General features: G+C 44.8%; 2 protein-coding genes and 1 pseudogene across 2 annotated transcripts; 1 reads left to right on the top strand and 2 right to left on the bottom strand.

The window, feature by feature from the left end:
• The first annotated feature begins 13639 nt into the window (after positions 1-13639).
• LOC124005055 lies at positions 13640-16611 on the top strand. The gene is made up of 3 exons (XM_046313977.1): positions 13640-13761; positions 14352-14613; positions 14765-16611. Exons 1-3 carry the CDS (start codon positions 13688-13690, stop codon positions 15140-15142), a joined length of 714 nt encoding a protein of 237 aa, XP_046169933.1. The 5' UTR covers positions 13640-13687; the 3' UTR covers positions 15143-16611.
• A 20531-nt stretch (positions 16612-37142) lies between these two features.
• LOC124042579 lies at positions 37143-58942 on the bottom strand (annotated as a pseudogene).
• Positions 58943-61093: 2151 nt separating this feature from the next.
• LOC124004995 lies at positions 61094-65476 on the bottom strand. The gene is made up of 4 exons (XM_046313851.1): positions 65339-65476; positions 64128-64474; positions 63755-64001; positions 61094-62831 (listed from the first exon to the last, which is right to left on the bottom strand). The coding sequence occupies exons 2-4, from the start codon at positions 64392-64394 to the stop codon at positions 62470-62472; spliced, it is 876 nt and encodes a 291-aa protein (XP_046169807.1). The 5' UTR covers positions 64395-64474; positions 65339-65476; the 3' UTR covers positions 61094-62469.
• Positions 65477-72089: the final 6613 nt, after the last annotated feature.

Below are 72089 nucleotides of genomic sequence, written 5' to 3'. Positions count from 1 at the left end.
TCAACAACTTCTTCTCAGATAGAGTTCAGTGTGTCAAATCGGAGGGCCTGTTGCCCGAACCTCTGGCAGTCTCTATGGGGGTGCCACAGGGTTCAATGTTTTTGCCGACTCTTTTCTCTGTATATACAGTATAAATGATATCGCTGTAACAGCTTTCTTCTGTGGACAAAGGAGAGGACCAAAGCGCAGCGTGGTTAGTGTTCATCATGTTTAATAAAGACATAAACGTGAACACTACAAAATACAACACAAGAAATGTTTAAAAAAAAATGAAACAGACACACGAAGACAGAAGACAACCACCCACAAAACCCAACACAAAACAGACTACCTAAATATGGTTCCCAATCAGAGACAATGACTAACACCTGCCTCTGATTGAGAACCATATCAGGCCAAACATAGAAACGGGAAAACTAGAAACACAACATAGAATGCCCACTCAGCTCACGTCCTGACCAACACTAAAACAAAGAAAACACAAAAGAACTATGGTCAGAACGTGACAGTCGCTCTTGCTGCTGGTGATGCTCTGATCCACCTCTACGCAGACGACACCATTCTGTATACTTCTGGCCCTTCTTTGGACACTGTGTTAACAAACCTCCAGACGAGCTTCAATGCCATACAACTCTCCTTCCATGGCCTCCAATTGCTCTTAAATGCTATTAAAGCTAAATGCATGCTCTTCAACCGATTGCTGCCCACACCCGCCCGCATGACTAGCATCGTAACTCTGGATGGTTCTGACAACTACAAATACTTAGGTGTCTAGTTAGACTGTGAACTCTCCTTCCAGACCACATTAAGCATCTCCAATTCAAAATTAAATCTAGAATCGGCGTCCTATTTCGCAACAAAGCCTCCTTCAGTCATGCTGCTAAACATACCCTCGTAAAACTGACTATCTTACTGATCCTTAACTTCGGCAATGTCATTTACAAAATAGCCTCCAACACTACTAGCAAATTGGATGCAGTCTATCACAGTGCCACCCGTTTTGTCACCAAAGCCCCATATATTACCTACTACTGTGACCTGTATGCTCTCGTTGGCTGGCCCTCACTCCATATTTGTCGCCAAACTCACTGGCTCCAGGTCATCTATAAGTCTTTGCTAGGTAAAGCCCCGCCTTATCTCAGCTCACTGGTCACCATAGCTACACCAACCCCCATATTGTTATTTATTTTTGCTCTTTTGCACCCCAGTATCTCCACTTGCATATCATCATCTGCACATCTATCACTCCAGTGTTAATGCTAAATTGTAATTATTTTGCCAATTTGGCATATTTATTGCCTTACCTCCCTAATCTTACTACATTTACACACACTCTATAGAGATTTTCCTATTGAGTTATTAACTGTATGTTTGTTTATCACATGTGTAACTCTGTGTTGTTGTTTTTGTCGCATGGCTTTGCTTTATCTTGGCCAGGACGCAGTTGTAAATGAGGACTTGTTCTCCACTGGCCTACCTGGTTAAATAAAGGTGAAATAAAATTAAATAAAAAATAAAACGATTCAGAAAATAATTGTAAAAAGAAAGAAAAACCCTTCAATGAGTAGGTGTGTCCAAACTTTGACTGGTACTGTATATAAAATGGGTTTTTAGTAGTAATCCTGTAAAAGATGGGTCACAGTACCCGCCATCACATTTTGTTCATTTATTTATTCATTCATTCGTTCATTCGTTCATTTTTATCATTCCTTCATTAATTTATTAATTCATATTCACACGTGTATTTTCAAGGTCTTACATGTGTTTGTATGTTTCAGGTGCTGAGAGGACTGCCGTGACCGTGGGATATTGACCTCTTTGTCCTCTTCAGATCTTTTTGCGGTCTGGGCTTGCTGTTAACACACCTCAACCCAGGAAGCCCTTACCCCAAAAAGCATCTGCAGTCGACCTTAGCATCACAAGCTATTCTCTACAATGTTATGGAACACAAAGGCGCAGGTGTGTGTGACCCAGTAAGCAAAGTTATGTTAAAAAAAACATTGAAGTCGTTAATCTTCAGTTCTAAGTAATTTTGGAGAATACCTCATTTACAGATGTTGAAAATACTTATTTTTTTGATTGTTGTACCATACATAATTTCAATACCATCTACATGTCAATGAAGAAAGCGTTATGTCAAGTTCAAAAGTTGTATTAACAAATAAAATAGCAAAATAGAGAAAAATGTAGATTTGGGTATGGAATTATAATTATTATTATTTTAATTGAATTTAAATCAAATGTAAAAACATACAGTCAACCTGCAGTGAAGCCACTCAAAATGTACATTGAATTCCAGTCATCTAGCAGACTCCCATCCAGAGGGACCCACAGGAGCAACCAGGGTCAACCGTCCCGCCCAAGGGCACATCGACAGATCCCCCACCCAGTCGACTTGGGGACCTAAACCAGTGACCTCTCCGCCACTGGGCCAATGCTCCCAACCGCCAGGACACCCACTGCCCCCAATCATCCAAGATAACCCCACAGTCCCCCCCTGAAAAACCTCCCCCTACAAGCCACCACCCCCTTCCAACCCAACCAAAGCAACAACCCACCTGATGCGCCAGGTCCACCCACTGGGGAGCCAAGCATAGTCAATCAGAAGGATTTCTTCACCCACAAAAGGACTTTATTACAAACAGAAATATTCTTCAGCATCCCCCCTCCCCCTCCTCAGATGATCCCACAGATGAAGAAGTCAGATGTGGAAGTCCTGGGCTGGATTGCTTACACGTGGTCTGCGTTGTGAGGCCGGTTGGATTTATTGCCAAATTCTCTAAAGAGAAATGAACATTCAATTCTCTGGCAACAGCGCTGTTGGACTTTCATCCAGTTAGCATGCTAATTGCACACTCCCTCAAAACGTAAGACATGTTAGGCATTGTGTTGTGTGACAAAACTGTACATGTTAGAGTGGACTTTTATCAACACAAGGTGCACCTGTGTAACGATCATGCTGTTTCATCAGCTTATTGATATGTCACAAGTGTCAGGTGGATGGATTACCTTGGCAAATGAGAAATGCTCACTAACAGGGATGTAAACAATTTTGTGCACATAATTTGAGAGAAATACGTTTTTTTTTGCATATGTAAATGTCTGGGATCTGTTATTTCAGCTCATGCAAAAGGGGACCAACACTTTGCTTGTTACGTTTATATTTTTGTTCAGTAGAAAAACAAAAGACATCAAGGACAATAAACATGTAACATGTGTGTTTTTGTGTTTTTGTTTGTTTGTGTTTTTGTTTGTGTGTGTGTGTGTGTGTGTGTGTGTGTGTGTGTGTGTGTGTGTGTGTGTGTGTGTGTGTGTGTGTGTGTGTGTGTGTGTGTGTGTGTGTGTGTGTGTGTGTGTGTGTGTGTGTGTGTGTGTGTGTGTGTGTGTGTGTGTGTGTGTGTGTGTGTCTATGCATGTGCATTTGAATGCGGGTGTGTGCATGTGTTCGCATGCACTTGAGTGGCATCAGCCTCAAGCAAACAGGCATTGGATGTAGCAAAAGTTCCTTTTTAGTGTCTAAACTTTATTTAACTTTTTTTACTTAATTTTTAACTTTATGTTTGACCATCATTCTATCTCCCGGCCAGCAACTTCACTCCCACTTTTCTCCAGTTTCACATCCCAACCTTCGGTTTCCCTCAGCCCATCCCATCTATCTCTGCTGGCCACCCTCTTCAGATTTTAACGCGCCATATACAGTATCTTTCAACTATACTTTTTTTAACGTACAATTTGAATCTATCTAGACAAATAGAATCCACAGATTGTGAGTTGAAGATGAATACTTTTACTAAGAGTATTAGTATGTTAGCGATTCACTGACCAGGTCCCGCCAAATCTCCTAACAGTGCTATTTCTAGGCTCAAGTTTAGAATAATGTTGTGCTTTTTCAGCCATTCCTCAACCTGAGACCAGATACAGGCTACCTGAGGATAATACCAGATTAAATGGCCTATTGATTCTTTACCCTCGCAAAAAAAATCAAATGAAAATTGTATACTTTCCTATTTATGGTAATTTTGTTCCTCCCTTCTGCATGTGGGGACAGACCAGTACCCTACCTCCTCCCACTGCTAACTGTCTGCTGTAGTACTATAATCAATTGGTTGTCATCCTGGAATGAGCAGACCTTCCCATACACTTACGACAGCTCCATGAAAAACATAATTCCAGCATTCCAATTTACAATATAATTTTAAAACAAAATACCCTTCTCAAACATTGTTTCCATAAATCAACCAGTACATTTGAGTTCAACCATAGTATTTGTTGTAGTATTTGTCCTATCTTTTCTGAGGGATGAAATTGAAATTGTAACCAGATATGCATTGCTTGTTTGAAAATGAGAGATACTTTGAACAAGGTTTCATTTTCATTTAATTGAAAATGAGAAAAGGCAATTTGCATAAAGACAAGAGGGCAATTTTGAAACAAGGGATGAGATTTTCTTAGTAATCTACTTGAATACTATTTTGAGTTCAAGTAAAACTTTTCTATAAGTGAAGCTTTTATGGAGAGGTTTAGTGCTTTTATATTTAACTTTTTACTGCAGTGGGCTAAATCAGAGTGTGTGTGTGTGAGTAGAACGGGATGCTACAGGATGACAATGATGACAGATGGTTGTTTTGGTTGTCCAGTACAGTAGAACAGTGGTTCTTAAACCTCTCCACGGGGACCCCAGGTGTTTCACAATTTTGTTGTAGCTCTGAATTAGTGTAACAGTATAACTTTAGACTGTCCCCTCACCCATACCCGGGCGCAAACCAGGGACCCTCTGCACACATCAACAACAGTCACCCACGAAGCATCCTTACCCATCACTCCACAAAAGCCGCGGCCCTTGCAGAGCAAGGGGAACTACTACTTCAAGGTCTCAGAACAAGTGACGTCACCGATTGAAACACTATTTAGCGCACACCACCGCAAACTAAGCTAGCGTTTCACTTCTGTGACACTAGCTCACCTGATTCACCTATTCAAGGGTTTGTTGATAAGTTGACGAGTTGAATCAGGTGTGCTAGCTGTGGAATAGTTCAAATACATGGAAGACCTGGGAAAACAGTTTGTGCCATTAATGGATCAATGAAGAAAGAGCCAGTGTAACGACTATATAGCCTTTGCCCTTTTCTAGCACACTAGAGCCCCAGGTTCAAACCCTGTTGGTCACACCTGGGAGAGTAAAGCAAACCACCAGCCACTGTGGCTCCAGACGACCAGTTGCCCACTCCTGGACCTGATCTGACCAATATCTGTCTAATACCTGTGCTGAGGCCTTCAACAACTCTGGTCTAGTCCAGTAGATGGCAGCAAAACATCTGTTTTAGAACATGCACTAATTCCACATTGGATAATCTTCCAGAAGGACAACCATCTCTGCAGCACTCCACCAATCAGGCCAGATTGAAGCCACTCCTCAGCAAAAGGCAAATGACAGCCCGCTTGGAGTTTGCAAAAAGGCACCTAATGACTCTCAGACCATGAGAAACAAGATTCTCTAATCTGATGAAAACTTGATTGAACTCTTTGGCCTGAATGCTAAGCGTCACGTCTGGAGGAAACCTGGCATCATCCCTATGGTGGCAGCATCATGCTGTGAGGATGTATTTTAGTGGCAGGGACTGAGAGACTGGTCAGGATCAAGGGAAAGTGGAATGGAGCAAAGTACAGAGAGATCCTTGATGAAAACCTGCTCCGGAACTCAGACTGAGGCAAAGTTTCACCTTCCAATGGGACAACAATCCTAAGCACACAGCCAAGACAACGAAGGAGTGGCTTGGAGACAAGTCTTTGAATGTCCTTGAGTGGCCCAACCAGAGCCTGGACTTGAACCCGATCAAACATCTCTAGAGAGAAATTAAAATACAGTTGAGGTCAGAAGTTTACATACACCATAGCCAAATACATTTAAACTTTTCTCAAATCCTGACATTTAATCCTAGTAAAAATTCCCTGTTTTAGGTCAGTTAGGATCACCCCTTTATTTTAAGAATGTGAAATGTCAGAATAATTAGAATTATTTATTTCATATTTTATTGCATTGCCTTTAAATAGTTTTACTTGGGTCAAAACTTTGCAGGTAGCCTTCCACAAACTTCCCACAATAAGTTGGGTGAATTTTGGCCCATTCCTCCTGACAGAGCTGGTGTAACTGAGTCAGGTTTGTAGGCCTCCTTGCTCGCACGCGCTTTTTCAGTTCTGCCCACAAATTCTCTATCGGATTAAGGTCAGGGCTTTATGATGGCCACTCCAATACGTTGACTTTGCTGTCCTTAAGCCATTTTGTCACAACTTTGGATGTATGCTTGGGGTCATTGTCCATTTGGAAGACCCATTTGCAACCAAGCTTTAACTTCCTGACTGATGTCTTGAGATGTTGCTTCAATATATCCACGTAATTTTCCATCCTCATGATGCCATATGTTTTGTGAAGTGCACCAGTCCCTCCTAGAGCAAAGCACCACACAACATGATTCTGCCACCCCCGTGCTTCATGGTTGGGACAGTGTTCTTCAGCTTACAAGCCGCCCCTTTTTCCTCCAAACATAATGATGGTCATTATGACCAAACAGTTATATTTTTGTTTCATCAGAGCAGAGAGCATTTCTCCAAAAAGTACGATCTTTGTCTCCATGTGTAGTTGCAAACTTCTTCCTTGCTGAGCAGCCTTTCAGGTTATGTCGATAGAGGACTCGTTTCACTGTGGATATAGATACTTTTGTACTTGATTCCTCCAGCATCTTCACAAGGTCATTTGCTGTTGTTCTGGGATTGATTTGCACTTTTCGCACCAAAGTACGTTCATCTCTAGGAGACAGAACACGTCTAATTCTTGAGAGGTATGACGGCTGCGTGGTCCCACGGTGTTTATACTTGCATACTATTGTTTGTACAGATGAACGTGGTACCTTCAGGCGTTTGGAAATTGCTCCCAAGGATGAACCAGACTTGTGGAGGTCAACAATTGTTTTTCTGAGGTCTTGTCTGATTTCTTTCAATTTTGCCATGATGTCAAGCAAAGAGGCACTGAGTTTGAAGGTAGGCCTTGAAATACATCCACAGGTACACCTCCAATTGACTCAAATGATGTCAATTAGCCTATCAGAAACTTCTGAAGCCATGATATAATTTTCTGGAATTTTCCAAGCTGTTTAAAGGCGCAGTCAACTCAGTGTATGTAAACTTCTGACCAACTGGAATTGTAATACAGTGAATTATAAGTGAAATTATCTGTCTGTAAACAGTTGTTGGAAAAATTACTTTTACCATGCACAAAGTAGATGTCCTAACCGACTTGCCAAAACTATTGTTTGATAACAAGAAATTTGTGGAGTGGTTGAAAAACGAGTTTTAATGACTACAAACTAAGTGTATGTAAACTTCCGACTTCAACTGTAGCAGTGCAGCGAGCTCCCCATCCAACCTGACAGAACATGAGAGGATCTGCAGAGAAGAATGGGAGAAACTCCCCAAACACAGGTGTGCCAAGCTTGCAGCGTCATACCCAAGACTCAAGGTTGTAATCGCTGCCAAAGGTACTTCAAAAAAGTACTGAGTAAATACTTATGTATATGTGATATTTCCAATTTTAACCATTTTAGAATAAGGCTGTAACGTAAAACAAAATGTGGAAAAAGTCAGAATCTAAATACTTTCCGACTGAGCTGTAGATTTATTTCACCCGTAACTGAGATGGTTTTTCCAGTTTATAATATTTAGGGGAAGAGATGGGCAACAGGTGGCCCGCGGGACCCGTGAAAAAATTTACCAACATAAATAGTGGTAATACAGATGGTGCGACTTCGAAATTTGGTTGTGCATCAGAATGATTTATCTTTTTATGTCAGTCACTGACAGTGAGTTAGCAATCTGGCCAGCTATGTAAACCTGTAGTTATCATGGTCAAATTACTGACCAGTGGGCCCCCATTCATTTTGTTATTCACTCTCATTCAGATACAGTATCATATTAAAAACAGCAAACATTTCTATCCACCTGTAATGCGTCTGTGTAGCTGGTGGAGATGAGTCAGGCACAGGACAGCAGATAAGAGTAATGTATGCAAATTACTCAACAAATATACAATACACGTCAATAAATCCAAGGCCTCACATAATGGACCGCAAAACAAGAAACAATCACTCACAAACAAACATGGGGGAACAGAGGGTTAAATAATGAACAAGTCATTGGGGGGTTGTAACCAGGTGTGTAAGACAAAGACAAAACAAATGGAAAATGAAAAGTGGATCGGCGATGGCTAGAAGTCCGGTGACGTCGACTGCCGAACGCCGCCCGAACAAGGAGAGGGACCGACTTCGGCGGAAGTCGTGACACCACCCTATGGCAAAATGTGTAGAAATGCAGGAAATTTGCTTTACAACTGCACATTTTTCTCTCCACCCAAAAATAGCACTTAGGGCCTTCATAAGGCTAGGGCCGGCTCTGACGGCTTGTGTGAGTATGGATGTGGGTATGCAGACCTGTGAGCCACTGCGGTCCCTCAAGATGAGTTCAGAAGTGTTTTGTGGCCCCCACCCCCCATCAAAGTTTCCCATCCCTGATTTAGGTAGTCTCTGTAATCCATCTTCCCTACCCTGACAGTCATTCTGAATGTAGGTTGCGGGTGATTCAAAATTCCAAGTTATGGATATCCTTACTTTGGCTAGATTCCAATAGGAATTACACATCACTTTGCAAGCCAGTATAATATGACTTGCAGGCCTGATTTGGCCTGTAAACCAGGAGTTTCAGACCACTATGTTAGGGTATGAATAGGCCCTCAAAGAAAAGCCTTATGATTTACAGTACTTAACATATTGTGGTAAAGTGTTTAATTTTAAAAATATCATAAGATAAAAGGGTTCTTGGTGGAACCGTTCATAGAGTGTTCAAGGTAGAACCCTTCAAAGATAAAATGGCTCTCAGTAGAACCATTCATAGTGGGTTCTAGGAAGAACCGTTAGATAATAAAAGGGTTCTTGGTAGAACCATGTAAAGAGGGTTCTCAGTAGAACCCTATGAAAGGGTTCTACCTAGCACCAAAAAGGTTTCCCCTATGGGGACAACCTGAAGAACCCTATAACTTTTTTTATGAGTGTACTTTCCAGTTTCAATAAAGGAAAAAATAGCCTTAGATCAGTTCTGTATTTGTAATTGTTTTCTTCATGTGCAGTAAACTTGAGTTTCAAAATCCAATGCCAGAATCATCTATTTTTTTCTGCTCTGACACAATAGTTCTGGCTGTTTTTGTGTTTTGGCACAAAGGGTTCCAAAAGGTTTCTTCGGCTGACCGCATAGGATAACCCATGTTGGTTCCAGATAGAAAGCAGCCTTTTGGATTCCATGTAGAACCCTCTGTGGAAAGGGTTCTACGTGGAACCCAAAAGTGTTCTACCTTGAACAAAAAAGGGTTCTTCAAATAGTTCTCCTATGGAACCCTTTTTTCTGAAAGTGTACCACAATGTTGTCTCAATAGCAGACTCAGTGTGTTGTTGATTTTATAGGACAACTCAGGACTGTGAGCGTCACTCACCAGGGGTCTCTTACATGGAACTTCTATCCCTCCATAAGAAGACCTACCTCTGACTCATCCTGCCAAGTCTTGCTTTTGGGAATGCCTGGTTTTCCATGTTACTTCAGGCTGGCCACAGCCATTCCAGTAATACACTATCTGTAGGTATTTCCAAGCACGGGGGTGGCAGCATGTTGTGTGTGTGTGTGTGTGTGTGTGTGTGTGTGTGTGTGTGTGTGTGTGTGTGTGTGTGTGTGTGTGTGTGTGTGTGTGTGTGTGTGTGTGTGTGTGTGTGTGTGTGTGTGTGTGTGTGTGTGTGTGTGTGTGTGTGTGTGTGTGTGTGTGTGTGTGTGTGTGTGTGCCATTATGCTTTATGCATGAGGACCAGCAGTCCTCCGCTCAGGATAAGAGAGTGTCCCAACCCAAGACTAATCTTCTTCCAGCAGATCACTTATACTCTTGTTCAACTCAATCTGGAAGATCATGGTTAGTTTGTTAAGTTGAATCAGTTGTGTTAGAGCTGGGCTGAAGCAAAAGCCTGCACCATCACACCATCTTGCGCTCATGTCCAGCTCCATGCAATCAAGCTTGTGATGTTTTTGATGGTTTCCCTGCAGTGACAGACTGGTTCTCTGCTAAGTCCTTCTCTGAGGAGTTGTAAAACAACAGGAGATGAAATCTGAGCAACACTGGGCAAACACAGCCAGTCAATTCATCATCCCGTATCCCCATCATGGTGGTAGGAAAACTGCCTTGGATATATTCATCACATCAATAGCTATGTCTACGCCAGGGGGTGTTACCCAACCTTGTTTTTATTTTATTGTCCAGCACTGCCTGACACTATCCAACACACTTACTGAGAATGGAACGGCACACTGAAGTTAAACTGTGTGGGCCCGCAGCCCTGGTCAGATGCCCAGAGCTGGAACTCATTCCAGAGAGTTGGTCCCTTCATTTATCCTAGCTCCTTTACAGATCTGACAGACCGAATAGGTGGAAACAATAATGCAAGGGGTATTTGAAGGGGTGCATGAGGCACCATCATAGAGCCAGCCTCTGTTGAAGACCATTGTCCACCTAAGAACTACATCTACATTCATTTCTTCTTTTGAATTGTCTTTGAGATTATCTGTATAATGAAAGTGCAATATAAAATAAATCTATTATTATTATCATGAGACTACATGACAAGTGAGATAAACATGAATAGATATGTATATATGATTGTTCCAGATATCGTGTCATATATGTTTGTTCCAGTCATTATGTGATGTCATTTTCAATGTCAAGTTGACATCATCATTGATGTCATTTGACATATAGTTTAGTTGACATGACCTGTCATGTTAGGATACCTTTAGGGTCAGAGCTTCATGATTACCTACATTGATTGACACACTGATACGTACTTGCATTATGTGAAAATTGGATTATAGTCTGCAAGATTTACATCAAGTGACAGGTTGGTATTTAAATGGGGTGAAGTTAGAAGCTATTGCCTACACAATCCAGTTCTGATATCCTGTTATTTGTTCTGATCCTGTTATTTTTCAACAGTGGAATTTTGAAAAACATTTTGGAGCGAGATGCAGCCCAGAGTTTCAAGTTGAAGAGAGAAGTTGCTCAAGACTGGATTTTCCATGAATTGTTAAAAAAAAAAATTAAACACTTATTTTATTCTTTATGATGGTATCATGTTCCTGATTAAAATACAGTCACTGGGTCTCAGTTTATTACCTTTCCTAGAACTATGTGACGTATAAGGTACATGTTTTGAAGATATCCACCACATTTTTCTCATTCTGTCATTATCCCAGCTGGCATGGATTAAACCTGTTAAACTCTGAGAGGTTGTTTTGGATCTGGTATTTCATTTGAAAGCTACAGCCCTTGTCTTTTTGAAAAACACACTCAAATCTTACTGCTGGGAAGGTCATAAGAATCTTGAACAGTGACTCACCATCCAAACCAGATGCTGCTGGTTTCAAGTGTCCAATAGATGTAATGTGATATCTTACCGCAATCTAGTGGAAGATCTGGAAATCAGTTTGGGGATATATTTACATCAATGGATAGGTAGACTTCAGCTTTCTCCTCATATACAGTACCAGGGAAATGTTTGGACACATACTCATTCAAGGGTTTTTCTTTATTTAAAATATTTTCTACATTGTTGAATAACAGTGAAGACATCAAAACTATAATATCACACATATGGAAAAATGTATTAAACAAAAAAGCGTAGATTTTAGATTCTTCAAAAGTAGCCACCCTTTGCCTTGATGACAGCTTTGCACACTCTTGGTATTATCTCAACCAGCTTCATGAGGTAGTCACCTGGAATGCATTTCAACGAACAGGCATGATTAAAAGTTCATTTGTGGAATTTATTTCCTTCTTAATGTGTTTGAGCCAATCAGTTGTGTTGTGACAAAGTAGGGATGGAATACAGAAGATAGCCCTATTTGGTAAAATACCAAGTCCATATTATGGCAAGAACAGCTCAAATAAGCAAAGACAAAAAACAACAGTCCATCATTACTTTAAGACATGAAGGTCAGTCAATACAGAAAGTTTCTTTAAGATCAGTCACAAAAACCATCAAGCGCTATGATGAAACTTCTCTCATGTACACCACCACAGGAAAGGAAAATCCAGAGTTCATTAGAGTTAACTTCATCTCAGATTGCAGCCCAAATAAATGCTTCACAGTGTTCAAGTAACAGACACATCTCAACATCAACTGTTCAGAGGCTAATTGCTGCAAAGAAACCACTACTAGAGAACATCAATAAGAAGAAGAGAATTGCTTTGGCCAAAAAACGAAAGCAATGGACATTAGACCGGAGGAAATCTGTTCTAATCTGATGCGTACAAATTTGAGCTTTTTGGTTACAACCGCCGTGTCTTTGTGAGGCGCAGAGTGGGTGAGCGGTGGTAAATAGATAACTACGAATAATAAAGATGAGAACTCTCTTGGTAGATAGTGTGGTCTACAGCTTATCATGAGGTATTCTACCTCAGGTGAGCAGTACCTCGAGACTTCTTTAATATTAGACATCGTACACCAGCTATTATTGACAAATAGACACACACCCCCGCCCCTTTTCTTACCAGATGTAGCTGCTCTGTCCTGCCGATGCACAGAGAAGCCAGCCAGCTTTATATCATCCGTGTCATCGTTCAGTCACATCTAAGTGAAACATAAGATTTTAGTTTTTAATGTCCCGTCATTAAATAAAAAAATCTTCATCGAGTTTGAGGTGAGTAATCGCTGTTCTGATGTCCAGAAGCTCTTTTTGGTCATAGGAGCCAGTAGCAGCAACATTATGTGCAAAATCAGTTACAGACAATGCGAAAAAACAAGCAAAACAGCACATCCTCTCCGGCGCCATTTGAACTTGGCCTGTAAATTACAACATTGCAATTTCTGTTTTATACCTGTTTTATACGTATATACCTGAGTGCATATGTTTGTGCGTGCATATGTTTGTGTGTACATTTTGGCATCTCTGGTGAAATGATATCAGAGTAATCACTCCACTTTCTCAGATTGGGATTCTAGACTGTTTCCTCAGACTGGACTGGTTGGACTTGTAGGGCTGTGACCAGAAAGGCTGTGCCCAGTAGGGCTGTGGTCATTAGGGCTGTGACTAGGGCTGCTGTAATAGTGTCCCTGGGACCACCAGAGCTGGATGACCAGAGTTCTGGTACCATAACAGTGTCCCCCCAGCGGTGCTATAATCAGACCCTCCAGTCATCAGACACTGATCTGCACTGACATGCATCGATGAAATAGGGAGCAGCCTAATGGTGACTGACACTCACGTATTGTAGTCACACACACACACACACACACACACACACACACACACACACACACATACACACACAAGTACGGATATGAGCAAGTGGGCCAGGGAACACCCTACTTTTCAAACACGTAAATGTTTCATCCACAGAGAGAGGAGACAGAGAACAGGGAAGCAGTGACAACCTGTGACAGATTACCACACAATCAGCAAATACACAACGTATCTGTGTGTATGTGTGTTGTGTTTTGAACCTGTAGTCTCCTGCCCTGCTACCCTAACAGGGGACTCTTGGGTAGAGGTGTGTGGGGGGGAGAGGTTTGAGTAAGGGGGATGCAGGCGAGGTGAGGGTGAGTAAGAGATGAGTCAACTGCCCTCAGCTATAAGAGAAGCCCTGATGGAGCCTGGGAGTGACACATACACAACCCCTAAGAGGTAAGATACACTCTCCACTCTCCTCTACACTTCCTTTTTTCACCCTCTCCATCTTACCTCTATCATTCACTATAACACTTTCATTCTTTCTCTGTCGATTATCCTTTCTCATTTCTCTCTCTGTTGTGTTAGTATGTGCTACTGATATCATATGTATAGATTTGAGCAGGTGATGTGGTTAAACTTTATCTTGTCTGTACTGCATGGTTTGGTTTGATTGTCTTTCATGAAGTGATTTAGAGAACCTATGAAAGGAAGCATGTGGAATATTCAGCAAGCCAAGTAGATCAGATAAACCTGATCGACTGATTTTTGTCTGTTTTCAGTAGGATTTTGGGTAGTACAGTGAGTCTTATCTGTAGTCTATTTAGCAGAGGGCAGGCTGTTCTCTCTAAGTGGGGATTTCACCGCTGACCCTCTGCCAAATATTGATTTGTCTAAAACAAACATTAATCTCCAACCAAAACATTACATTGAAGTTTAGACTTTAAATATGATCAGATTTATATTATTAAAGTGGATAATTGTATGTGTGCTCCACAACAGACCACAGTAGAACAACCTGCTTATGTATATATTCTCTCTTACAGGCGTGCCCGTGCTGTTCTTTATATAAACACAGAGAAACCACCAGGTTCTAGACGCAAACCTGCACACATATTGACACAGGTACACACGTTCAGGCACATACACCCATTCCTCCAGACTACAGATATGGACTGCTCCATGGCCCTCCTGTTGTCCTGTCTGTTGGCTCTGTTCAGCGTGGGGGCGGGAGCTTCACTCTCGTTACATGTAGTGAGGACCAAGGTCAAAGACCTTGCTCAAACCATGGTGATTAGGATCAAAAAGGTAATCAACCAATCTATCAATCAGTCATTCAGTCAGTCAATCATTGGTGTACTGATTTATGCAGTCTTTAGCTTGTTGATTAAATAAACAAAAAAACAGCATGTATAAGCTACATTAATCGTATATTAATCACATTTCTCTCTTCCTCCAGCTGAATATATCTCCTAACTTGATCGAGGGTATGGACCCATTTCTCCCTGCGGCTGCAGTAGATCAGCATATAGAAAGCCTGCCTTCCATAGTGGAGACCATGGGGTTCTACCAGGACCTACTGCTCGTCCTAGACTGGGCAGACCTCAAACAGCTGGTGGAAGACACCTCCACTATGAGGGGTCTGCTGGAGAACTGGATGATATCACGCTGCCCAGGCCGCCAACAGAAACAGACAGGAGAGGGAGGGCTGTCAGAGGCTCTGAAAGACACTACCAGGAAGTATGGTCTGAGTGTGGGTCCAGTTGCGCTAAACAGACTCAAGGGCTACCTTGGTCGGTTACTACTGAACCTGGATCAGCTGAATTACTGTTACTAATGTTGACAATAACTGAGCAACTGAACTCAGATCAGTTTGTGCCATGCTGAACAACTGTTACTGACAGTGACTGTCACTGAGTAACTGAACTATGATCAACTCGTGATCTGCTGAAATCCTAGAATGAGTTGAAGCAAGACTGGACAGTGGGGTCATGGTGTCTGAAGATTCTCCTAAATGTAGGTCATCCCACTGTCACCATCTCCTGCTAAGTTAAGACATTTTATATTGTATTATTTAGACAAGGACTGTATCTTTATTTATATTTATTTCTATCAAGAAGAGAAAAAATAAGCAGCTTTGTTTTGTAGCATTATACACCCTTCAGTCAGTGGCACGGGGGAGGTGTTAACTAAGCATTGAATCAGCTGTATTGCAGAATGTACACACACACACACACACACACGTTGAGTAATTTATTTTTATTTTTTTTACCTTTATTTTCAATGACGGCCTAGGAACAGTGGGTTAACTGCCTGTTCAGGGGCAGAACGACAGATTTGTACCTTGTCGGCTCGGGGGTTTGAACTTGCAACCTTCCGGTTAAATGCTGCCTGCTCCAGGGAGGACTAGACTGCATGTGTGTAGTGATGTCATCATACTCACAGAGAGGTTTTCCTGAAAGCTAAGACAGCCTCTGCCAGGAAACCAGATGTTTTGATGTTAGAGCAGTGACAGAGAGGGAAGGTGGGGGAGAGAGGGGGGGCGAGATCAGTTCTCAATGACATTCCAAGATGGATTCTCAATGACAATGCTACATTGCATTCAGATTGAAATGCGTTGTATAGAACACATGATTGTCTATCCTGAAGAGCAGTGAGTCATGTCAGCTCTATTTCATTACAATTCTATATACAAGGTTCTGAATATGATTCCTCAATGAACACATCCCAACTCATTATCTTCTTGACAGTATAAGCACTTATGCCAGCAACATACCATCATACATCCCACTGTTGGCTTGCCAATGAAGCTAAGCAGGGTTGGTCCAGGTGGGTTGCTGGATGAGAGACCAGATGCTGCTGGAAGTGGTGTTGGAGGGCCAGTAGGAGGCACTCTTTCCTCTGATCTGAAAAAAAGATCCCAGGCCAGTGATAGGGGACATTGTCATGTGTAGGGTGCCATCTATTGGATGGGATGTTAAACAGGTGTCCTGACTATCTTTGGTCAGTAATAGATCCCATAGCACTTACTGTAAGAGTAGGGGTCTTAACCCTGGGGTCCTGGCTAAATTCCCAATCTGGCTGTCTAATATGCCATATAATCATCCCCAGCTTCTAATTGTCTCATTCCTCTCCCCTATAATTATTCCCCAGGTTGTTGCTGTAAATGAGAATGTGTGCTGAGTCAACTCACCTTGTCAAACAAAATGATTTATACTGTACTATATTTTTGGTAAATTTTATGTAACTATTTAATCTTGGATAATATGCAAAGTCTATTTAATAAAATGGTTTCATTTTCTATTATTCTGTTTTTATCAGTCTTCCTTCATCAAATGAATGGGGCCCGACATAGGGCCTGATCCTACACACTTCATAGCAGTCGGTATTCAGACTTACCTTATGCAGCTGAGTAAATTGCTTTGCATGCATGGTTCCCTTGAGCGTGCTGAATACATTTGATCAAACAGCTGAAAACCCTCTCACTTGCTGGCCAACATATGTTCTCTTGGAGTTTTCATTCAATAGGGTGTTCTTTACATTTATCTAAAGCCATCCCTTTAAATTTAGTGTACATTCAATTAGAATTTTCTCGACAAACTCACTGGAACATATGGAGAGTATTATCCAGAATATTAAAGATCAATGAAAGAAATCCATGTAAATACACATTTTTACCTCCTTTTCAGCATCAATTGGTAGATTTAAAAATACTGTGATCTTGTAGATTATTTAGGGTTAAGAAAGTATTTATGAATATTTTTTTTTTTAATAGGTTTGGAGAGACCATACGCGAAAAATATATTAATGAATGAAAAAACGTATCCTGAAATTTGCCATATTCTATGAAATATTGGAAGGTGAGAAAACTGTACAATATGGTCCTATAAATCTACCCTAATATTCCTCACTAATCAAGAAACTGTGATGACAATGGTCCAGTCTAAAGTGAACTGTGCTCCAGGCTCCAGGTTTAAACTGTAACACAACTGTGGGAAGCAGTGCAGTCAACATGGGCCTCTCTCTACCCTACTGAAGTTACATTTGCAAAACCCTTGGTTAACATAGAGATTCTGGGAACATCAGTAGGTGGGGGGAAATGAACAATATTCTGGTAATCCGAACAATTGAACATATGTGGTGGTACTTACTGAATATGATGTCAGTTCAGTTGTCATCTGAGACATTCTCATCAATGATAAGATCACATAAACTCTACAGTGGAAAGTCTACACATCAGAGTTATCGGATTCACATGGAATTGTTGTTCAATTTAAATGTTTGAATATTAAATTATTTGTGATTTTAGCTTCTAAAATGTGAGATTTGGGTTTTCTTAAAATAGGACTCTGATCAATCAGTGGCCCGCCCCTGTGAAGGGACATGCGCTATAAAACTTTTCAAACACACCCTCCTCTCCCTTCTTATATAAGCCCTTGACGACGATATATCCTCCTGTTCCGAGGATGTAGGATGACAATCCTATGTCAGAATGGTTCAGATAATAACTACAGAACAAAGCCAACATCAGCGTGAGCTTTGGGTGCGAATGGTAGGAACTTTGAACTCTTATTCACTACAGAAGTGATACCTCCTAGCCGTATCCCATCTATCACCCAACGACGTTACTACAACGTAACCAATTGACAACCAGAGACATTCTTCAAATGACTCGGTTTGGCAACACGGCCTTCCATCTACCACTAATCTTCCCGAAGGGCAGCTAAGAGTAAATATTTATTGCATTTTCCTTTTCCAAATGGGCGGTAATTTAGAATGCATAAGATACTGTATTTACGATAGCACAGCTTTCTCCCTTTGTTCCTCAGTCTTCCCGCTCTTTCACTCAAACCCAGTCCCTTTTATTTTGTGTAACAAGCTGTCATATCTGTTCCGCCCGCTAGGGACGTTTTCCTTTATGACGTCATTTGTAATCAAGTTATGATTTAATTATGTGTATGTGTAATTCTGTGTGATTAGTTAGGTATTTAGTAAATAAATAATTAAACGCAATTTTGTATTTCTGATTCAAATTGTTAGATAGGGTTCGTGCAGATAACCAAGAATTTACAACTTTCAGATGAGACTGAATTAAGACGACGATTGATATTGACTGTGATTGATTTGTAAGTCGCTCTGGATAAGAGCGTCTGCTAAATGACTTAAATGTAAATGTAAATGTAAATGATGTAAAATATTACTAGGTCTTTAAGAGTTTATTCGGAAGATAACAGCTCTATAAATATTATTTTGTGGTGCCCGACTCTAGTTAATTACATTTACATGATTAGCTCAATCAGGTGATATTAATTACGGAGAAATTATTTCATAGAATAGCATGTCATATCACTTAATCCGGCATAGCCAAAGACACGACAAGTATTACCATTGCCACATTTGATGTACAGTCAAATTCACCATTCATTTGCAACTTGGTCAATTTGTCATGTTTTGTCATTTATTATCTTGTCTTGTCCCTGTGCTTCCCATTCTATTCGTTTCCCTCTGCTGGGCTTATTAGGTTCTTTCCCTCTTTCTATCCCTCTCTCTCCCCCTCCCTCTCTCGCTCTCTCTTCTCTCTATCGTTCCGTTCCTGCTCCCAGCTGTTCCTATTCCCCTAATCATCATTTAGTCTTCCCTCACCTGTTCCCGATCCTTTTCCCTGATTAGAGTCCCTATTTCTCTCCTTGTTATTCGTTTCTGCCCTGTCGGTTCCTTGTCTAGATTTCACCGTGCTGTGTTTGTGTATCGCCCTGTCGTGTCGTGTTTTCCTCAGATGCTGCGTGGTGAGCAGGTGTCTGAGTCTGTCTGGTTCAAGTGCCTTCCCGAGGCAACCTGCTGTTCACCTGCTGTTCAAGATCGAGTCTCCAGTTTGTCCTCGTCATTTCGAGTGAAAGTTGTGTTTTTTTGATTGTATTCACTTTACTGGATTAAAGACTCTGTTTTCGCCAAGTCGCTTTTGGGTCCTCTTTCACCTGCATGACAGAAGGAACCGACCAAGGAATGGACCCAGCGACTTCAGACGCTCGTTACACTGCCGTCGAGATCCAAGGAGCCATGCTCGGCAGACACGAGCAGGAATTGTCTGCTGCTCGCCATGCCGTGGAGAACCTGGCCGCTCAGGTTTCCGACCTCTCTGGACAGTTCCAGAGTCTTCGTCTCGTGCCACCTGTTACTTCCTGGCCTGCCGAGCCTCCAGAACCTAGGGTTAATAACCCACCTTGCTACTCCGGGCAGCCCACTGAGTGCCGCTCCTTTCTCACGCAGTGTGAGATTGTGTTCTCTCTCCAACCCAACACATACTCTAGAGAGAGAGCTCGGGTTGCTTACGTCATTTCACTCCTTACTGGCCGGGCTCGAGAATGGGGCACAGCTATCTGGGAGGCAAGGGCTGATTGCTCTAACAAGTACCAGAACTTTAAAGAGGAGATGATTCGGGTTTTTGACCGTTCAGTTTTTGGTAGGGAGGCTTCTAGGGCCCTGGCTTCCCTATGCCAAGGTGAACGGTCCATAACGGATTATTCTATTGAGTTTCGCACTCTTGCTGCCTCTAGTGAGTGGAACGAGCCGGCGCTGCTCGCTCGTTTTCTGGAGGGACTCCACGCAGTGGTTAAGGATGAGATTCTCTCCCGGGAGGTTCCTTCAGATGTGGACTCTTTGATTGCTCTCGCCATCCGCATAGAACGACGGGTAGATCTTCGTCACCGGGCTCGTGGAAGAGAGCTCGCATCAACGGTGTTTCCCTGCTCCGCATCGCAACCATCTCCCTCCTCTGGCTCAGAGACTGAGCCCATGCAGCTGGGAGGGATTCGCATCTCGACTAAGGAGAGGGAACGGAGGATCACCAACCGCCTGTGCCTCTATTGCGGAGTTGCTGGACATTTTGTTAATTCATGTCCAGTAAAAGCCAGAGCTCATCTGTAAGCGGAGGGCTACAGGTGAGCGCAACTACTCAAGTCTCTCCATCAAAATCCTGTACTACTTTGTCGGTCCATCTACGCTGGACCGGTTCGGGTGCTACATGTAGTGCCTTGATAGACTCTGGGGCTGAGGGTTGTTTCATGGACGAAGCATGGGTTCGGAAACATGACATTCCTTTCAGAGAGTTAGAGAAGCCTACGCCCATGTTCGCCTTAGATGGTAGTCATCTTCCCAGTATCAGATTTGAGACACTACCTTTAACCCTCACAGTATCTGGTAACCACAGTGAGACTATTTCTTTTTTGATTTTTCGTTCACCGTTTACACCTGTTGTTTTGGGTCATCCCTGGCTAGTATGTCATAATCCTTCTATTAATTGGTCTAGTAATTCTATCCTATCCTGGAACGTTTCTTGTCATGTGAAGTGTTTAATGTCTGCCATCCCTCCCGTTTCTTCTGTCCCTACTTCTCAGGAGGAACCTGGCGATTTGACAGGAGTGCCGGAGGAATATCATGATCTGCGCACGGTCTTCAGTCGGTCCCGAGCCAACTCCCTTCCTCCTCACCGGTCGTATGATTGTAGTATTGATCTCCTTCCGGGGACCACTCCCCCTCGGGGTAGACTATACTCTCTGTCGGCTCCCGAACGTAAGGCTCTCGAGGATTATTTGTCTGTGTCTCTTGACGCCGGTACCATAGTGCCTTCTTCCTCTCCGGCCGGGCGGGGTTCTTTTTGTTAAGAAGAAGGACGGTACTCTGCGCCCCTGCGTGGATTATCGAGGGCTGAATGACATAACGGTTAAGAATCGTTATCCGCTTCCCCTTATGTCATCAGCCTTCGAGATTCTGCAGGGAGCCAGGTGCTTTACTAAGTTGGACCTTCGTAACGCTTACCATCTCGTGCGCATCAGAGAGGGGGACGAGTGGAAAACGGCGTTTAACACTCCGTTAGGGCATTTTGAGTACCGGGTTCTGCCGTTTGGTCTCGCCAATGCGCCAGCTGTTTTTCAGGCATTAGTTAATGATGTTCTGAGAGACATGCTGAACATCTTTGTTTTTGTCTATCTTGACGATATCCTGATTTTTTTCTCCGTCACTCGAGATTCATGTTCAGCACGTTCGACGTGTTCTACAGCGCCTGTTAGAAAATTGTCTCTACGTAAAGGCTGAGAAGTGCTCTTTTCATGTCTCCTCCGTTACTTTTCTCGGTTCCGTTATTTCCGCTGAAGGCATTCAGATGGATTCCGCTAAGGTCCAAGCTGTCAGTGATTGGCCCGTTCCAAGGTCACGTGTCGAGTTGCAGCGCTTTTTAGGTTTCGCTAATTTCTATCGGCGTTTCATTCGTAATTTCGGTCAAGTTGCTGCCCCTCTCACAGCTCTTACTTCTGTCAAGACGTGTTTTAAGTGGTCCGGTTCCGCCCAGGGAGCTTTTGATCTTCTAAAGGAACGTTTTACGTCCGCTCCTATCCTCGTTACTCCTGACGTCACTAGACAATTCATTGTCGAGGTTGACGCTTCAGAGGTAGGCGTGGGAGCCATTCTATCCCAGCGCTTCCAGTCTGACGATAAGGTTCATCCTTGCGCTTATTTTTCTCATCGCCTGTCGCCATCTGAGCGCAACTATGATGTGGGTAACCGTGAACTGCTCGCCATCCGCTTAGCCCTAGGCGAATGGCGACAGTGGTTGGAGGGGGCGACCGTTCCTTTTGTCGTTTGGACAGACCATAAGAACCTTGAGTACATCCGTTCTGCCAAACGACTTAATGCCCGTCAAGCTCGTTGGGCGTTGTTTTTCGCTCGTTTCGAGTTTGTGATTTCTTACCGTCCGGGTAGCAAGAACACCAAGCCTGATGCCTTATCCCGTCTGTTTAGTTCTTCTGTGGCTTCTACTGATCCCGAGGGATTCTTCCTTATGGGCGTGTTGTCGGGTTAACAGTCTGGGGAATTGAAAGACAGGTTAAGCAAGCACTCACGCACACTGCGTCGCCGCGCGCTTGTCCTAGTAACCTCCTTTTCGTTCCTGTTTCCACTCGTCTGGCTGTTCTTCAGTGGGCTCACTCTGCCAAGTTAGCTGGTCATCCCGGTGTTCGAGGCACTCTTGCGTCTATTCGCCAGCGCTTTTGGTGGCCGACTCAGGAGCGTGACACGCGCCGTTTCGTGGCTGCTTGTTCGGACTGCGCGCAGACTAAGTCGGGTAACTCTCCTCCTGCCGGTCGTCTCAGACCGCTCCCCATTCCTTCTCGACCATGGTCTCACATCGCCCTAGACTTCATTACCGGTCTGCCTTTGTCTGCGGGGAAGACTGTGATTCTTACGGTTGTCGATAGGTTCTCTAAGGCGGCACATTTCATTCCCCTCGCTAAACTTCCTTCCGCTAAGGAGACGGCACAAATCATTATCGAGAATGTATTCAGAATTCATGGCCTCCCGTTAGACGCCGTTTCAGACAGAGGCCCGCAATTCACGTCACAGTTTTGGAGGGAGTTCTGTCGTTTGATTGGTGCGTCCGTCAGTCTCTCTTCCGGGTTTCATCCCCAGTCTAACGGTCAAGCAGAGAGGGCCAATCAGACGATTGGTCGCATACTACGCAGCCTTTCTTTCAGAAACCCTGCGTCTTGGGCAGAACAGCTCCCCTGGGCAGAATACGCTCACAATTCGCTTCCTTCGTCTGCTACCGGGTTATCTCCGTTTCAGAGTAGTCTGGGTTACCAGCCTCCTCTGTTCTCATCCCAGCTTGCCGAGTCCAGCGTTCCCTCCGCTCAAGCGTTTGTCCAACGTTGTGAGCGCACCTGGAGGAGGGTGAGGTCTGCACTTTGCCGTTACAGGGCACAGACTGTGAGAGCCGCCAATAAACGCAGGATTAAGAGTCCAAGGTATTGTTGCGGCCAGAGAGTGTGGCTTTCCACTCGCAACCTTCCTCTTACGACAGCTTCTCGTAAGTTGACTCCGCGGTTCATTGGTCCGTTCCGTGTCTCCCAGGTCGTCAATCCTGTCGCTGTGCGACTGCTTCTTCCGCGACATCTTCGTCGCGTCCATCCTGTCTTCCATGTCTCCTGTGTTAAGCCCTTTCTTCGCACCCCCGTTCGTCTTCCTTCCCCCCTCCCGTCCTTGTCGAGCGCACCTATTTACAAGGTACATAAGATCATGGACATGCGTTCTCGGGGACGGGGTCACCAATACTTAGTGGATTGGGAGGGTTACGGTCCTGAGGAGAGGAGTTGGGTTCCGTCTCGGGACGTGCTGGACCGTTCACTCATTGATGATTTCCTCCGTTGCCGCCAGGATTCCTCCTCGAGTGCGCCAGGAGGCGCTCGGTGAGTGGGGGGGTACTGTCATGTTTTGTCATTTATTATCTTGTCTTGTCCCTGTGCTTCCCATTCTATTCGTTTCCCTCTGCTGGGCTTATTAGGTTCTTTCCCTCTTTCTATCCCTCTCTCTCCCCCTCCCTCTCTCGCTCTCTCTTCTCTCTATCGTTCCGTTCCTGCTCCCAGCTGTTCCTATTCCCCTAATCATCATTTAGTCTTCCCTCACCTGTTCCCGATCCTTTTCCCTGATTAGAGTCCCTATTTCTCTCCTTGTTATTCGTTTCTGCCCTGTCGGTTCCTTGTCTAGATTTCACCGTGCTGTGTTTGTGTATCGCCCTGTCGTGTCGTGTTTTCCTCAGATGCTGCGTGGTGAGCAGGTGTCTGAGTCTGTCTGGTTCAAGTGCCTTCCCGAGGCAACCTGCTGTTCACCTGCTGTTCAAGATCGAGTCTCCAGTTTGTCCTCGTCATTTCGAGTGAAAGTTGTGTTTTTTTGATTGTATTCACTTTACTGGATTAAAGACTCTGTTTTCGCCAAGTCGCTTTTGGGTCCTCTTTCACCTGCATGACACAATTAGCGTCATCACTAGATTTCCTTTGCAATACCTCAGACTTTCATGATTACCAGCTGAGATACTTTTATAAGTTGATTTTACTCCTGGCTCAGAGTTTGTCTGGGCAATGTCTAACATCATCCTAAAACCTAATCTGAGCTGGGAGTTTTTTTATTCAGATAGGCTACATGTCCTAAATGATTGCACAACTTGTAATACATTCGCTTAATATGATCCACTATTGCTAGCTATCCTTAGGAACAACCACACACACGTGGCAGAGGAAAGAAATGTAAACACGCAATGTAATGGAATGATGCAAAATGTAAGGAAACTAACACTGAAGTCAGTAACAGTTATACATGTATGTGGGTATTGTTCAATCCTATACTTACAACTTGTGCTAAGTTAGGATATTATACTGAATTACATCAACCAGACTCAGAGTTAACTTTAACATGTCTTTACTCCATCACTGTCTGTGTAACACGCCCTCCCACTACTTTACTGATGTGGTGACATCATATATCCCATCAATACACGACATCCCCCCTTTACTTGGTTATGAACTTCGATGTCATCATGACATACACAACAACACTCATTCTTTCCCTGTATAACAACCTTTGTGTTACCAATAAATAAATGACATATGTTCAATATCTTATTATTTCTGTTCTCCTAATGGACTTTCCTTTTTAAGCTTACTTCTAAGCAAAACAAAAGTGTTATCATCTATTTATTTTGATTTTTTTAAACAAAACATTCTGCACATTTTTCACAACATAACTCAAACATTCAGAGTCTTCGCATTAGTCTTTTGTACTTGTCATTGTTCAGTTTATACTGGTTTTCTTTACCTCTTGCCGTGCAGGATGATTATTTAATGACAGCAGTGGCGACCCGTCATTTAAGGCAGGTGGGGCAGACCTTTCTTTTGGGGGTTTGCCTGTTTTGCATGTTATTTTGGGATTAATAAGTGTCACATATCAGTTTGCAAACAATGTAATAATATATATACATATATATATATCTATATCACTGAGTTAATAAAGCAACATAAAAAATACAAAAAGAGACCGTGTTTGTGAGTAAGGCAGCTCCAAAATGCTTTCTGTGGTGGTGGGGCAAGCCAGCAGAATACACGGAGCGTTGCGCCGTGATTGGCTCAGTGTTCTGTCATTCATGGGAACACTATGTCATACGTCACCGCCAGGGTAGAGCTCGAAAATTCAAACCCCTTGGGTCCTGCCATAGAGTTACATTACAAGTGCCCATCCGAGAAGGCTCAATGTTATTGGCCATATATAAAATGCAGTCAAATCACGTTATATCTACAGTAGCTCTCTTAAATAGCAGTCATCATGAATCAAGTCGACAATCTACTGGCAAATCCTTTTTAATCCTTGTCATATAAAGAGAAATAATGAAGAGAAATTATAGATAAAACGTATCTGTGCTCATTGGCCATAAACATTACACAACAAGTTGGAAATCGTAAAATCAACAATGAGTGATTTGGAAGGAATCAGTGGCTAACTGCAAGCATTGCAAAGCAATCATTAGCCTGCTATTCAGTGGATGGATGTGTGGTCCCAAGTGTAAATCGGGAACTCCGGCCTCTTTCTACAGTTATGACCTGAAGATCATTGACGTCATCATGATTAAAAAAAAATATTTGAGTTCCCATTTGTCTTGAAAGCTCCATAAATCCAGAGAATGACAAACTTTGATGACAAAGTTTGATGACAGAATTTGCCAACGAATGACCGTCGTGCCACCTTTTTGTTCAAGTGAGCACAGCACAATAAGGTGTCAAAAAATGTATTGTATGCTGCCACATAAATGATGTAATATGCCAGGGAGATATGTATACCAGGGAGATATGTCTACCAAGGGAGATATGTCTACCAAGGGAGATATGTCTACCAAGGGAGATATGTCTACCAAGGGAGATATGTATACCAGGGAGATATATCTACCAGGGAGATATGTATACCAGGGAGTTATGTCTACCAGGGAGATATGTCTACCAGGGAGATATGTCTACCAGGGAGATATGTATACCAGGGAGTTATGTCTACCAGGGAGATATGTCTACCAGGGAGATATGTATACCAGGGAGATATGTCTACCAGGGAGATATATCTACCAGGGAGATATGTATACCAGGGAGTTATGTCTACCAGGGAGATATGTATACTGGAAGTTATTCTAACTGTATGTTGTGTAGAAAGCTGTTAGTAGCCCATGTGCCTCAGCGTAATCATTTGGTGTATTTTCACCTCTTCATTTCGCCTACTGTTCTGACTAGGTGGTGCACATGTTTTTGTTTTTGAGAAATGTAACCATCGAATATTGTAAGAGCTTTCATTGTCTGCTTATATGCTCCTTTTATTTATCCTACGGTTCTGACTTGGTGTACTATATTAGTGTTTTAGTACTATATCTCATGACACAATGATGAAAATAATCATGGCCTCTAAACCTTCAAGCTGCATACTGAACCCTATTCCAACTAAACTACTGAAAGAGCTGCTTCCTGTGCTTGGCCCTCCTATGTTGAACATAATAAACGGCTCTCTATCCACCGGATGTGTACCAAACTCACTAAAAGTGGCAGTAATAAAGCCTCTCTTGAAAAAGCCAAACCTTGAACCAGAAAATATTAAAAACTATCGGCCTATATCGAATCTTCCATTCCTCTCAAAAAATGTTGAAAAGGCTGTTGCGCAGCAACTCACTGCCTTCATGAAGACAAACAGTGTATACGAAATGCTTCAGTCTGGTTTTAGACCCCATCATAGTACTGAGACAGCACTTGTGAAGGTGGTAAATGACCTTTTAATGGCCTCAGACCGAGGCTTTGCATCTGTCCTCGTGCTCCTAGACCTTAGTGCTGCTTTTGATACCATCGATCACTACATTCTTTTGGAGAGATTGGAAACCCAAATTGGTCAACACGGACAAGTTCTGGCCTGGTTAGATCTTATCTGTCGGAAAGATATCAGTTTGTCTCTGTAAATGGTTTGTCCTCTAACAAATCAACTGTAAATTTCGGTGTTCCTCAAGGTTCCGTTTTAGGACCACTATTGTTTTCACTATATATTTTACCTTGTCATTCGAAAATATAATGTTAACTTTCACTGCTATGCAGATGACACACAGCTGTACATTTCAATGAAACATGGTGAAGCCCCAAAATTGCCCTCCCTTGAAGCCTGTGTTTCAGACAAAAGGAAGTGGATGGCTACAAACTTTCTACTTTTAAACGCAGACAAAACAGAGGTGCTTGTTCTAGGTCCCAAGAAACAAAGAGATCTTCTGTTGAATCTGACAATAAATCATTGGAAAGTCATCTCAAATAAAACTGTGAAGGACCTAGGCCTTACTCTGGACCCTGATCTCTCTTTTGACGAACATATCAAGACTGTTTCAAGGACAGCTTTTTTCCATCTACGTAACATTGCAAAAATCAGAAAATTTCTGTCCAAAAATGATGCAGAAAAATTCATCCATGCTTTTGTTACATCTAGGTTAGACTACTGCAATGCTCTACTTTCGGGCTACCCGGATAAAGCACTAAATAAACTTCAGTTAGTGCTAAATACGGCTGCTAGATTCCTGACTAGAACTAAAAGATTTGATCATATTACTAGTGCTAGCCTCCCTACACTGACTTCCTGTCAAGGCACGGGTTGATTTCAAGGTTTTACTGCTAACCTACAAAGCATTACATGGGCTTGCTCCTACCTATCTCTCTGATTTGGTCCTTCCGTACATACCTACACGTACGCAACGGTCACAAGACACAGCCCTCCTAATTGTCCCTAGAATTTCTAAGCAAACAGCTGGAGGCATGGCTTTCTCCTATAGAGCACCATCTCCTATAGAGCACCATCTCTTCAGTGGGTCATATGATTGAGTGTAGTCTGGCCCATGAGTGTGACGGTGAACGGAAAGGCAGGGGCTGAGTCACTGGCTTTCTGGTGCTCTTTCTTTTCCCTAGGAGGGGTGCGTCACTTGAGTGGGTTGAGTCACTGATGTGATCGCCTGTCTGGGTTGGCGCCCCCCTTGGGTTGTGCCATGGCGGAGATCTTTGTAGGCTATACTCGGCCTTGTCTCAGGATGGTAAGTTGGTGGTTGAAGATATGCTTCTAGTGGTGTGGGGGCTGTGCTTTGGCAAAGTGGATGGGGTTATATCCTTCCTGTTTGGTCCTGTCCGGGGGTATCATCGGATGGGGCCACAGTGTCTCCTGACCCCTCCTGTCTCAGCCTCCAGTATTTATGCTGCAGTAGTTTGTGTCGGGGGGCTAGGGTCAGTTTGTTATATCTGGAGTACTTCTCCTGTCCTATTCGGTGTCCGGTGTGAATTTAATGATGCTCTCTCTAATTCTCTCTTTCTCTCGGTGGACCTGAGCCCTAGGACCATGCCTCAGGACTACCTGGCATGATGACTCCTTGCTGTCCCCACTCCACCTGGCCGTGCTGCTGCTCCAGTTTCAACTGTTCTGCCTGTGATTATTATTATTTTACCATGCTGGTCATTTATGAACATTTGAACATCTTGGCCATGTTCTGTTATCTCCACCCGGCACAGCCAGAAGAGGACTGGCCACCCCTCATAGCCTGGTTCCTCTCTAGGTGTCTTCCTAGGTTTTGGCCTTTCTAGGGAGTTTATCCTGGCCACCGTGCTTCTACACCTGCATTGCTTGCTGTTTGGGGTTTTAGGCTGGGTTTCTGTACAGCACTTTGAAATATCAGCTGATGTATGAAGGGCTATATAAATACATTTGATTTGATTTGTACAGGGAGAACACTGTAAGTATGGCCCATGTTCTGAATTCTATCACTGTACATTTCAAAAGTACTGAACAAATAGTTATATTGACTACGTCTGTCCTAGCTCACTCATTAATCAAATTACAGATTGCCTCTTATCTGCTTGTCATCCCATTATGACATAGATAATACATCTCAAATGTCAGTAGAAACCACATTTGTTTAAGCAAGTCAGCCATATTTTCTTAAAAGGCAGTAAATGATGCAGAATGAAGAGTTTCACTGCCAGACAAGGCTCTGCTAATAGTCAGGTGTAGCAGTGATAAGCTGTTGGGACTGCTGTTGGGACTCTGCAGTTGGGACAACTTTATGTAGGCCCTAACAGTTTGTGGGCACCTTTTGTCACTGTTATAGTGCAAATAATGTATTGTTTAGTGTTGTGTTGTGTATTGGCTTTGCTGGCACGCATCCCACTTTTTGTTTTTTTGTCCCACCACAATTTGCATGCTAAAATCACCACTGAGTGACAACGTCTGTTTACTTCTGTGGCAGTTTCATTTGTCTGTGATGCCTGACTGGCTTGGGTGTCTGTGGTCTTTGTGGTGATCCCTCACAGATAGAGTTCAAACCAGAGACTATGTAAGGTCACAGAGTAGGACTATGTTCCACAGTCTCTTTCAGTCCTTTGGTTGTGGATCTGGCTCATCAATTGTATTTCTCATCACAAATGTCATATTCCTGTAATACTTGGCTGGAGATTGAACAAACACATTGTTTCCTTCCTTACTGATCACAGTGTGCGGTGTCTCATTGAAGGTTGTTGTGAACTTTTCTGTTTGTCTCGAGTGTTTGGCTCTGCGATAGTTGTCTGCATAGATCTTGGATTTCCCTTTCTGCTCTGAATCACAGTCCCATGTTTCCAGGTCACTCTGTCGTGTAGCTATATCCGGAAGTTTCCACCTCATTTTCCTTTTTAAAAGGAGCTCAGCTTTGCTCCTTCCCGTGGTAGAGGGATCAATGGACCTGTAAGACAGTCACGTACTTGTGTAGCTCCCGCTTCCAGTCCAGCCCCTTAGCTTGTGCAATGCAAATCCGTTTCATAAGTGAGGCATTTTGCCACTCCACTTCACAATTTGCACGTGCCAATTTTGGCATAGTTTTACATGCTCTATCCCATTTTCCTGGCAGAAGTTCTGGAACTGGGATGACGTACTGTGGGCCACAATCAGATCGATTGTTAACCTCTAGCGTCGAGCAATCCCGTATCCGGGAGCGTAATCATAGCTTGGCTTCTCATCCGAAGCAAACGGAAAAATACTGCAGCTGGGGATTACGCAATAATTGCGACGGAGGACACCAAGCGCCCAAGGGGTAGATGTAGTCTCTTATGGTCAATCTTCCATTGATATGCCTACAAATACGTCACAATGCTGCAGACACCTTGGGGAAAACGTGGAAAACGTAAGCTGACTCCTAGCTCCTTCACAGCCATATAAGGAGTCATTGGCATGAGGTGGTTTAAAAAAATGCGGCACTTCCTGATTGGATTTTTATCGGGGGTTTTCTGTAACATCAGTTCTGTGGCACTCACAGACAATATATTTGCAGTTTTGGAAACGTCAGTGTTTTCTTTCCAAAGCTGTCAATTATATGCATAGTCGAGCATCTTTCGTGACAAAATATCTTGTTTAAAATGGGAACGATTTTCATCCAAAAATTAAAATAGCGCCCCCTATATCCAAGAAGTTAATGGTAGACCATGATGACTGAAAATAGTCTCCAGACTATTAATCACCTTTTCTGCAGTAGTAGATTGCATGATATAATATTCATAATATCTGCTGTATTAGTATACAACTACTAGTTTTGAGTGTAGTGGACCCAATCGATCAGTGGCGATGTCCTGCCACGGCCCATCAGGCAGCGCTGTGGGTCTCAGCGGTTCTGGCATATCTGGTCGTGCTACAATCTGACAACCATGGCACGACTTGATGTGTCTCTCTGCAGCCTTGTCCATGCCCGGCCACCATACTTTACTCCTGAGATGTTGTTTTGCGCCTACAATGCCTCGATGTCCCTGGTGAGCGAAGGCTAGAGACCCCGACTGTGGAAAAACAATGCGTGTTCCCCTTAGGATTCATTGTCCGATTACACACAGTTAATTGGCTATAACACCCACTCTGAATAGAATTTCTCGCCTCTCTTAACTCTTCATCTGTAGCTGACGCTTCCTCTACTTCTCAAATCAAATGTTATTTGTCAAATGCGCCGAACACACCAGATTTAGACCTTACAGTGGAATACTTACTAACAAGCCCTTAACCAACAATGCAGCTTTAAGAAAAACAAGTGTTAAGTAAAAAATAGATACCTATAAAAAAAATAACGAATATTTAAAGAGCATGTAACGGCTTTCCTACTGGGAAGGAGAGGCGGACCAAAATTCAGCGTGGTTATAGTTCATGTTTTTAATATAGGAAAACTCAACATGAACATAATACAAAACAATAAATGTGGCAAAACCGAAACAGGCCTATCTGGTGCAACAAACCCAAAGAGAGGAAACAACTACCCACCAAACCCAACACAAAACAGGCTACCTAAATATGGTTCCCAATCAGAGACAATGACTAACACCTGTCTCTGATTGAGAACCATATCAGGCCAAACATAGAAATAGACAAACTAGACACACAACATAGAATGCCCACTCAGATCACACCCTGACCAAACAAAAACATAGAAACATACAAAGCAAACTATGGTCAGGGTGTGACAGAGCAGCAGTAAAATAACAATAGCAAGGCTATACACAGGGGATACCAGTACAGAATCAATGTGCGGGGGCACCGGTTAGTCGAGGTAATATGTACATGTAGGTAGAGTTAAAGTGACTATGCACAGAAAATAAACAGAGAGTAACAGCATCATAAAAGGGGGGGGTGTAAACAGTATGGGTAGACATTTGATTAGTTGTTCAGAAGTCTTATGGCTTGGGGGTAGAAGCTGTTAAGAAGCCTTTTGGACCTCGACTTGGCGCTCCGGTACAGCGTGCCGTGCGTTAGCGGAGAGAAAAGTCTATGACTATGGTGGTTATAGGGCTTTCCTCTGACACCGCCTGGTGTAGAGGTCCTGGATGGCAGGAAGCTTGGCTCCAGTTATGTACTGGGTCATACACACTGCCCTCTGTTGTGCCTTACAGTCCGAGCAGTTGGCATGCCAGGCAGTGACACAACCATTCAGGATGCTCTCGATGGTGCAGCTGTAGAACTTTTTGAGAATCTGAGGACCCGTGACAAATCTTTTCAGTCTCCTGAGGGAGAATAGGCTTTGTTGTGGCCTCTTCACGACTGTCTTGGTGTGTTTGCACCATGATAGTTTGTTGTTGATGTGGACACCAAGGAACTTGAAGCTCTCAACCTGCTCCACTACAGCCCTGTCGATGAGAATGGGGACGTGCTCGGGCCTCCTTTTCATGTAGTCCACAATCATATTCTTTGTCTTGATCACGTTGAGGGAGAAGTTGTTGTCCTTGCACCACATGGTCAGGTCTCTGACCTCCTCCCTATAGGTTGTCTCATTGTTGTTGGTGATCAGGCCTACCACTTTTGTATCATTGGCAAACTTAATGATGGTGTTGTAGTCGTGCAGTCATGAGTGAACAGGGAGTGCAGGAGGGGGCTGAGCACGCACCCCTTGAGGGGCCCCCGTGTTGAAGATCAGTGTGGCGGATGTGGTGTTACCTACCCTTACCACCCGGGGGCTGCCTTTCAGGAAGTCCAGGATCCAGTTGCAGAGGGAAGTGTTTAGTCCCAGGGTCCTTAGCTTAGTGATGAGCTTTAAGGGCACTATGGTGTTGAATGCAAAGCTGTAGTCAATGAATAGCATTCTCACATAGGTGTTCCTTTTGTCCAGGTGTGAAAGGGCTATACTTTGGCAAAGTGGATGGGGTTATATCCTGCCTGTTTGGCCCTGTCCGGGGGTATCGTTGGACGTGGCCAAGGTGTCTCCCGACCCCTCCTGTCTCAGCCACCAGTATTTATGCTGCAGTAGTTTGTGTCGAGTGGTTAGGGTCAGTCTGTTATATCTGGGGTATTTCTCCCATCTTATTCTGTGTCTTGTGTGAATTTAAGTATGCTCTCTCTAATACTTTCTTTCGGAGGACCTGAGCCCTTGCACCATGCCTCAGGACAACCTGGCTTGATGGCTCCTTGCCGTCCCCAGTCCACCTGGCCGTACTGCTGATCCAGTTTCAACTGTGCTGCCTGCGGGTATGGAACCCTGACCTGTTCACTGGATGTGCTACCTGTCCCAGACCTGCTGTTTTCAACTCTCTAGAGACAGCAGGAGCAGTAGAAATACTCTGAATGATTGGCTATGAAAAGCCAACTGACATTTACTCCGGAGATGCTGACCTGTTGCACCCTCGACAGTCACTGTAATTATTATTATTTGACCCTGCTGGTCATTATTGAACATTTGAACATCTTGGCCATGTTGTTATAATCTCCAGCCGGCCCAGCCAGAAGAGGACTGGCCACCCCTCATAGCATGGTTCCTCTCTAGGTTTCTTCCTAGGTTCTGGCCTTTCTAGGGAGTTTTTCCTAGCCACCGTGCTTCTACACCAGCATTGCTTGCAGTTTGGGGTTTTGTACAGCACTTTTTGACATCAGCTGATGTAAGAAGGGCTTTACAAATTAATTTGAAATATATTTAAACTCAGTTTCACAGTTCCTGATATTTAATCCAAGTAAAAATTCTCTAGGATCACCACTTTATTTTAAGAATGTGAAATGTAATAATAAGAGAGAATAATTTATTCAGCTTTTATTTCTTTCATCAACATTCCCAGTGGGTCAGAAGTTCACATACACTCAATTAGCATTTGGTAGCATTGTCTTTAAAATGTTTCTCGGGTCAAACATTTTAGGTAGCGTTCCACAAGCTTCCCACAATAAGTTGGGTGAATTTTGGCCCATTCCGCCTGACAGAGCTGGTGTAACTGAGTCAGGTTTGTATGCCTCCCTGCTCGCACACCCTTTTTCAGTTCGGGCCACAAATTTTCTATAGAATTGAGGTCAGGGCTTTATGATGGCCACTCCAACACCTTGACTTTGTTATCCTTAAGCCATTTTGCCACAACTTTGGAAGTATGCTTGGGATCATTGTCCATTTGGAAAACCCATTTGCGACCAAGCATTAACTTCCTGACTGATGTCTTGAGATGTTGCTTCAATATATCCACATACTTTTCCTTGCTCATGATGCCATCTATTTTGTGAACTGCACCAGTCCCTCCTGCAACAAAGCACCCCCACAACATGATACTGCCACCCCCGTGCTTCACAGTTGGGATGTGGTTCTTCGGCTTGCAAGCCTTCCCCTTTTTCTTCCCAACATAATGATGGTCATTATTACTATTTTTGTTTCATCAGACCAGAGGACATTCCACCAAAAAGAACGATGTTTGTCCCCATGACATAATTTTCTGGAATTTTCCAAGATGTTTAAAGGCATAGTCAACTTAGTGTATGTAAACTTCTGACCAACTGGAATTGTGATACAGTGAATTATAAGTGAAAATCTGTCTGTAAACAATTGTTGGAAAAATTACTTGTCATGCACAACGTAGATGTCCTAACCGACTTGCCAAAACTAGAGTTTGTTAACAAGAAATTTGTGGAGTGGATGAAAAACAAGTTTCAATGACTCCAACCTAGGTGCATGTAAACTTCCGACTTCAACTGTACTAGATAAAGAATGCACAAGTATTATTTCTCACACAAGGTTTTTGTTTCCTACACAAACTTCCCTTTTTTACATGTTTGGTTGTAGGCCCATCACTTTTAACAACAATTCTGAGTATTCTGTAGGTTTTCACAATTCCTGTGAAACATCAAGTGTGCCAGCAGGTTTCCAGCCTCAGGCTGGAGAAGGGAAAGCAAATTGTGAACATGAGCAATTGACTCTGGAATGTCTCGAGCTCAGATGTAGACATAGATCGGGGATGGCAAGTCCTGTTCACTGGTGCCTGATTGGTATCACACTTTCCCCCAACCCTATAACTAATCACACCTGATTAAACTAATTGCATTCTAAACTGAAGACCATGATAAGTTGATTATTGGAGTCAGGTGTGTTAGCTGGGACTGGGGAAAAAGTGACACCAATCAGGTGGCCCAATCATTTGTTTAATCGTTGGACAAGGAGGTTATTAGGCAGTGTGAATGTGTCCAATCATTCAATATAATGTCACGTTACAGTCTCATACTCGCAAGACGTGTATATTTTGAGTTAGGTCTAATTTGTTATTTGATAGCAAAATGTTTTATTCTTGGCCAGCTAGGGTAAACAATAATGGAACAGACATGGTCAAAAGTACTTGTAGATAAAGTCTGAGTAACGATCTGATTTTGCGCCTATACTCGATAATGGTTGGGCGAGAAACACAGGCTTGCCAGGCATTGATGTCGATTAATTACGGTCATGACAGAAAAAGGGTCATATCTGTTCAAATATATTTTCTAGAGTTTAGAGGTCAAGTAATGATGCCCAGTTCAGAAATAACAGTTGACATTAAAAGTTAACTATTCAGTTGTATAATGTTTGTTGTACAACAGCTGACTAAAAACGGGCATTCAGATCTAGAACACACGGTAACTGTGCCTCTTTACAATTCTATGATGAAACAAAGTTGCCAGTTGTAACCAACGAGTGTCGTGAAATACATGCACCTGAAACAACACTTTTTGACTTAGCCTGGCTTGCTGATATTTAGGCCATGTAAAGCAAAATAACTAGCTACCTCTGCTTGGCTAGCTGGCTACTTATCTGAACACAGAATTTTAGCGCACTGTTGTTCGAATGGCCAAATGGATCCGTTATGTCGCAAGACTGGCTAAAGATATGACATGTTGAATCTAGACTCCAGCAAACGACATGAGACTTCTAAATCAAGTATTCAAGATACGTAACATTCAAAATACAGAAATCATCCCTGTATGATGCTTTTTGCTTCACATGGGATGATTTTTGTATTTTGAAAGTTACTTTTGGTCATGTAGTGTATGTCTGTGGACACCTGCTCGTCTAACATCTCATTCCACAATCATGGGAATTAATTTGGAGTTGCTCCCTCCCTTTGCTGCTACAAACAGCATCCACTCTTCTGGGAAGGCTTTCCACTAGATGTTGGAACATTGCTGCGAGGACTTGCTTCCATTCAAGTTGGGCACTGATGTTGGGCGAAGTATGCTTGGCTCGCAGTCATCCCCGAAATGTGCAATGGGTTGAGGTCAGGGCTCTGTGCAGGCTAGTCAAATCCTTCCACACCGATCTCTACAAACAATTTCTGTATGGACCTTGCTTTGTGCACAGGGGCATTGTCAAGCTGAAACAGGAAAGGGCCTTCCCCAAACTGTTGCCACAAAGTTGGAAGCACAGAATTGGTCTCGAACATCAATGTATGCCGTAACGTTAATAAGATTGCCATTCAATGGAACAAATGGACCTAGACCAAACCATGACATTTTACGAACTCACTTGTTATAAAGGTGGCATCCTATGACTGTGCCACATTGAAAGTCTAAGCTTTTCAGTAAGGCCATTCTAATGCCAGCGTTTGTCTATGGAGATTGCATGGCTGTCAGCAAAGGTGTGGCTGAAATAGTCAAATTAAGAGATGTCCACATACTTTTGTATATATAGTGCATCTTATACTTGATTGCTGATAAGCAAAACATTTTGGGTCTATGTCAACAATGGCCTAATGAAACAAATAGCCAAATATATTTTTTAGGTGTTGTTTTCCTTTAAGTTAAAGAATACAGAGAAAAGTACATAAAAAAGGAATTACCTTCCATTTACAGGCGCTTAACGTGGGTCGGAATTTCCCCTTGACTAGGCCAGTGCGTGGGAAAGAAGAACAGGGTCAGCAAACATTACCAAATATGCTATCAACATTGTGGGTGTGACAGTGTTTCTACAATCCAACATTTCCCAAACTCTAGAAACTGGTCTGAGGTAGAACATTACCTTGATCAAAGATGAACATGTATTGAACACACCAATACCTTTACACAGAGTACATCAACATGTCCAGAAATGGGTGGCTGGGAGAGGTTCATGTATATCAAACTTTAGACATTAACATTGTTTGGGTGTTTCCAAAATGTATCGATACATTAACATTTTCTTATATCACAGATGACCATTTAACATTTGAAATATAGCGAAACTAAAACTGTCTCAGTCTTTGCAAGTTCTTTAATAAAAATTACATTTCTCAAATCTCTGATATTCTTTGCATTATTATTCACCAATAGTTTACATGAACATAAAGCAAAGTAGAGTGAAACATCAGCATCTGTTCTGAACATATTTGTTGTACTAAACAAACCCACACATTATTTTTTTAACACTGCTTCAAACCTCTGTCAGAGTTAATTCAGGAAGTGACTACTCGGACACCCCACCTTTTACCACTGTTGTGTATAACATGAGGACACAGACATACACTGACAGTAATATGCAGGACTCTATTCTACACAGTTCATGGGTCAATGTTACACCAACATTTCAACCATCAAATCTTTGTTTCAAAATGTAAAGGATGTCAAAACCAACATAAGGAAAGGTTTCTTTGATTAGGCCAAAACCAACATAAGGAAAGGTTTCTTTGATTAGGCCAAAACCAACATAAGGAAAGGTTTCTTTGATTAGGCCAAAACCAACATAAGGAAAGGTTTCTTTGATTAGGCCAAAACCAACATAAGGAAAGGTTTCTTTGATTAGGCCAAAACCAACATAAGGAAAGGTTTCTTTGATTATGTCAAAACCAACATAAGGAAAGGTTTCTTTGATTATGCCAAAACAATGACATCTCACACACTTAACTGTTGAACCACTTGTTCTTCTTGATGGTTGCAGTCTTGTTGCCGCCCATCAGTTTCCTCTTGTATTGTTCAACCAGATTGTCAAAGCGGTCAGCCTCTCGGCTCCTAACCCGCCTCTTGGCCCCTAAGGTGCTCTGGAAAACCAATGAAGACAGTTGAATGTACTACATGATCATGGGGCCACGACATGCAGACATGGGTAAGACATGTGTAGGGTTCTCCAGTGACGTTCCTCCCTGTCGCCCTCTCCTGCTGGAACCGATCCTGGGCTTCTTAGGCTGAGCAGGCTTTCCCTTATCACGCACGCTGCAGGACCAAAATGATACCATGTAGTATGGGTTACAATGTCATAGGTACAGTGTGTATGTGTGTGTTACCTTATCTTTGGGCCACGGTGGGAGGGCAGGGATAGAACCTTCCTTTGTTTCTTTCCATCCTCCAGTTCTACGTGTTCTAGAACTGAGGTGGTCTGGAAGCCTGAGCTTCTGGGCCTGTTGCTGGGTCTGCTTCTGGGCCTGTTGCTGGGTCTGAGCCTTGGCCTGTGGCTGGCGGGGAGGTACTAAACGAGCGACAACCAAAAAGCAAAAAGAGCACAGGAAACAAGGGAAATATTAAAAATGACAAACATTTGCAGTTCCACCAGAATTGATGAGCTGTGTGTGTGTCATATTCGTGTTACTCTTAATCTCAACCATCGTCACACACCAACATAAACAGCAGAGAAGACACACCTTGACTTGTTGTTGTCACATTTCTTTCATCTTCAGCTTCCTTCCATCTTCAAGAGAGAACTCAACAATGGGTCTCTGTAGACAGACAACGTAAATCACTCAAGGAAAAAACAACAACCTGTGAATAGTCTTCTCAATAACACATTCTCATCATTTAGGAAGACCGTCAATATTGATCAGATGCTGTAGGTTGCCAAACCAAATGTGTGTACGTGCAATTCAACATTCTCTTTACATTCCTCAGGAACAATAAACATTGATGACTAGGATGTTTGAGTCCAGACGCAATATTGTTCAGAGATAAAATGATTGCAATTACTGACATCAGCTACTGAGAGCCAAAGACAACATCCTGAAACATAACCTGCCATTCACCCTCTCAAACACAGCTGCACTCTGTCGAGTACAAGGTTGAGGACATGCATACACACACACAGATAGATCAACAAAGACACAGCGCCACACAAACACACCTTGGTGTTTCCATAGATGTCAGGGTTATTGTTGAGGTGTCGTAGTGTCTTCAGAGCGTGTTCATGATCTTGGAGCTGAACAAAGCCGTAACCTAGCGCCCGGCCTAACACCTGACCCCACTCTGGCTTCTTATCAAACATCACCCTGCACTGGAGAGAGAAAGATAGTGAGAGAGAGAGGGAGCATAGAGAGAGATGGTGAGGAAAAGAAAGGGGGAGAGAAGCAAATGGTAAACAAAGAGACAATTGCGGAAAGAAGTTGTAAAGAGACAAATTAAAGGCCATTCAACATGGACAGGGCAGCTTTATAGGACCATACAGTGCCTTCAGAAAATATTCACACCCCTTTACCTTTTCCACATTTTCTTGTTACAAAGTGGGATTAAAATGGATTTCATGTCATTTTTTCCATCAACAATCTACACAAAATACTGAAATGTCAAAGAGGAAGAAAAAGTCTAACATTTGTATATAAAAAAAACAGAAAACCCCAGTAATTAGATAAGTATTCAACCCCCTGAGTTGGTACATGTTAGAATCACCTTTGGCAGCGATTACAGTTGTGAGTCTTTCTGGGTAAGTCTTGGAGAGCTTTCCACACCTGGATTGTGCCAATTCTTCCCATTGTTATTTTTTTTAATTCTGTCAAATTAGTTGTTGTGCATTGCATCCATAGATTTTTAAGCAGGTTTAAGTCAAAACTGTAACTCGGCCAATCAGAAACATTAAATGTCTTTTTAGGAAAACAAGGCCAGTGTAGATGTATTAGGTTTTTGTCCTGTTGAAAGGTGAATTAATCTGCCAGTGTCTAGTGGAAAGCAGACTGAATCAGGTTTTCCTCTAGGATTTTGCCTGTGCTTAGCTCCATTCCGTTTATTTTTTATCCTGAAAAACTCCCCAGTCCTTAACGATTACAAATCATACCCATAACATGATTCAGCCACCACTATGCTTGAAAACATGGAAAATGGTACTCAGTAATGTATTGGATTGGATTTTCCCCCAAACATAACACTTTCTATTCAGGACAAAAAAGTTTATTGCTATGCACTATTACTTTAGTACCTTGTTGTAAACAAGCTGCATGTTTTGGAATATTTTTGTTCTGTACAGTGTTCCTTCTTTTCACTCTGTCGATTAGGTTAGCATTGTGGAGTAACTACAATGTTGTTGATACATCCTCAGTTCTCCTATCACAGGCATTAAACTCTGTTTTATGTCATCATTGGCCTAATTGTTTTATCCATCTACCAATAGGTGCCCTTCTCTGTGAGGCATTGGAAAATCTCCCTGATCTTTCTGGTTCAATCTGTTTGAAATTCACTGCTCTACTGAGGGACTTTACAGATCATTTTATATATGTGGGATACAGAGATGAGGTAGTCATTCAAAAATCATCACAGTGAGGCCATGCAACTTATTATGTGACTTGTTAAGCACATGTTTACTCCTGCACTTATTTAGGCTGGCCATAACAAAGGGTTTGAATACTTATTGGCAAGACTTTTCAGCTTTTAATTAATTTGTAAACATTTCTAAAAACATAATTACACTGACATGATGGGTGGGTCAATTTAATACATTTTGAACTCAGGCTGTAAAACAAAAAAATGTGGCACCTGAAAGTGACCGAAGAAGAGGAGGAAGAAGAAACCATTAGAACAAAAAGTTAAGGGGGTGTGAATACTTTCTGAAGGCACTGTAGTGCCCCCTGGTGGTCACTAATAGTTCACCCCAGAGCAGATATTCCAAAACTGTTGCAATGCCATTGGGGTATGCCAAATGAAAATGTGATCAATTTATTTTATTTTTTTATATATATTTTTTTTACATGTTTTTTTCCTTCAAATTTTCAAACAGTCAATATATATTTTCCAACGGGCCTATACATTTGGGTGAGGTTTTTTTCTCGCCCGAGTAGCCTCGTTTCACTGCCAAAAATGAATTAATTAAACCATCTAGTGTTCAGCGAAATAACAACACAATGTCAGATACAGGTAGCCTGGTCAAATAATTAACATCCAATCACATTAACCGTTACCCTCTCGTGGGAATTCCACTAACAGTCCGTATGTAGCCAAATGTTGCTTCTGCTCATGTTGGTATCTGTACTGATGGCACAAAAGCCATGACAGGGAGACATAGTGGAGTGGTAACATGCGTGCAAGCAGTTGCTCCCGACGCCACTTGGGTACACTGCAGCATTCACCGAGAGGCTCTTGCTGCTAATGGAATGCCTGACAGCTTGAATGACATTTTGAACACTACAGTGAAAATAGTTAACTTTGTTAAAGCAAGGCCCCTGAACTCTCGTGTATTTTCTGCACTATGCTTTTACAACATACAGAAGTACGCTGGTTATCAAGGGGCAAAGTATTGACACTTTTTTTAATTGAGAGATGAGCTTAATAAAGTTCTCTTTTACTAACCATAATTTTCATTTGTCTGACCACTTGCACTATGACAAGTTTTTCACACAACTGGCGTATCTGGGTGATGTTTTTTCTCGCCTGAATGATCAGAATCTAGGATTACAGGGACTCTCCGCAACTATATTTAATGTGCGGGACAAAATTGAGGCTATAATTAAGAAGTTGGAGCACTTCCCTGTCTGCATTAACAAGGACAGTCCCAGTCTTTCCATCATTGTATGATTTTTGTGTGCAAATGAACTCAAGCTTGCGGACAATTTCAAATGTGATATAGCGAAGCACCTGAGTGAGTTGGGTGCGATATTACGCAGGTACTTTCCTGAAACAGATGACACAAACAACTGGATTCGTTATCCCTTTCATGCCCTGCCTCCAGTCCACTTACCGATATCTGAACAAGAGACAGGGGTGCAAACTGGTGAGGGCCAAAAAAGGGGACAATTTTTTGTTGCACTGAAACATGCTAAAAATCCATGCTAGGGGGAAATGCAAGTTTTAACTAATTAAACAACAAAGAATATGATCTACATGATCCGTCTGTAAAATAAAAAGTGGTTAATGTTGCCTAGACTTTACTGCAAATGACACTCAAGTCTTGAGAAAAAAACAATACACTAATATTGCAGTTAGCCATGACAGCCTTTATAATAGAACGCTTATGACCACACACATCTAAATATTACACTTGGGGAAAAAACTTCTAAAGTAGAAATAGAATGAAACAAACAAGCATTCTATTTTTGCTCTATTATAGAGGCCACTATAGTAGACATTGATCTGTGCACAAGGCTATATGTGTGCAAAAATAACGTTCACCAAGTAAAAAAATGTAATCCCCCCTCACTCACACACGTGGTACTGTCAAGTTCAACAAAAGCAATATCTTTGGGCTACACTGAAGGTTACTACACTGTAGAACAGATGTCCACAGGCAGAACATGTACAATGTGCCAGCAGCAGAGTATGAGACACTTTCGTTGGCACAATTGATCTCTTTCAGGCACAGTACACCTGGAATACCCATTTTTATCCACTGTACTGAAAAAATGAGAAAGAGGGAAAGTGTGTGGTGTTCCTTTCACCTCTATAGGTTTCTCTGGTTAACTTAGCTAACGGAGAATTCGATCCTGCTAGCAAGATAACATTACTTAAAATGCTAACAATACTTGTTCCACCACACTTTCTCCCTCACCTTAAAACTTCCAAATGCAAGTTGTTTTCGGTTACAGCTCATGAAGTATGCTTCATCACCTTCTGACCCCTGTCTCCGTGGTCAGGCTTCTCACCTACCTCTTCGTTATCGTTCAGGAGTCAAGCTGATGTAAATGGAAAACTGCCTTTCTACTCTCTGCTGTCTTTCCAGAGCACCCACTGGTGCTGTAATTGGCAATTTGGTTGTCTCTTCTCTCTTTAGTCACATGCTGCATTCTGCTGTTACGATTGGTTGAGCCTTGGATACAGCCAGTATTGCTCCAAACGCGCATCACTCGTTCACTTACAGCCAGCAGTCTGATCCAAAGCCCCCCCTACCAAACTTCTTGGATACAATCCAGTATAGTTCCAAACGAGCATCACTCATTCGCTTACAGCCAGTAGTCTGATCTAAAGCCCCCCCTCCCTCCAAAACTTTTCTCATCAGATCTACACAAATCACATAGGTCACCTATTTTGGATTCAAAACAGAGAATTTTGAAAGGTGACGAGTTTGAATCCCTGAAGAGAGCCTCGTCGACATTGCAACAAGCGGTTCTGCGAAAATGTAATTTAAATCAGAAGCCACTGCCAGATTTCTGGATTGGGCTGAGCTCAGAGTATCCTGCCTTGGCATAGCTCACTGTTTAGACACTGATGCCCTTTTGCAACCACGTACCTATGTGAAATTGGATTCTCGGCCCTCACTAGCATGAAAACTAAATACATGCACAGACTGTGTGGAAAATTATTTAAGACACTCTCCAATACAACCCAATATTGCAGAGTTATGTGCTTGAAAGGATGCACACCCGTGTAACATGTGGTGAGTTATTCATAATGTGTTATTAACAAATAAGGTTTTATATGCAAGATGGTTAAGAGCAAAAGTATTGATTGTTATTATATTATTATTTGTGACCTGGTCTTATAAGAGCTCTTTGTCACTTCCCAAGAGCTGGGTTGTGACAAAAACTCACTCATTCTTATGTTTAATAAATGTATCGTATTGTGTGTGTGTGTGTGTGTGTGTGTGTGTGTGTGTGTGTGTGTGTGTGTGTGTGTGTGTGTGTGTGTGTGTGTGTGTGTGTGTGTGTGTGTGTGTGTGTGTGTGTGTGTGTGTGTGTGTGTGTGTGTGTGTGTGTGTGTGTGTGTGTGTGTGTGTGTGTGTGTGTGTGTGGCAGGCTTACAATGATGGCAAAAAACAACATTTGAGAGTGCGCTGACCCTGGTGCTAGAGGGGGTACCCAGCTGGAGGTTGAAGGTTTGAAAAGGTACGGGACTATAGAAAGTTTGGGAACCACTGACCCAGAGAGATGAGGACCTATTGACAGATTTGACTGGGATGGAAACAGCTATGGAAATGTGCTAGTAGTGTCTTACCTCGGTAATGAGGACCCCCTTGCCAGCTCCTGCAGCTTTCAGACAGAGTCCTAGTTGAGAGTCCTAGTTGTCCTAGTTGTTTGCTGTCTACAGGCTTGGGCAGGTTGTGGACACACAAGCAGGTCTTGGATACAAACACATTCAGGTCCCGTAGCTTGGTCCTCAAAAAAACGCACACTGAGGACACAAGACCCAAGTTACCAACACACTATGTTGTGATTGTAAAACAACGCTATGATGCTCTGATTGGTTAAAAAACAGGAAGTACTTACTCTGGTCCTCTTGGTCATGTCTGCTGCTGGAACACCCTCAGCTGCCTTAGTTCCTGCCCGTATCACTGAAAGAAAGAGGTATGCGATGGAGGGTAGGGGAGAAGAAAAGTGAGGAGAAGGTGGTGTAACTTACATCCCTCTCTAGCCAGGTAGAGGTTCCTGGTCCCTGTATGCATTTTGAACTTCTTGTCCTTCAGTTTGACGGCATCCTCTGCTTATCGCCGCTACAATGTTCAGCATCCTACCATCCACACGGATACCCCCGCTCTAAGACAGACAAACATGTTACCCCCAAACATACATTACAGCAACTCAGAGCTCATCAGATGAGATGTACCTGAAGAAAACATGAGTAATTTATCCTATTCTGTCTCACCTCTGACCCGTCCTCTGTGGCAGAAATGCATTTCTCGGCTGCTTCTTTAGACATGAACTTGAACAAAGGTAATATCTGACCAGACAACAGAGCACAGTCAACAACCATTACCAACCAACACAGTCATGATTCAATGTTAACATGTAGACATCTATTATCTGACTGGCATCACTTCAGGCCATTGTTTAAGTTTGGGCAGGGGACAGAGCTAGAAAGAAAATGAGGTTGTGTTGGAGCCAGGACTATACCTTTAGAGTGTTCAGTGTCTAGGTGTAGGCAGATCTTGATGTACTTCAGTTCTCCATACTGCAGTAACACCTTCTCCAAGCCCTCCTCCATATCAAACGACAGGTTCCTGACAAAGACGGTTTTGCCCTCATTGACGTCTGATGGGAGGGGCTTTCTCTTGGCTGCATGATCGACAGAGAGAGCGAGAGCCAGCGCCAGAGAGAGCCAGAGAGAGCGAGAGCCAGAGAGAGCCAGAGCCAGAGAGAGCCAGAGCCAGAGAGAGCCAGAGCGAGCCAGAGCCAGAGAGAGCCAGAGCCAGAGAGAGCCAGAGAGAGCCAGCGCCAGAGCCAGAGAGAGCGAGAGAACCAGAGCAAACCAGAGCCAGAGAGCAGAGCAAGCCAGAGACAGACAGAGACAGAGAGCCACAGCCAGAGTGAGCCAGAGAGAGCCAGAGTGAGCCAAAGAGAGCCAGAGTGAGCGCCAGAGCGAGACGGAGAGCGCCAGAGCGAGACGGAGAGCGCCAGAGCGAGACGGAGAGAGCCAGAGCGAGACGGAGAGAGCCAGAGCGAGACGGAGAGAGCCAGAGCGAGACGGAGAGAGCCAGAGTGAGACGGAGAGAGCCAGAGCCACAGCCAGAGAGAGCCAGAGCCACAGCCAGAGAGAGCCAGAGAGAGCCACAGCCATAGTGAGCCAGAGAGAGCCACAGCCACAGCCAGAGTGAGCCAGAGAGAGCCAAAGCCACAGCCAGAGTGTTGTAGAATCAAACAGAGGGCAACCTGGAACATACACACTGATATTTCATCAAGAGAAAAGACAACCGTTTCATACCAGAATCCTCACTGTCATCATCTTCATAGTCGTCTTCATCAGACCCAAGATCCCTTTTGTCGTCATCTGCCTCCTGAGACTCTGCATCGTCATTCTCACCCTCCTCCTCTGATGGGGTGTCTGGATGCTGAGCTGACTCTGTAGAAATAAGAACTATTAAACACAACACTTCAACAATATCCTGGCTGCAATACTCCAGTCCTCAGAACCAAAGACTGGCCAAAGACGACCAATTTAGACATAAAATGGGTTGTTTGGATTCTGATTGGTTAACTGCCTGTTAACAGTTCAATTTGAATTATCAATGCAGATTCACTGTCCTACAGCCCAGCCAGGAAATCTATAAACTTAATCTCCCCTGGAAAAAGGTTGACACATTATGAACTCATTCTACTAGGCTAGCATTTGGTTTGCAACAGTTGGGGTTTGTCTAAATCTTGCTGCTTGCTTTTCCGACATGTGCAAAAACAGTTATTTTTGGCAATCTCCACCCTTCCATAGGAGAGAATAAACATGACTGACAATCTCTGAGCCAGACGAATACATTTATCAGGATCATTTTAATGGATATATCAAAAGAACTGGCAATAGAAACAAACATAAAACAAATGTCTGTTGTCATTTCAGCTGCTTGATTTGATTGCGTTTTAGCTTTAGTTGGCTAGCTAGCAAAGAAGTAGCAAGCCTGCATGGCAACCTTTTTTGCTTAGAATGTTTGGAATAGACAAAGCTTGTTTGGCTAGCTACTTCGGAATCTCAGAACTAACAACTGGCTTTTGCCCGGACTATATCATCTGGTGGAAGGACGAAATTAAACAAATTTGCTCATTTTCATTTATGAAAACATATCATTCATCTTTCAAAATATATGTTGGTAACCATTTTCTAAAAAAAATGAACGATAGTGAATAACACCCTCCTATGGGCTATTTCCCCTGACCCCCTGAACTGTGTTGGGTCTTCAAACAGCCCATAGTCGGCAGTTAATTACACGATAATCCCTAGGTTCTCATGCCTTATTTCTTAATTACATCAGGTTAAGGTCTACATCTTTACAGCCCATCTCAAACTGAGGACATGCAGAAATAGAGATTTTATAAAACAGAAAAAGCTCATACTTGTTCTTTTCTACTTCTTCCTCCTCCTCTTCAGTCATTTTCAGGTGCCGGTTTCTCTGCTGTGACCTTTTCCACTTTCTTAGCTCCTGGCTGAGTAGCGACAAACTTGTCTTTAGCCACAGCTCAATCAATAGCTACCTGCCTTCCTGTAAAGGACAGAGAGAATGACTTGATTGCAGCAGATGAAGCCACAGTAGACTATTGAGATGTGCCTCATCTTTCTCAGAGATATTCACAGGGCAGAAAAAGGTCTCACACACTATTAAGAATGCTATTTTCTTATGATTATTCTCTATTGGAATTTGGCCTCTAGGTACCCTCTCTCAGGCCAGAGGTCACCATAAAGCAGGCATCAGTAAATGGTATCTGGGCCCCTGAGCCATAACCATAGATGTCCTTAAATGATTCAGAATGTTTTGGCACCTGGCAAAGAAGGGTGAAAAAAAAAACCGATATGGTAAGAGTATTTAGATCAGCCCTTCTAGATTTTGCGCAAACCTCTTACAGGAACATATGTCTTCACATATACATATGTCTGTCTCTGTCAATTCAACTTTTAATTAAGAAGTTGTTCCCCTTTTAATTTCCTAAACACACACACCAGGTTAAGGTGTCTCACCTGTGATATCCTTTAGGTTTATTGCGTTCAAGGGCTTTCCTGCCTCCAAGACATTCTTAAACTGGACAAACGCAAAGCCTCTTTCCATCTGATGAAACCCACACGGAAAGGTAAACAGAGTGAGGAATAGTCAGACACCAGATAGAAAACATGTTACTGACTCTGTAGTTGTCTTTGCGCAACTAAATCCACAAAGGCTCAGTGCTTAGTGTGGTTGGGTGGTGATTCTCTCAAGTTGAAGTCTGTACCTGGTTTAAGGGGGTTATTAGCCTCCAGAACTGTCCTAAACATGGCAAAAGACTGCTTCAGATCATCCTCAGAGCACTGTGGGAACACAAGACAAACATTAACAACTAACTGCAGACAAAGCATCCTCGATCAAAGGGGAGGCCAAAGGAAAAGATTGTTTGTCCGTTAGTTATGCAAGGGTTGACTCGTAACCCACAATCCCCACGGTTATATCAGCGGAGTGGGCAGGTTTAGGGCAATTAAATATTGTGTGGATGAAAGGCAGGTGGGTGGCGGGGAGGTTGAATAAAGAGAAAACAATGCATTAAAAATCCACAAATGTACACAGTGAACAAGACAATAGGAACAACTTCCTAATATTGAGTTTCACCCCTTTTTGCCCTCAGAACAGCCTCGATTAATTGGGACATGGACTCTACAAGGTTTCGAAAGCATTCCACAGTGATGCTGGCCCATGTTGACTCCAATGCTTCCCACAGTTGTGTCAAGTTGGCTGGATGTCCTTTGGGTGGTGAACCAATCCTGATACACACGGGGAAACTGTTGAGTGTGAAAAACCCAGCAGCGTTGCAGTTCTTGACACACTCAAACCAGTGCGGTTGGCACCTCCTACCCTACCCCGTTCAAAGGCACTTAAATATTTTGTCTCACCCTCTGAATGGCACACATACATGTCTCAATTGTCTCAAGGCTTAAACATCCTTCTTGAACCTTTCTCCTCCCTTTCATCTACAGTGATTGAAATGGATTTGACAAGTGACATCAATAAGGGACCACAGCTTTCACCTGGTCAAATCTGTGTCATGGAAAGAGCAGGTGTTCCTAATGGTTTGTACACTTAGTATAATTATTATGCAATCATATCTATGAGCTACATTTAGGTTTTTCTTTCATTGTTTTTTATCTGCTGTTGGTACGTAGCCTAAGCCTAAACTTCATGGCCTAACTGTAACGTGCACCAAATACACACCAATTGCGAAACACTTTGGGGAACTTGGGCAAAAAAAGTTCATGATGATCCGCTGAGGCAACAAGGTCAGCGTTTTTATTCAATAAGAGAAAAGCTGCGAAACAGAGAGTTGAAAATAAATAGAAGGGAGGGCCAGAACAGTATACTAATAATTGGGAAAGATTCAATTAAGTGGTAAAAAGAAGATTGCCAAGAAATATACAAATTCAACCTCTCACAATTCTAACATTAACTAATATTAACTCCCTCAGAATTAAGCATTTCTTGCAGTAAAATTATACACCAAATGTAATCTTTTTACTCTGGATCAGGAGTGAGGAAATGTGATCTCTTCCTTTCAGCATCTGGAGAGAATAAATGAGCAAATTTGTGAAAGGCGTCATCTTTGTAACGGTTTTCTTCTGGTGAAAGAGAGGCAGACCAAAATGCAGCGTGGTGGTTATTCATGTTTTTAATAAAGACGACTATACATGAACAGACTAAACAAAAGAAGAAAAGTGAAAACCTAAACAGTCCTATCTTTTTTTTATTTTTATAAAAAATAATTTATTATCTTCAATACCATTCATTCTTTACAACTCATAATTTACATACATACACAAATAATGGTATTTTAAATAAACTAAAACATAAACCCCAAACAAAACCTCAGGGGAGCATCTTCCCTCCCAGTCACCCTACAAAATACCTCTCCCCATCTCCCCATCCCTAATCTATCCTCTTATAAATCTAAATGACACCCAGCCCTAAACCCCCCTTCCACCTCTCCCGAGCAGCATGCTTCCCCCACTTCCTCTCCTCCCTCTTCATCCTCCCCCTCAAATCTCCTTCCACCCTCCTCACTATCCCTTCCACCCCCCAATCTCTCCCTGTCTTCACCATGTTCTGCCTTGCTTCCCACAGCCCCTGTTTAAAGAGACTCATAAGAAGCCAGAGCAGAAACCTGTCCCTATCCGTCCCTCTCGCTCTCCCTACACCCCTCTCTAAACTGGCCCACGTCAATACAAAATCCCCCTTTACCAAACCTAACAATACCCGTGCCCTAGCCCATACTACTCCGGCAAAGGCACAGTCCCAAAAGACATGGCGCACATTCTCCTCCCTGCCACAAGAGGATCTTAGACAGGTGGGGGATTGCACCAAATTATACCGGTACAAGATTGAACGTACCGGCAAACACTTATGAAGGCTCAACCAATTCAGGTCCTTGAGCCTGTTATCCAGACCCCGCGCCTGTACTCCCTCCCAGACCACTTCCGAGATGCCCACTACAGGCGCCGGACTCCCTGCCTTTCTGACCTCCTCGTACAGGTGCCTGTGATCTAAACCTACTCGGGCAACTTCAACCTCAGGGTGCACACGCAGCCACTTGGCCGCATGACCAAAGTGCCACGGCAGCTGTTCCGCCCGAGGACCCGTGTTAGACCACACCATTATGCTTCTCGCCTGATACGAGAAAAACACCAGCAGGAGGTAACCGGACGGGTGTATCACTGGCTGAGCAAGCTCCGTTAACAAGAAAGAAACAAAAATTGTGTCCAGCTTGAGGGGGAAATGTGGTACCCCCCTACCTCCCTCCCCGATGGGACAGATCATGCGTGCCCTGGCGACCCACTCGCACCTGCCACTCCACAAACTGAAACACAAGCCTCACTAGAGGCCTCCTCAGACAAGCCGGCAATGGGTAGATGTATGCCAAATACAAAAGAGACTGCAACACATCCACCTTTAGGACCAGGACTTTGCCCATAAAAGACAAATACCTAGCTTTCCACATTGCTAGCTTCCTCTGTACCACTGCGATACGCATGTTCCAGTTTAGCGTCGCTGAGCCGGAGGTCTCAAAATGGACCTCGAGAATCCTCAGGGCCCCCTCACAGAGGGATAACCCCCCAGGCACATCCGTTCTACCGCGCCATCTTCCGAAAAACTTGACGGAAGACTTTGCATGGTTCAGAACTGCTCCCGACGCTCGGGTGAAATCCCCAAAGATGGCAAGGGACCTTGTCAGGCAAGAGTCCTTGCACAACAGCAAGGAAGTGTCGTCGGCGTACTGCGTCATCTTAACACGCAGCCCACCACTTCCAGGGATCAGCAAACCTTCCACCCCTGTGTCTGCCCTAATGGCAGCCCCCAGAGGCTCCATGTACAGAACGAAGAGGAGAGCCGAGAGTGGGCACCCCTGCCTGACCCCAGACGAGAGGTCAAAAAAGTGACTATTTACACTAACTCGGCACCCCGCTCCGACATATAATGTACGAATCCATTCTATAAACTTCTCCCCAAATCCTAATCGACCTAACACTCTGAATAAAAAGAATCTATTCACGCGATCGAAGGCTTTCGCCTGATCTAGCGCTGCTACCATTAAAGGCAGACCTCTATCTTCAACCCAAGCAATGGAGTCCCTGATTAACTGTAGGTTCCATCTAATAGAGGGGCCCTCTACCCCGCACGTCTGATCCTCATGAACGACGTAGGGAAGGGCTGTGTGCAACCGGTCTGCTAAAACCTTTGCAAGTAGCTTGTAATCTACACACAGCATGGTCAACGGCCGCCAGTTGCCAAGGTCTGTTACTTCCCCTTTCTTATATAAAAGTGACAGCACACCAACAGCCATTGACCCCCCCGGGACCCCCGTCTCAAGGATGGCCTTCAAGACTTTGAGGACCACTGCTCCAAGTAAACCCCAAAACTTGAGATAAAACTCAGCCGGCAGCCCATCTATCCCAGGCACCCTTTTCCCATCCTCCTAAGAGCGCTCTCAACCTCTTCTAGTGAGATCTGGGCCTCCATCACTTCTCTAATGTCCTCTGGCAACCGCCTGGACAAGTGTTCTAAAAACACATATCACTGCTCTACATCTATTTTCCTTTCCTTAAATAAACCTTGGAAATGATCAGTTGTCACCCTGACCATATCCTCTGGTTCTCTAACTATACTACCATTTTCTTCCCTAACACCATGCATTACCTTCCTACTCTGTCTTGCCCTAACCAACTTAAAGAACAAGTCTCATTATGTTCTAGAAAGCCACTATGCGCACGCTCAATGAAAGCTCGAGCCTTCCGCTCCTGCAACTCCCTGGAGATGCGCCATGTAGGACCGTCCATTTTCGTAGTAGTGTGCAGACCACCATCTACCAGACCATGGCAAGCCATTAGCCTGGCAATGGCGCCCGCACTGCTATCCCCCCCCTCTTCCTAAATCTGTATTAAAATCCCCCCCCCTATCACTAATTTCCTATTTGTGACACACAGGGGCGTCAGACAGTCCACCATCTCCCTCGTCTGCCACCACCTGTGGCCCATACACCACCACTAATCTAAATTTACAATCCCTTAACGTGACATCCACCCCTATAACCCTCCCCTGCATTACCACAAAAGAATCCTCCACTTTTACTTCCCTGTGCCCACACAAAATCCCTACCCCCGATGAGTGCACGCCCCCAACACCCCAAACCGACTCCCCCTTGTCCCACTCCCTCTTAAACCTAATAACATCCCCTCCATCCCTCAGGTGAACCTCCTGTAAAAAACAAAAATCAAACCCACACCCTCCAAATAACTAAAAACCGCCCTCCTCGTAACAAAATCCCTTAAACCCCTTACATTTAAACTAACAAAAGTAAAATTAGACTCCATGAAAAAAAAATACATGTAATACACTCAAATTCTAAACCCAGACAGAAAAAAACATAAAACAGGAGACTCACCCGATGCTCCCCTGCTCCATATCTACCAGTGAGAACACCATCCGTAATCCCGACATCCCCCCCTCTTCCTCCATCACACCATCCCAGGATGCAGGAATAGAGTTTGGCTCCGGGGTGCCCTGCACCCTGGGTCTACCCCCACAGTCCTCCCCCTCCCCAGTGTTGCAGCTGGTTTGGAAAAAAATTGGGGAGGCTGAGTCCCCAAACAAAAAACTCACCACCTCCTCTTGTACCCAGTCCTGAGTCTTGTTATGTGTGTCCCCACCCAACAGAAGTTGAGGGCCTGGGGAAACCAGCAGCAACCCAGAGGTTTCTCCCGCCCCCATCACTCGCTTGGCCATCCCTTCCCCCTCACTGTCGGCCAATCGCCCCCTCTTCATACTCCTCTTTGGTGATGGCGGCAGTGGAGAGCTACCACCACCCCCCCCCCGCCAGCTCCTCCACCATACCCCTCATCTCTTCCACCAGGGCACTTTCCCCCCAGTCCACTTTCTCTTCCACCGTCTCCTTCACCACTCCTCCCTCGCTTTCTTCTCTCTCATGCTCCTCCACTCGGTTGCCTTCTCCCGCCACTTTTTCTGGTTCTCCTACTCCCGTGCCTTCCGTTTCCTTCTCTCTTCCATCCGCTGCTTCTGGCTCCTCCTCCTTCCTTGTGGCCTTCCCCTCTGGACCTGAACTCTGGTCATGAGGCGTGCTTCCTTCCCCTCCTCTTCTTCCCCCATCCCCCGCTCCTGCTCCCCCCCAGCCGCAGACGCATATGACCTCTGACGGGCCGGGCACCCCCGCCACAGGTGTGCTGACGAGCCACACCCATGGCACATCTTAGGCTTGTCACAATCCCTCGCCTCGTGATCCTCAGATGCACAAAATCTGACAGTTACAACCCTAAAGTTATTCTTCGCCAGGCTTGTTATATCGTAGTGGCACATCGGCGTCTCACATTTACATTACATTTACATTTAAGTCATTTAGCAGACGCTCTTATCCAGAGCGACTTACAAATTGGTGCATTCACCTTATGACATCCAGTGGAACAGCCACTTTACAATAGTGCATCTAAATATTTTAAGGGGGGGGGGGGGTGAGAAGGATTACTTTATCCTATCCTAAGTATTCCTTAAAGAGGTGGGGTTTCAGATGTCTCCGGAAGGTGGTGATTGACTCCGCTGTCCTGGCGTCGTGAGGGAGTTTGTTCCACCATTGGGGAGCCAGAGCAGCGAACAGTTTTGACTGGGCTGAGCGGGAACTGTACTTCCTCAGTGGTAGGGAGACGAGCAGGCCAGAGGTGGATGAACGCAGTGCCCTTGTTTGGGTGTAGGGCCTGATCAGAGCCTGGAGGTACTGAGGTGCCGTTCCCCTCACAGCTCCGTAGGCAAGCACCATGGTCTTGTAGCGGATGCGAGCTTCAACTGGAAGCCAGTGGAGAGAGCGGAGGAGCGGGGTGACGTGAGAGAACTTGGGAAGGTTGAACACTAGACGGGCTGCGGCGTTCTGGATGAGTTGTAGGGGTTTAATGGCACAGGCAGGGAGCCCAGCCAACAGCGAGTTGCAGTAATCCAGACGGGAGATGACAAGTGCCTGGATTAGGACCTGCGCCGCTTCCTGTGTGAGGCAGGGTCGTACTCTGCGGATGTTGTAGAGCATGAACCTACAGGAACGTGCCACCGTCTTGATGTTAGTTGAGAACGACAGGGTGTTGTCCAGGATCACACCAAGGTTCTTAGCGCTCTGGGAGGAGGACACAATGGAGTTGTCAACCGTGATGGCGAGATCATGGAACGGGCAGTCCTTCCCCGGGAGGAAGAGCAGCTCCGTCTTGCCGAAGTTCAGCTTGAGGTGGTGATCCGTCATCCACACTGATATGTCTGCCAGACATGCAGAGATGCGATTCGCCACCTGGTCATCAGAAGGGGGAAAGGAGAAGATTAATTGTGTGTCGTCTGCATAGCAATGATAGGAGAGACCATGTGAGGTTATGACAGAGCCAAGTGACTTGGTGTATAGCGAGAATAGGAGAGGGCCTAGAACAGAGCCCTGGGGGACACCAGTGGTGAGAGCGCGTGGTGAGGAGACAGATTCTCGCCACGCCACCTGGTAGGAGCGACCTGTCAGGTAGGACGCAATCCAAGCGTGGGCCGCGCCAGAGATGCCCAACTCGGAGAGGGTGGAGAGGAGGATCTGATGGTTCACAGTATCGAAGGCAGCCGATAGGTCTAGAAGGATGAGAGCAGAGGAGAGAGAGTTAGCTTTAGCGGTGCGGAGCGCCTCCGTGATACAGAGAAGAGCAGTCTCAGTTGAATGACTAGTCTTGAAACCTGACTGATTTGGATCAAGAAGGTCATTCTGAGAGAGATAGCGGGAGAGCTGACCAAGGACGGCACGTTCAAGAGTTTTGGAGAGAAAAGAAAGAAGGGATACTGGTCTGTAGTTGTTAACATCGGAGGGATCGAGTGTAGGTTTTTTCAGAAGGGGTGCAACTCTCGCTCTCTTGAAGACGGAAGGGACGTAGCCAGCGGTCAGGGATAAGTTGATGAGCGAGGTGAGGTAAGGGAGAAGGTCTCCGGAAATGGTCTGGAGAAGAGAGGAGGGGATAGGGTCGAGCGGGCAGGTTGTTGGGCGGCCGGCCGTCACAAGACGCGAGATTTCATCTGGAGAGAGAGGGAGAAAGAGGTCAGAGCACAGGGTAGGGCAGTGTGAGCAGAACCAGCAGTGTCGTTTGACTTAGCAAACGAGGATCGGATGTCGTCGACCTTCTTTTCAAAATGGTTGACGAAGTCATCTGCAGAGAGGGAGGAGGGGGAGGGGGAGGAGGATTCAGGAGGGAGGAGAAGGTGGCAAAGAGCTTCCTAGGGTTAGAGGCAGATGCTTGAAATTTAGAGTGGTAGAAAGTGGTTTTAGCAGCAGAGACAGACGAGGAAAATGTAGAGAGGAGGGAGCGAAAGGATGCCAGGTCCGCAGGGAGGCGAGTTTTCCTCCATTTCCGCTCGGCTGCCCGGAGCCCTGTTCTGTGAGCTCGCAATGAGTCGTCAAGCCACGGAGCGGGAGGGGAGGACCGAGCCGGCCTGGAAGATAGGGGACATAGAGAGTCAAAGGATGCAGAAAGGGAGGAGAGGAGCGTTGAGGAGGCAGAATCAGGAGATAGGTTGGAGAAGGTTTGAGCAGAGGGAAGAGATGATAGGATGGAAGAGGAGAGAGTAGCGGGGGAGAGAGAGCGAAGGTTGGGACGGCGCGATACCATCCGAGTAGGGGCAGTGTGGGAAGTGTTGGATGAGAGCGAGAGGGAAAAGGATACAAGGTAGTGGTCGGAGACTTGGAGGGGAGTTGCAATGAGGTTAGTGGAAGAACAGCATCTAGTAAAGATGAGGTCGAGCGTATTGCCTGCCTTGTGAGTAGGGGGAAGGTGAGAGGGTGAGGTCAAAAGAGGAGAGGAGTGGAAAGAAGGAGGCAGAGAGGAATGAGTCAAAGGTAGACGTGGGGAGGTTAAAGTCGCCCAGAACTGTGAGAGGTGAGCCGTCCTCAGGAAAGGAGCTTATCAATGCATCAAGCTCATTGATGAACTCTCCGAGGGGACCTGGAGGGCGATAAATGATAAGGATGTTAAGCTTGAAAGGGCTGGTAACTGTGACAGCATGAAATTCAAAGGAGGCGATAGACAGATGGGTAAGGGGAGAAAGAGAGAATGACCACTTGGGAGAGATAAGGATCCCGATGCCACCACCCCGCTGACCAGAAGCTCTCGGGGTGTGCGAGAACACGTGGGCGGACGAAGAGAGAGCAGTAGGAGTAGCAGTGTTATCTGTGGTGATCCATGTTTCTGTCAGTGCCAAGAAGTCGAGGGACTGGAGGGAGGCATAGGCTGAGATGAACTCTGCCTTGTTGGCCGCAGATCGGCAGTTCCAGAGGCTACCGGAGACCTGGAACTCCACGTGGGTCGTGCGCGCTGGGACCACCAGATTAGGGTGGCAGCGGCCACGCGGTGTGGAGCGTTTGTATGGTCTGTGCAGAGAGGAGAGAACAGGGATAGACAGACACATAGTTGACAGGCTACAGAAGAGGCTACGCTAATGCAAGGAGATTGGAATGACAAGTGGACTACACGTCTCGAATGTTCAGAAAGTTAAGCTTACGTAGCAAGAATCTTATTGACTAAAATGATTAAAATGATACAATACTGCTGAAGTAGGCTAGCTGGCAGTGGCTGCGTTGTTGACACTACACTAATCAAGTCGTTCCGTTGAGTGTAATAGTTTATACAGTGCTGCTATTCGGGGGCTAGCTGGCTAGCTAGCAGTGTTGATTACGTTACGTTGCGTTAAAAGAACGACAATAGCTGGCTAGCTAACCTAGAAAATCGCTCTAGACTACACAATTATCTTTGATACACAGACGGCTATGTAGCTAGCTATGTAGCTAGCTACGATCAAACAAATCAAACCGTTGTGCTGTAAAGAAATGAAATGAAAAATGTGATACTACCTGTGGAGCGAAGCGGAATGCGACCGGGTTGTTGAGTGCGGAAGTTCTATTCAGTAGACGTTGGCTAGCTGTTGGCTAGCTAGCAGAGTCTCCTACGTTAAGGACGACAAATAGCTGGCTAGCTAACCTCTGTAAATTAAGATAATCACTCTAAGACTACACGCTCTAAACTACACAATTATCTTGGATACGAAGACAGCAAAGACAACTATGTAGCTAGCTAACACTACACTAATCAAGTCGTTCAGTTGAGTGTAATAGTTTCTACAGTGCTGCTATTCGGTAGACGGTGGACGTTTGCTAGCTGGCTAGCTGCTGGGCAGATAGCAGTGTAGACTATGTTAGGACGACGAAATACGAAGTTGCAATAGAAGTGCTGACTGTTTCACTTTGTTGTCCTCTTTCTTTTCCTTTTTCTTCTGTCCTTCTTTTGTCCTTATTTTGTCTTCCTTTCTTCTGTTAACTAGATATTTTTTGTTGTTTTTGCTCACCTCCCACTGCTCTTGCCCTTCTCAGGATATCATCGTGTTTTTCCTCTGTATATAGTGCCACGTCATATGCTCCCTCCAGAGAGTTGCCTTGGAAACAAAACATGTCCTTCACCGTCAGCTTTAGAATCCCCATTAATATTATCCTTCCAAAGGATTCCCGTCCTAAAGGCTCCAACTCCTTTTCCTTCCAAGCAAACCGAATCGTGTTGGCCAGCCCAATCCCAGGGACCGACCGTGTTGATGTATTTAGCACCATCTCCGCAAGGAGAATGGCACTCGTTCTCTTCTTCCAAAACAATTAAAAAGAAAAACCAAAGTGACCGAGCCTATCTGGTGAAACGACACAGAGACAGGAACAATCACCCACAAATCCCAACACAAAACAGGCTACCTAAATATGGTTCCCAATCAGAGACAATGACTAACACCTGCCTCTGATTGAGAACCATATCAGGCCAAACATAGAAATAGACAAACCAGACACACAACATAGAATGCCCACCCAGCTCACGTCCTGACCAACACTAAAACAAGGAAAACACATACGAACGATGGACAGAACGTGACAATCTTCATCAACATCATAAAATATGAAATCTTATTAAAAAAAAACATGTTGGGTCATTTTAACAGCTACTAATTTCCTTAAAACCAGTCTGATGCCACTTGGAAATTTAGCAAAGAAAAACGTTGCATTTTCTCCCTGGTCCCTAAACATCTTTGCTGCAGGAGAGAAGCAGAGATGAAAGAGGAAAGAGAAAAACTATCAATTATATCAATTTATGACATTCTGATGAGCAAGGGTTTATTTAGTCTTCTAGGGCAACAAGTAATGATAGAAGAGAAGCTGCATGTATCTAATTATAGACAAGTTGACTAAGCCTAAAATGTTGGAAACGATAAGCAAAAACATAAGCCTATCTAAAAAAGGCCCGTCAAAAACGAATTTGGCCGTCTCTGACTGTGCAGCACATTTACTATATTTGCGGGTTATAGTTAAGTGCAGGCAGTGGCAGTTCTAACATGTATGGCAACCCCCCGCGCATCACTAGTCTGTCTGTGTGTCAAACCTTGAAACTGAGATTCCTGATGATTAGTCTGGCTTTCCTTCGGTTTTTCTTTAAAGCTCCTTGAGATTTATGGCATTTTTGTGAAACTGGTTATTTTGGTGCTGTAGCTGTGTAGAAGACAAGACCACACATGTTTGATCCTCTAACTTCACCATGGGAAATGGAAGGTAGGCATCTAGCTAAGTAACAGCTAAGCATCCACATAAGGTTTTTATACCTGTTGTTCCCTTTTTCTTGTCGTTTAGTTTCTTCTTGGCCACAGACACGTTGATCTTCTGTCCATCATAGTCTTTCACCTCTCTAACCACGGGCTGTGCATCCTCCTACATGGAGTAGGTGACGTAACCAAACCCCCGAAATGTGTCTTCACCTGTAGGGACCATGTGTCAGTTGTCTTTTCACACATATTCTTTAATACTATTACAAATCAGGACATTTCGCCTTTTTCCTTGACAACAAAACAGTGCTTCACAGGTCCAATCTCAGAGAATATCTCCTCCAAGCGGTCGTTAGATGCATCTACTGGCAGACTCCAGACGAGAGTTGTTAGGGCTGACATTGTTTAAAGAAGTTTCCTTTAAAATGATTCATAAATATTATCCTGCCAACCACTATATGAAGAAGTTTAAGGAAAACATCAACTCAAATGGCTCCTTTTGTAATGACCACCCAGAAACAGTGTTGCTTCTTTTGTAATGACCACCCAGAAACAGTGTTGCTCCTTTTGTAATGACCACCCAGAAACAGTGTTGCTTCTTTTTTGGCATTGTATTCATGTAAGAAAACTGTGGCAAGACATCCGTAGCTTTATAATTGAACACATTTATGAAGATTGTACACTATTGTGGAGAGATGTACTGCTTGGATTCTTTACATACAATAGAGATAAGCTGAAACATTATGTAATTAATTTCATTATTCTTTTGGCCAAATTTCATGTACACAAATGTAAATTTACAAACAAAAAAACATTTTCTTACCCTACAAAAGAAATTGAACTGTATTTTAAGACAGTTAAATACTCTACTAACAAAAAAGCTGTTATAATTGTAAGTGTATGTATGTCTCTTAAGGTCCTTGTGTACTTGTAATGTGATATTGTACCCCCTAGCTCGATTGTCCATTGTATGTAGTCTATATGTACTTGTGTTACCTCATGTACTTTCTGCATTTTTTTTTTACTTTGAGAAAGATCCAGCAAGCGATGCGTTTTCCCGGGAACTGCTCACACGAGCCTGTTAGGCATAGTAACAGCAGCATCCAAAACCTTTATTTGTGATGCAGATCGGCGCAACGGTTAGTAAAATCAAATCACATTTTATTGGTCACATACAAATGGTTAGCAGATGTTAATGCGAGAGTAGCGAAATGCTTGTGCTTCTAGTACAGACAGTGCAGTAGTATCAAACAATTATCTAACAATTCCCCAACAACTACAGTTGAAGTCAGAAGTTTTCATCCACCTAGGTTGTAGTATTTAAAACTTGTTTTTCAATCACTACACAAATTTCTTGTTACTATAGTTTTGGTAAGTCAGTTAGGACATCTACTTTGTGCATGACAAGTATTTTTTCCAACAACTGTTTACATACAGATCATTTCACTGTAGGTCAGACAGAAGTTTACATACACTAAGTAGACAGTGCCTTTAAACACATTAGAAAATTCCCAAAAATTATGTCATGTCTTTAGAAGCTTCTGATAGGCTAATTGACATTATTTGAGTCAATTGGAGGTGTACCTGTGGATGTATTTCAAGGCCTACCTTCAAACTCAGTGCCTCTTTGCTTGACATCATGGGATCAATAGTACACAAGTTTAAACACCATGGGATCACACAGCCGTCATACTGCTCAGGAAGGAGACGCGTTCTGTCTCCTAGAGATGAACGTGCTTTGGTGCGAAAAGTGCAAATCAATCCCAGAACAACAGCAAAGGACTTTGTGAAGATTCTGGAGGAAACAGGTACAAAAGTAACTATATCCACAGTAAAACGAGTCCTATATCGACATAACCTAACATAACATAACCATGTTTGGAGGAAAAATGGGGAAGCAAGCAAAGAACAACATCTCAACCGTGAAGCACGGGGGTGGCAGCATCATGTTGTGTGGGTGCTTTGCTGCAGGAGGGACTGGTGCACTTCACAAAATAGATGGCATCATGAGGATGGAAGATTTATGTGGATATATTGAAGCAACATCAGCAATGAAGATAAAGCTTGGTCGCAAATGGGTCTTCCAAATGGACAATGACCCCAAGCATACTTCCAAAGTTGTTGCAAAATGGCATCAACAAAGTCAAGGTATTGGAGTGGCCATCACAAAGCCCTGGCCTCAATCCTATAGAAAATTTGTGGGCAGAACTGAAAAATCCTGTGCGAGCAAGGAGGCCTGGAAACCCGACTTAGTTACACCAGCTCTGTCAGGAGGAGTGGGCCAAAATTGTGGAAGGCTTGTGGAAGGCTACCCGAAACATTTGACCCAAGTTAACCAATTTAAAAGGCAATGCTACCAAATACTAATTTTGTGTGTGTGTGTGTGTGTGTGTGTGTGTGTGTGTGTGTGTGTGTGTGTGTGTGTGTGTGTGTGTGTGTGTGTGTGTGTGTGTGTGTACTTCTGACCCACAGGGAATGTGATGAAAGAAATAAAAGCTGAAATAAATCACTACTATTATTCTGACGTTTCACATTCTTAAAATAAACTGGTGATCCTATCTGACCCCCAAGACATGGAATTTTTACTAGGATTAAATGTCAGGAATTGTGAAAAACTGAGTTTAAATGCATTTGGCTGAGGTGTATGTAAACTTATGACTTCAACTGTAAGTGTCCAACAAACTTTTGTAGTCTTGCTTTTCCTGGGACTCCACAAGATTTAAGAGGAACAGGCATGGTAGCGGAGAGGCCTGGTGCGTAATTGCGCAACAGAACAAAGACAGACAGGCTTGGGATGTAGACTATAGTCTAAATTAGGAGCATATGCATATTAGCCCATAATTCATAAGATCAATACTGCAGTGAATATATCCCATAAATTTACAAAAAATATTTATTTTTTATCAGATAACAAAATCATAGGTAGCCTACACTGTGCTCCCGAGGCTGCGCTGAGTGCGCTCCCTCCCAGTCCCATGGTACCAGCTTGAAAAGCTACCCTATAGTTTCAGCCTTTTAGGGACAGGAAATGTAGCCTACAACAACGTAATGAATAATGTTATTGTTTTCAAGTGAGTACAAAACTCTAGTCTAGGCTGTAGACCAATTTGTAAGTCGCTCTGGATAAGAGCGTCTGCTAAATGACTTAAATGTAAATGTAAATGTAGACTGCAGTGAAAAGCCTGTCATTTGAATAACTGCTCAAAAGCCTGGTGTTTTGAATGCATATTAATGTCAAGTTGATTGCATCTAGCCTGCCTGATTGGACAATCATTTGGATACATTGTTTTTTTCCCCTCAAATGTTTAGCCTTCAAGGTCCAGGCACATTAGCAGGACAGCAACATGGGGTATTATCTCAGGATTTATCAGCTAACAGAAACATGCTAATGCAGGGATCTCTAGTGGCGAGCATACAAACTATGATAATGAGGAGGAAGTTTGGCTTCAGTGTTTAAAAGCGTTTGAAAATGAAGTGGATACTATTAGAGATTGGTGATGTTGAGGTATTCAGAGCACTACGTAACCTACGTAATGCAGAGGCTATATCACATGACATTTCTGGTACAATTCCGAAAAATCTAAACAATGACTCCTTTTGCGAAAAGTCTACTAAACAAGAGTTAATTTACGGTTTTTCCAAGAATGTAAAACTGTATACAATAAGTCCCCACTATACCGAGAGTACTCAAACGTGGAACTTGTAGGTAAGTGAAGTGCAAACTGTCACGTCCTGCAGTCACATCCTGGTCTTGAGGGGGTCCTGAGTGCTTAAAGGGTAGGGGATAGAGGCAATATCTGGACTGGACCACAGCTGTGCCCTGTTGTCACTTGGCCTTGCTGGGGGTCATGCCGAGGGCCTAAGGGGTAGTGGATAGGTTTAGGGATTGTTTCTGGACCGGACCACAGCTGTGTGGGTCCTGCCTAGCGTCACATCTTGGCCTTGAGAGGGACCATACCGAGAGTCTTTAGGAAGGTCTCCAGGGTAGACAGGTACTCCTGGGGGTGTCGTCTCAGGTGGCCTGCATGTGTTGACTCCTCCCATTTCCTGTCTGTCACCTCCATCCCTCGTTTTCTCCAGTAGGCGATGATCTCCTCCATGCCCTCCGGGTCGCACAGTGCATCGTTCTGGCAGAAGAAGACGAGGGCGGGTGCAGTGACAGGGTTATTCCAGAAGACATCAATGCCGTTGTTGAAGTAGTCGACTGTGTGGTGTTTGAAGGCTCTGAAGTAGAGCATACTGGCCCATTTCACCTGGCTTTCCAGCCGGGGGAGCAGGATCTTACTTAGACCTGAGGAGATAATCAATGACAAAATGTAGTGAACAAAAAATATAAAAACGCAACACGTAAAGTGTTGGTCCTACGGTTCCGGAGCTGAAATAAAAGATCCCAGAATTTTCCACACGCACAGATAGCTTCTCTCAAATTATGTGCAGAAATTTGTTTACATCCCTTTTAGTGAACATTTCTCATTTGCCAAGATAATCCATCCACCAAGACAGGTGTGGCATATCAAGAAGCTGATTAAATAGAATGATAATTTCACAGGTGCACCTTGTGCTAGGGCCAAAAGTCCACTAAAATGTGCAGTTGTCACAACAATGCCATAGATATCTCAAGTTGAGGGAGTGTGCAATTGGCATGCTGACTCCAGGAATGTCCACCAGGGCTGTTGCCAGATAATTTCATGTTCATTTCTCTACCATAAGCCATCTCCAACATCATTTTAGGGAATTTGGCAGTACATCCAACTGGCCTCATAACCGCAGACCACGCATAACCACTCCAGCCCAGGACCTCCACAGTCAGTTTCCATACCTGCGGGACAGTCTGAGACCAGCCACCCAGACAGGTGATGAAACTGAGGAGTACTTCTGCCTGTAATAAAGCCCTTTTGTGGGGAAAACCTCATTTGGATTGGCTGGGCCTGGCTCCCAAGAGGGTGGGCCTATACCATCCCAGTCATGTGAAATCCATAGACTTGGCCCTCATGAATTAATTTCAATTGATTTTCTTTTATGAACTAACTCAAAAAAATCATTGAAATTGTTGCATTTATATTTTTCTTCAGTATAAATGAGGATAAAGGACAACATCAGCTCACTGGTTAGCTTTATAACCTCTAACCAGACTATACTAGACAATGCTAGGCTTTCAGATGTGTTACACCTGGTCGGTATCCGCTCACGGTAACCCCTGTCCCCCAGACTCACCTGTAGCCATCCTCTCCAATGAGCCCAGCACAAGGCTGTCATAGATGTGGCCTCTGATCCTCTGAGTGAAGCCGTAGTACTTCTGTGTGTCGCGGGACACATGCACCAACAGCTGGGTGAAGGTGTACCCTCCTATGGAGAAGGCGTGCACGAGCAGGGGGCGTGACACAAAGCAGTCACTCTGCAGGAGATCTAGTACCCTCGCCCCGTAGTCCAGGCCCCAGCGAGGCCACAGAAACTGACTCACCTAGGGTAGAGGAGAGGGGATTTAAGAGGTATTTTAGAGAGAAAGGAGACCATAGAGAGGAGCATTCTAAACAGAATGTTTAAATTGTTACAGATTTTCCACCCATGAACGTTGTCCCTTCCTCACCGCACTCTCCACTATGAGCACGTCAAAGCCTGTACGGAAGTAGATCTCACAGTACTTGGCCACAGCCTGAGGTCGCGACCCCAACCAGGGCAGCATCAGCAGCAGGGGCTTGGTTGGGGCAGAGGTAAGGGCTAGGGATGGAGAGGTACTGGCTGCATCGTTCAGGGCAGACAGAGGGCCATGGGAGGGTTTAGGGGAGGCTGCGTCATTCAGGTACAAGGTGACTGTCTTGCTGATGCGGTGAACGGTGACCCTACGGGCTTGCATGGTGACAGCAGGGATTCAGAGTGCAGGGTTTAGGGAGCCTGGAGGTGGTGCTGTAAGGCAACTGTGGTGAAGGCTTTGGTCTGGAAGGGGAAAAATATTTTGCTGCATGTTTTCCACCATAATTTGCAAATAAATTCATAAAAAAATCCTACAATGTGATTTTCTGGATGTTTTTTCTCATGTATATACACACTCACTGTACTGTAGCCGTTTTGCACAGATTCATATAGCTATTAGTCCCTCCAAAACTACACTTCTGCTACACTTACAGAGTTAACTTACACACAGGTGTTCGCAGCATACTAGATAGCTAATTTACAACAAAAAAAATCTATATATATTTTTTCCCTCACTGATATGAAAGAAACTCCGTATGCATCCAAAACAGTTAGGCAAAGGACGAATGTTACTGTTCAGATTGAGCATCGGGACTCTTAACAGGCCAATGACTTGTGTCAGTCATTCTCAAAGGGAAATCGTACCTCTGACTTTCTCAAGGACACAGTCATTATGTGCAAACACAACTAAAGGTTAGCGGCACATTTGGTAGCTGATAATATCATTGAAAAATGCTGGTAGCTGGCCAAATGAACGAAAATGGAACGTTCTATATTTTTAAAGGCATGTTAATGGTTAATTTGTAACTATTCCCCAGGTCGTTGCTGGAAATGAGGTGTTCTCAGTCAACTTACCTGGTAAAACGGGTAAATAAATAAATCGGTCAATGTGGCCGAGAAATTCAATAACTAAAAAAAACACTTTAAATTGTATGATAAAGCGGTCAAAACTGGCAAAGCTAACTTAGCTAGTTATCTTACAGTCGTTAGTTATCGGGCTTAGCTGCCTATGTCGCAAAAGGCTATATAACATACAGTATCATGTATACAGTATTGACATCAACACTAGGAATGTTACTAGCTAGCTATCATAAGAACTTTCCTTACCTGTGAAAACGTATTTTGTGTCAAATTGCCCCGCCCCAACGTCCCCGAAGTACTCATCAGAAACGGTGGTACACATGTCACAAACCCACACGAAAAGGGTTATTTATAGACAACCCGGTGAAATCGTGTCTACATCCGAATGGCGCTGAATTAAACAACGATGAGCAATCCGGCTCTTTTCAGTGAGCCGGCTCTTTTCAGTGAACCGGCTCGTTCGGCTCAGCTCACCTAAAAGAGACGGCTCTTTTGGCTCCCAAACGGCTCTTAAAAAAATATGTTTTGTATTTTTTCAAGTCAGTTTGCGATAGTTTGACTCTGATTGGTGTTAAGACATTTCTAATTAAATGATTAAATGAAATCATACTCTACCTTAACCACAATGTATTTAAAAATGCATTGGTTTGTTATGAAAAAAGAATGCTGTTAAATATGTGCATTTAAAGTATAACTTTTTAATGTGTATTGTAGCGACCCGCACAGACAGCTGTGTGTTATGTGTTAGGCTAGGAGGTGGTTGTGTTGTACTGACCAGTACCCGGTGTTCGCGGGGTCCGACATGTCAATCAACCTGCTATCTGCCAATCACGGGAATGCCTGGAATGTTCTGATGCCGGGCATCCTGGTGGTTGGCGGAGTGGCGTGGAGGGGGGTTGGGCAGGGGGGTGGAGCATTGGAAGTTAAGACCAGGTTCAGCCTTTGTTCTCTCTCTCTTACGTCTGGGCTTCACAAGAGAAGGTCACGATTGGCTTGTGGGTTATCTGTCATCTATTTGGCGTGTGCTACGGCGCAAACAGTAGCCTGTGTAAAGTTGGTTTAATAAACCGTCAATTCGCAAACTCAAGCCTCTGTCTGGACAATTGTTCATTTATGATCTAGTCAGGTCATTACATTGGTGTCAGAAGTAAAAACGTTGATACAAGTTAGCCAGCTAGCTAGCTGACTTATGTGGCTAGCTACCGTAGGTGAGAACGGGGATTGAAAATGCTTCGAGGGAATCCGAAAGTGAAGGTGGAGGTAGGGGACGATTATGGCCAAGGAGGTGCGTGTGAATGGACATCGGGGGTTCTGTCTGAGGAGATCGCCAGGGCGTCGGAGCGCAGAGGCCGCTTGAGGGAGGACGTTAGAGCGATGGCGGCTGAAGCGGGCATGAGTGCTTCGTCGACTGTATTTCGCGCGGATTCTGGTGGGCGGACAGAAGTGGTGACGTCGACGCGGCGTGACGAGGAATCTGGGGCTCAGGATGTAAACAAACATGGCGGCGCCCAGTTCCCGGCTGCGTCCGTATCTGTTAAGACCCCGAAGTATTCCGGTAAGGCGGATTGGGAAGCTTTTCATGCTCAGTTTGAACTGTTAGCTCATTTTAGGGGGTGGTCGGATGAAGAAAGGGCACTGCAGTTGGCTTTATGCCTCACGGATGAAGCTCTGGCCTGTTTGATATTGATTAGCCCGGAGGACAGGCATGATTATAGTGCTTTAGTGGGAGCACTGAGGAGGCGCTATGGACAGTGTGTACAGCCCGGGCTACTGCGCTCCGAACTGAGTAATAGACGCAGGCAGCCTGGAGAGCCTCTACGGGTGCTAGCTAATGACATTGAGAGCCTCTCTCGGCGGGCATATGCTCACATGCCCCCCACCGTGCAGAGCGAGCTAGCACGGGACCAGTTCATACAGGCGCTCTCTCCTACGGAGCTGCGCATACAGCTCATCCTGAGTCATTGCAGACAGCCTTGGAGATGGCTTTGGAGAGGGAGCTGGTGTGGGCTGGGGCTTCAGCTGGGGCTTTGGTGGGGGTGCAGGGAGACACACCCTCTGTGCGAGCTGGGGGGCAGAGCAGCCCGGAGCCGGAAAAGCCTGCTTGGGTGGCCGAAATGACAAAACTCATTCGTGCTGTGTCGCTACAGGCGGCACGAAACACACGCCCTGGTCCCAGGGTCTGCTGGGGTTGTGGCCAGCCAGGCCATCTGCGCCGAGATTGCCCCATGTCCCCCAGAGCTCAGGGAAACGGCTCGGGGTCCGCATAGACCGGGTAGTGCGGACCCCTGACTTTCTATTCCAACCACCATCATCTTCAGGAGGAGCCCACCGGCACAGACGGGGAAGCAAGGCTCCACTTCCCCCAGAAGCAGACGAGGGCAAGCGGATGGAGCCTGTTGTTGTGGTGGGCCGGACCTGTGTTGGGGACTTTTGTCATGTCCCTGTCACTGTGGAGGGGGTGCCCTGCTCCGCCCTGGTGGACACTGGGTCCACAGTAACCCTGGTGAGGCCAGATATTGTGTCAGGTTGGACTCAGTGTGAGCCTACAACTGTGCAGCTCCGCACAGTCACAGGTGAGCTGGCACCCATGAAAGGGAAGGGAATAATGACTCTGACAGTAGGGGGCAGGACTGTGCGTCATCCTGTGTGGGTGGCGGCTGTGCAGGACCATTGTATCCTGGGGTTGGACTTTCTTAGGAGCACAGGCTGCCAGTTAGACCTAAATAGGGGCACACTGAGCTTCCAGGGAGGGACGGAAGTCACCCCCCCAGCCCAGCTAACCCAGATGGGAGAGGAGAGGACACTGTCTGCAGTGAGGGAGATATGGGGGAGGAACTGTGTTGGTCTTGACCCCGAGCAGCAGGAACAGTTGTGGCAGTTGCTGTTTGAATTCAGAGACAGCTTTGCGTTGAGTGAGGAAGAGGTGGGTCAGACTCATCTGGTGCAGCATGAGATCGACACAGGTGATGTTCGACCCATCAAGATGCATCCCCGCCGTATCCCGCTGGCACGCCAGGAGGCGGCAGACAAGGCTGTGTTGGAGATGCAGCGGGCAGACTTCATTGAGCCCTCAGACAGCCCCTGGGCGGCGCCAGTCGTCATGGTTCCGAAGAAGGGGGGCAAGCTGAGGTTCTGTGCGGACTACAGGCGGCTGAATGAGGTAACCAGGAAGGACTCATACCCCATACCACGTATCGATGAGTCGCTGGACCTGGTTAGGGGGTCCTCCTGGTTCTCCTCACTAGACCTCCGCAGTGGCTACTGGCAGGTGCCCCTCTCCCCAGAGGCCAGAGCCAAAACTGCGTTCTCCACTAACAGAGGACACTGACAGTTCAAGGTCCTGTGCTTTGGCCTGTGCAACGCTCCAGCTACTTTTGAGCGTTTGATGGACAGGGTGCTGGATGGCATCCCTGACAGCAGTGTCTGGTATACCTCGATGACATCCTGGCCCATGGCAGCTCCTTCCAGTCAGCCCTGGGGGCGCTACGGCGTGTGCTGGAGAGGGTGGCTGCCGCAGGTCTGAAGCTCCACCCCGAGAAGTGCCACTTCATGAGGAGAGAGGTGTCCTTCTTGGGCCACCGAGTGGGGAAGGAGGGGATCAGCACCATGGAGGACAAGGTAGGGGCTGTCAGAGACTGGCCCACCCCCACCGACCAGCGTCAGCTGAAGAGCTTCCTGGGCCTGGCCTCGTACTACAGGAGGTTTGTACGGGGCTTCTCAAGCGTTGCTGCTCCACTGAACCGCCTGCTGCCGAAGGACAAGGCTTTCACTTGGACAGTGGAGTGTGAGGAGGCGTTCAACACCCTCAAACGTGCACTGATCGAGGCCCCCGTGCTCGCCCCCCCTGACCTCACCTTGCCCTTTATCCTGGACACAGACGCGAGCAATGTGGGCATGGGTGGGGTGCTGGCCCAGGTGGGGAGAGAGTGGTAGCGTACTTCAGCAAAACATTTGACAAACATGAGCGCCGCTACTGTGTCACCCGGCGGGAGCTCTTGGCTGTTGTGGCTTCCGTCAAACACTTCAAGTACTACCTGGGTGGTCTGCCCTTTACTGTAAGGACTGACCACTCTGCTCTCCAGTGGCTCATGTCTTTCAGAGAGCCAGAGGGGCAGGTGGCACGCTGGTTGGAGGAGCTTCAGCCGTATGACTTCACGGTGGTGCACAGGGCAGGGGCACGCCACTCCAACGCCGACGCCATGTCCCGTCGGCCCTGTACTGCAGACGGCTGCCGCCACTGTGAACGGAGAGAGGGACGGGAGAGAGAGCTGCGGGCAGAGGAGGGTGTCTGTGCCACAGTGTGTCGGGCGAGCGGGCCTGTCTGCTGTGAGCTGCAGACTGTCGACGTGGCTGAATGGCGGCAGCAGCAGGGACGGGACACAGACCTACAGCCAGTGCTACAGTGGGTAGAGGCGCAGGTGAGGCCACCATGGGAAGAGGTGACAGCGCTCTCACTCGCGACCAAAGGGTTGTGGTCGAAGTTTGAGAGACTGCGGCTGGCTGAGGGCGTGCTACAGCGGGCATGGAAGGAGTCAGCTACGGGAGAGGAGAGGTGGCAGGTGGTGGTCCCAAAAGCATTGCGGGAGGCTGTGCTCCAGAGTACTCATGGGGGGGTGGGGACTGGACACTTTGGGGTCACAAAAACACTGCGCCGTCTCCGTCAGGGCTTCTACTGGGGGCAGCACAAGAGGGATGTGGAGGACTTTTGTCGCCGCTGTGACAACTGCACAGCGAGAAAGGGCCCCCCAGGCCGCTCTCATGCTCAGCTCCAACAGTTCCCAGTGGGGGCTCCCATGGAGAGGGTGGGAGTGGATGTAGTTGGGCCGTTCCCCACCACAGACAGTGGACACCGCTGGGTGCTCACGGCCATGGACTATTTCACAAAATGGCCCGAGGCCTATGCTCTGCCTGACCAGGAGGCAGAGACCATCGTCAACGCCCTGACAGTGGGGATGTTCAGCAGGTTTGGAGCTGCAGAGTCCATCCACAGCGACCAAGGCAGAAACTTTGAGTCCCGTGTGTTCGCCACCATGTGTGAGAGGCTGGGTATGCACAAGACCCGCACTACTCCTCTCCATCCTCAAAGTGATGGCCTTGTGGAGCGCTTCAACAAAACGCTTGGACAGCAGCTGGCCATCGTCTCTTCCAAGCACCAGCGTGACTGGGACAAGCACCTGCCTATGGTCCTCATGGCATGCCGCTCCGCTGTCCAAGACTCCACCTCCTGCACGCCTGCCCTCCTCATGCTGGGGAGAGAGATCCGCACCCCTGCGGAGATGGCGTTTGGTCGGCCCCTGGATAGCCCTCATGTTCCTCCGGGGCCGGAGTATGCCCGGAGACTCCAGGACCGCCTGGAGACAGCCCACACCTTCACCAGAGAGCAGCTGGTGAATGCAGGTGTGAGGCAGAAAAGGAACTATGACATGCACACCCGGGGAAGGCACTTTGTGGCTGGGGAGCTGGTCTGGGTCTACAGCCCCCTAAGGAAAAAAGGCAGATGCCCCAAGTTGGACAGTCACTGGGTGGGACCCTGCAGTGTCCTGGAGAGGGTAGGGGAGGTTGTGTACCGGGTGCAGCTTCCTCCCAGGGGGAGAAAGGTGGCACTGCACCGGGACAGGTTAGCCCCATACAGAGGGGCCTCTTCTCCCCAAACCCCAGGAACCCCCAAAATTCCCCTCTCTGGCAATGACATTCTCCAGGCACCCACCCTCAGGTGCCGCAGACAAGGCTCCAGACAGCCCACTCCCCCGGTCTCCCCCCCTGTGTCACTGCGTGGTTCCCCAGAGCCACGGACTGTATTACCCGTTCCCGCTTCCTTGTCCCCCATATCCCTGCCTTCATCCCCTGGGTCCCAGAGGGGCACTCTGCGACCATCACGGCCACGCAGGCAAAGGAGACCTCCGGGTCGCTTCAGAGACTTTGTTTGTTCCCTCGGGACGGGGGACTTTGTGGTGGGGGGGCTGTGTAGCGACCCGCACAGACAGCTGTGTGTTATGTGTTAGGCTAGGAGGTGGTTGTGTTGTACTGACCAGTACCCGGTGTTCGCGGGGTCCGACATGTCAATCAACCTGCTATCTGCCAATCACGGGAATGCCTGGAATGTTCTGATGCCGGGCATCCTGGTGGTTGGTGGAGTGGCGTGGAGGGGGGTTGGGCAGGGGGGTGGAGCATTGGAAGTTAAGACCAGGTTCAGCCTTTGTTCTCTCTCTCTTACGTCTGGGCTTCACAAGAGAAGGTCACGATTGGCTTGTGGGTTATCTGTCATCTATTTGGCGTGTGCTACGGCCCAAACAGTAGCCTGTGTAAAGTTGGTTTAATAAACCGTCAATTCGCAAACTCAAACCTCTGTCTGGACAATTGTTCATTTATGATCTAGTCAGGTCATTACAGTATAAACAAAGTGCATATAAATCTAAACATTCAAAACTAATACAATCTGAAAAGCATAATAGATATTGCACAATATCAAAGGAAAATAAATAATTTGCAAAACTGCAGCCCGCAAATAGAAATAAATGTAAAAAAGAAGGATGCTATTACACATGCACTTTTAAAGTATAACTTTTTAATGTAAATAAACTAAGCGCATATAAATGTAACAATTCAAAACGAATACAATCTGAACAACATAATAATAAAATAGTGCACCATATCAAAGAAAATATAAAAACAATGTGCAAAACTGCTGCATCCCACTTAAAACATTAAACATCCCTCTTTTCTCTCTCTTCTTTATTGCCATGTTATAACCAGCAGCACACAGCAATACTGACCATATTTTGCTTTTATGAGAGATTTGCATTCAGAAATGCAAGCTGCCTCACTTTCGAGGGGCTGTTGCGGTTTCTTCTCTCAGCTGATAGGTAAAGTCCCCCCTTATCTCAGCTCGCTGGTCACCATAGCATCTCCCACCTGTAGCACACGCTCCAGCAGGTATATCTCTCTAGTCACCCCCAAAACCAATTCTTTCTTTGGCCGCCTCTCCTTTCAGTTCTCT

Source organism: Oncorhynchus gorbuscha, linkage group LG01 (assembly GCF_021184085.1).
Source record: "Oncorhynchus gorbuscha isolate QuinsamMale2020 ecotype Even-year linkage group LG01, OgorEven_v1.0, whole genome shotgun sequence".
NCBI lineage: Eukaryota > Metazoa > Chordata > Actinopteri > Salmoniformes > Salmonidae > Oncorhynchus > Oncorhynchus gorbuscha.
Note: the sequence above shows the minus strand (reverse complement) of the source record. Positions and strands in the feature narration are given on the sequence as shown.

Excerpts from the sequence above, each read along its gene's own strand:
- LOC124005055 (XM_046313977.1), top strand. The coding sequence starts at position 13,688 with ATGAGTCAACTGCCCTCAGCTATAAGAGAAGCCCTGATGGAGCCTGGG. Across the intron at positions 13,762-14,351 it reads ACATACACAACCCCTAAGAG|GCGTGCCCGTGCTGTTCTTT; the intron begins GTAAGATACACT and ends TCTCTCTTACAG. Across the intron at positions 14,614-14,764 it reads TGGTGATTAGGATCAAAAAG|CTGAATATATCTCCTAACTT; the intron begins GTAATCAACCAA and ends CTCTTCCTCCAG.
- LOC124004995 (XM_046313851.1), bottom strand. The coding sequence starts at position 64,394 with ATGCAAGCCCGTAGGGTCACCGTTCACCGCATCAGCAAGACAGTCACC. Across the intron at positions 64,002-64,127 it reads TGCTCATAGTGGAGAGTGCG|GTGAGTCAGTTTCTGTGGCC; the intron begins GTGAGGAAGGGA and ends CCTCTACCCTAG. Across the intron at positions 62,832-63,754 it reads ATTGGAGAGGATGGCTACAG|GTCTAAGTAAGATCCTGCTC; the intron begins GTGAGTCTGGGG and ends TTATCTCCTCAG.